General features: G+C 40.3%; 3 protein-coding genes across 4 annotated transcripts; 1 reads left to right on the forward strand and 2 right to left on the reverse strand.

Moving 5' to 3' along the window:
* Positions 1–15,322: 15,322 nt before the first annotated feature.
* Positions 15,323–30,710, reverse strand: cnot6a (CCR4-NOT transcription complex, subunit 6a). Its single transcript, XM_086085196.1, has 12 exons — positions 30,520–30,710; positions 29,259–29,380; positions 24,819–25,005; positions 24,524–24,609; positions 24,335–24,439; positions 24,180–24,248; positions 23,656–23,813; positions 23,372–23,526; positions 21,499–21,653; positions 21,189–21,422; positions 20,850–21,052; positions 15,323–19,173 (listed from the first exon to the last, which is right to left on the reverse strand). The coding sequence occupies exons 2-12, from the start codon at positions 29,368–29,370 to the stop codon at positions 18,955–18,957; spliced, it is 1,683 nt and encodes a 560-aa protein (XP_085941322.1). The 5' UTR covers positions 29,371–29,380; positions 30,520–30,710; the 3' UTR covers positions 15,323–18,954.
* A 1,205-nt stretch (positions 30,711–31,915) lies between these two features.
* On the reverse strand, positions 31,916–49,565 carry simc1 (SUMO interacting motifs containing 1). 2 transcript variants are annotated; one of them, XM_086085543.1, is made up of 11 exons: positions 48,728–49,565; positions 46,726–46,901; positions 35,760–37,094; positions 35,426–35,673; positions 35,236–35,305; positions 33,606–33,766; positions 33,328–33,420; positions 33,062–33,193; positions 32,813–32,969; positions 32,641–32,725; positions 31,916–32,317 (listed from the first exon to the last, which is right to left on the reverse strand). In XM_086085543.1, the coding sequence occupies exons 2-11, from the start codon at positions 46,849–46,851 to the stop codon at positions 32,109–32,111; spliced, it is 2,616 nt and encodes an 871-aa protein (XP_085941669.1). In that variant the 5' UTR covers positions 46,852–46,901; positions 48,728–49,565; the 3' UTR covers positions 31,916–32,108. The 2 variants fall into 2 exon arrangements, with proteins under 2 accessions (XP_085941669.1, XP_085941670.1); XM_086085544.1 differs by lacking the exons at positions 46,726–46,901; positions 48,728–49,565 and adding an exon at positions 38,484–38,859.
* adra2db (adrenergic, alpha-2D-, receptor b) lies at positions 49,109–51,372 on the forward strand. Its single transcript, XM_086085545.1, has one exon. The coding sequence runs from the start codon at positions 49,448–49,450 to the stop codon at positions 50,708–50,710; it is 1,263 nt and encodes a 420-aa protein (XP_085941671.1). The 5' UTR covers positions 49,109–49,447; the 3' UTR covers positions 50,711–51,372.
* Positions 51,373–60,948: the final 9,576 nt, after the last annotated feature.

The raw sequence follows: 60,948 nt of genomic DNA on the forward strand, positions 1-60,948 counted from the left end.
GGACTACAACATTTTCCAACAGTGATTATGTTGAAATGGTCTTATTTCCACCACATAGCGACAAATGCCGAGGGCCGTCACACTGCATTGCGGGAGAAGCCGCCTCGCAAACATCTAAGTGAAGGCAAAACAACAGAGCCGTCCATCATCCGCCGCCTCGACAGGTCACTCAGGTAACATGTCTCTTTGAACATCTCGCGGCATTCTGCTTCACGGCGGACAAAATGAAAGAAAAATCTCGCATTTCTCTGATAACTCCAGCAAAAAGGTTCGGCTCAAGTGTCATCGGTCCAAAGCAGGAAGTCAAGGCTGGGTGGAGAGTAAAGAGACCGCTGCGGTTGCGTAACAGAGCGGAGCTGTTTATAGACATTCGCTGTCATTGTTGCACGGAAATGTGTCGGTTCGGAAGACGACTGACACCTTTCCTTCCACTGCCCCCTGTGAAACGGACGGAGCGTTCACCTGAGAGAAAATTGTACATTTTGGCAGCTGGAGGCAATTTCGCCAAAGAGAGCAAGCAGCCAAGACAACAAGTGACACGGGGAACCGTTGCGTTCCACTGCAAAATTGCCATCACTTCCCAAAGGAGGCCATTAAGTGTCCATCTGTGCGTCTGCAGCCTTCAAAGAAGTCCAAAAATGGGCAAACTTTTCAACAGCTGCCATGAACACAACTCGCACATAAAAGGCACAATGAGATTTGAGTTGCGCAAACATAACACTGTCTGAAAAAGAAGCTTATCATAGAATGTAAAGTAACCATGTTCAGTGCAATTCAAGCACGCTTCACTGCCAAAACTGGGCTTAAAAACTTTTCTTTTCTTTTTTAAATAAAAGTAATGAAATAAGAAATACAGTGAAACCTTGTGTTCTCTCTGTCCGATTTGTTGTTTCCAAGACAACAGTACATTGTGATGTCGCAATCTCATCAATACTGGCAGAGCCTCCACCGCACGGTCTCATGACAACGCAACCGTCATGTGATCTGCGCCACAGGACTCGGAGACGCTTTTCCCAGAATCCTCAGGGGCTCACATGCCAGCTGCATCATTATCTATTCTCACCTCTCAGCTCTTTTCCCATCTTACACAGTAGCTTCCCCTCTCAGCAAATTATCTGTTGATTTCCCCCCTCGACAAAGTTGGTTTAACATATTGATGCGGAATGAACAGCACAATAATATGCAGCTAATATACCGGATGGATCTAAGACCTGCGTGCAGTCTTAATTTAACTCAGGCCAGCGCTGGAGTCAAGACCGCATAAACCGAGACCAAGTAAAGACCAAGATCAGGTTGCACTTTGTAGGGAAAATAAATTCCGTATTTGGAATGAATTAGGGTGGCCAGACATTACGGGACAGTCATGTTTTGAGCCTTGTGTCACGAATTCCGGTAAATAAAATTTGTAAGAAATAGTTCCTGGTGATCATTTATTGTGCATTTGATTTTTTTTGTAATTGAAAATTGCATTTGAAATTGTGGTGTCCTGGTTTTTAATTTTGTAAATCTTGTCACCCTACAAGTGCAGAAGCAACTGTTCCCTGTAAATCCAAGCTTGATTGGTGTCTTGCCAACCAACAAAATCTGATCTCACGAAATGGCAAGATTTTGGTTGCACAAGTAAGGCTGCCAAAATTATTCACAACTACGTTGACGGCAAAATCTGTCAACAGGTAATTTAATTGTTGACATCGTTATTTTTGCAGTCTTGTTTTTTCCTCTCTATACTGCCTCGTCTCCAATTACTCCTTCCGGCCCATGCGCAAAATCATCTGGGTCAGCCGTGACGTAAACAGAAGCACTGTGGCTAGTGATGGACAAATGACGCTTCATGAAGCACTTTTTTGATATATTTTTTGACTCCTCTAGGTGGCACTACTGGTTTAAAGATGCAGTGGAAATGTAATGAATTTCCATTGCACTAGCTTTTATGTTTCATAAAAGCACCATCTTGAAGAGTAAAAAAAATATTGCAAGTGCTTCATGAAGCTTCATTTTCCCATCACTAGCTAACCGAATTTAGCAAGAGTCTGAAAGTTGGGACGCATTTCACAAAAAAACTACTAAATGCAATGATAACGGACAAGGTCCAGTTTATTAACAACCAAAACACAGCTAATTAATGGCCGCACTGTGAGGTGGGCATTGTCATTGACTGGAATTGATGATTGATGGGAGTGCCCACCTTTTTGCGTGTGCTTCAGCACTCTCAGCGAATTATTAATAATGCAAAGTCTTGAAAAAATGCACAGTAAAGCAAGATTACTTCTGTCGATCGCAGGGAGTACACACGGTCCTTCTCAATCCGTGTATTTTTGTGAGACTTCGCATTATCAAGCATTCGCTGAAAGAGCTGAAGAGCACGCCAAAAGGTGGGCACTTCCATCAATCATCAATTCCAGTCAATGACGATGCCCACCGCGCGCACTCACTCTTTCTCTCCGTCATTATCCTACACAAGCGAACAGTGATGCGTTCAAGACCTCAAAAACAGGAGTACTCAAAGTAATGGAACTTGGCTTATTTGCCACAAACAGCAACACATAATACTGTAAAATACACACAAATATATATTATATTAATATTTATAGTGGAGTCCAAGCTGCAGATTTTGTTCAACTTTCAACAAAATTATTATTATTATTTTGTTTGTTTGTTTGTGGGGTGAATTTTTGGGAGCCAGTTGCCATTTTATGTGGAAAATTCTTACTGGAGTTATTTCCCAATTTTTTCAAGAATGATTTGAACACTTTTTTCCCCAAATGCATCGATTTAATCAATTATACACTGATTTTCGCTATTCGCGGGGCATATTGGTCCCTATCCTTCACTGTTTTTATTTATTAACAACAATTATAATAACAATAATAGGTATTATTATTCATAGAAATTAGTATTATTATCATCATTCATAGAAATAATAATAATAATTATTATTATTATTATTATTATTATTGTTATTCATAGAAATAATAATAATAATAGTTATTATTATTATTATTATTATTATTATTATTATTATTATTATTATTACTTTTTATGTCATGTTTATTTATTTTATTTTTTACCTGGACCTTTTTTGAGTCTGTAATAAGGTTTTCATATATTCATTCAATAATAATAATAATAATAAAGTTTGTAATGAACTAGGACTAGATACGTTTTTAACTTCCTCCTACCCCTTTTGAACATATCACTCTTTTCTTTCTTCCTATTCTTGTTTTTCTTTTTGACTTCAACTTATATTTTATACTTGTTATGTGTTTTCTTTATGTTCATAAGTTTGATAAAACCATAAGGCAAACCAAACTAACTGTACTCTGAATTAAGTATCGAATAAAAGTTAATTGTTGCTAAAAAAATATATATATATAAAAATGAATGTAATTGTTCTTCGGAGCGCCATCTGCTGGAATTCGCAGAGCCCAAATAAAAAAAGTCTCCCACGCACAGAGGTGAGGCGGGCACGCACACATCCGCTGACTTGCCTTGAGGACTGCTGCAGGACATAATGAGCCGAGTGGGATGCGAATAAAGCACCGCAGACTGCATAATGAAATGGAAGAAATGGAAGCGGCGACCAGCAGCTGTCATTTGCGCGCCTCTCAAATGGCTCTGCTCAATCGCGATCGATATTCCGAAACACTCCCCGGGTCTCTGCGGCCCTGTTCGGACCCGGCATTAAAATTCTTCCTGGGTGATGCGAGGCCACGCGGACAGGGGCTTCATACCTGGCATGAGAATGAATCTCTGCCTGCGTGTCCTCTGACCGCTGATCAGCTCTCATTAGCCTGCTCTCTACGCAAACATATTTGTGTCTGCAATGTATAAATATATTCTCGCAGAAGCCGCATTATAAACAAGGCCTTCACTGGACTGTTTCGACACCGCTAATCCTGTTCAGGGTCACAGAAATCTGGAGCCAATCCCAGGTGACTTCAGGTTAAAGGCAGATTGCACCCTTGTCTGGGCAAGTCAATCATAGAGCACGTACAGAGACAGACAACCTTTCAGACTCACATTTACACCACCATCAAGCGGAAATTGAACCCTACGATGCCCACATGGAAGTCAGGAAAATTAACCGTTACGCCATGCGTGACTTCAACATTTGTCAAAAAGTGTAATAAACTGAAAGAGTGTCAACTCTACATGAAATTATTTTTGTTGTACGTACATGTCATTTCCCCATCCAACCATTCTCTAGAACGCGTATCCTGTTCTAGAGTTGGGAGGGTTACTTAAGGTTAAAGCAAACATGGTGAAGCAGCAGTTAGCTGTTACATAAGCTACCAACAGAAGTGAAATCAGCCCCAAGTTTGAGTGTTTTGAAGTCCAGGTAAAAATGTTGTACTTTCAATCATGTAAAGTATATTGATTTACCTTGTGTATACATTATAAATAAAGCTGTCTTGCCTTCCCATAGGTTACCTGATATAAAATGTAGACTCTAATGTAATCCAACTACAATAACCTTAAAGTAATGTAACTTGATTGTGTTCAAAGTTTTGGATCAGCCCCTTAACAAATATCTTCTTTTCACAAAGTAAGTTCAACAAACACTGAGACTAACCCTGAACAGCGGGTTGACATACCCGGAGAGAGGAAAACTCTGTGTTTTCGGTTCCAGGACGGCTGATTTGAGTTAGTTTTATCAACGCAGAGTAGTTTCACCTGGCGTTACCACCACACTAAAAAAGACCAATTCGACGAGTCACCATGGCAACGGGGAAGCAGAGGGCGACGCCGCCCTATGTCTGCCTTTTTTTACACCTCTCGATTGGAAACCTTAATGCGATCATATGGCCAAAATGTCTTTAGAAAAAAAAAGTGCAACAACGCAACGGCTCCCCATAGAGGAACGTAGATCCTATAGGTTTCAATTACCCCTAGAACTGTTCTTCGGTAATGAGCTTTTCTTTTGGTTTTTGAGGGAACTTGACACATGCCTTTTTGCTATGTCGATTAATGTGCATTTATTTATTTATTTGTTTGTTTGTTGATTAATTAATTTATTTATTTATTTTAACTTAACATGGTACGCGTTTCTTCTTGCATCAAAGATTCAATATTTTGTTTAAAAACTAAATAGATTGTGTTCAATAGGGGGAAAATGCTGTTTTTATTTACACAAACATTTTAGAACTGTAATTTCAATATTGTGATACCCCAATATTTTTTTTCATGGTTATCATACCATCAGAATCTAATATCATCCATGTCTAGATATAACGAGTGGATATGTAAAAAAAAAAAAAAAAGAAGGAAGAAAAAGGACATATTAAGTTTATGAAGGCAATCTTGAGCTAGCTAGCAGCTAGCTAGCATCTAGCATTGCTCCGCTTGCTAGTTTGAAAACGGTTTAAATGAGCAACCGGCCATTGGCTGGCGACCAGTTTAGGGTAGCGTGGATTAGCTCCAGCTCTCCCGCAGATAGATTGATGTACCATAAGAATGGATGGATTTCGAAATTTCTAGAATTCTAAAATGCTTGCACAGATTGTAACATTATTCCCATTCAAATAGCCACGCTATTTAAACAATTTGTGTCAGTAAGTCACAGTTATTAAGAAACAAGGTGGAAATGTGCTCTTACTTGGCTGCTTCGTTATTTTGAATTTGCCAGATAGTCTGCAGCACATCACTTCACTTCCCATTATCCCCCCCTAAATCCAAATGTGTATACAAACACGGGGGCCTCTTAAGGTGGGAGTCAAACGCAATAAGTTGCGCGACTGACAACAGTCTGTTTTTCCTCCAATGACCCGTGCAGCGCACTTTCAAGCGGTGCGCAGTGTTTTCGAAAACGTGTCAGCCGCCGTTCCAAACTATGCACATAACATCCGCGCTCCACATGTGTCTTGTGTTTATCCTGACGTGGCCTGAATTATTATTCAGGCTTCTCTCAACGAGTTCTCCGTATTTCTTTGCGTTGGAGCAACCCCAGAAATTCTTGTTGTTTACGCGCAAGCGCAGGGCGACACAACAAAAGCATTCGTCTCTTTCAGTCATGTGTCAATTCGGCGTAGCCACTTGTCACTGTCTTGCTTCTCCTCATGCAGCTGCAAGCCCAAAACATGAGAATGTGAAGAATTTATTTGGAAAATTGTGATGTTATCGTGAAGGTTCAAACTCGTTTTTCGTTTTTTTTTTGGGCTCAATGTATCCACCGTTATTAAGGATGATTAAAATGAAGCTTCACGGAGCACTTGCAATATATTTTTACTCCTCTAGATGGTGCTCTTGGTGAAGGCTAGTGCAGTAGAAATTGATCACATTTCCACTGCATCTTTAAATCAAGAGCGCCACCTCGAGGAGACAAAAAATAGCGCAGGTGCTTCATGAAGCTTCATTTGTCATCACTCGCCACAATTCTCTTAAATTTGGCCAGTTAATCTCCCTCTATTTGTCTTTTTACATCATGTCGCCATCTGAGGTTGTAAATGCCCATTTTGACTAGGGATGAGCAAGTATCAATACCAGGTATCAAGGTATCGGTACTCACGATGGTCTTGTGGCTGTTTTACAATCCAGAACAATAAATTACAAATGAGAATTTGCCATTAATTTAATGTAATTTTAAAGAAAAAAAATCATTAATGTTTTTTTTTGGGGGGGGGGGGGGCGAAATTTTAGGGATCAACTTGTACCTGTGTTATTAGTACAATTTTGGCAAAGTCAGAATGGGAAGTACAACTATTGGTTTTCAAACACAGGAAATAAAAGTAAAAACTTATCAGGAAAAAAAGCACACAAAAACCTGGAAAAAAATGTACTTAAGTACAGTAACCAAGTATTTGTACTTTGTTACTTCCCCCAATTGAGCTGCATTAAAGAGGAAGTCAACCCCAAACAAATTTCTAGACAATAACATGTTCGATGCAGCCCCACTAGTCTAAATACGGTCATTTGGTTAATATTGCGCTAGTGAAATATGAGTTAAGCAGCAAAATCCAGCCATTTTTAAGGCGGCCATTTTGCCACTTGCTGTCAAGTGAAAATGACATTACAGTTGCTCAGGTCTCAGGTAACAACCAATCACAGCTCAGCTTAAAAAAAAAACAGGTAAGCTGTGATTGGTCGTTGCCTGAGCCCTGAGCACCTGTGATGTCATCTTCAGTCGACATGGAAGTTGCAAAATGGCCGCCCCCTGAGATGGATAAAAACGGCTGGATTTTGCTGCATAACTCATATTCCACAAATGTCATATTAATCAGGATGTCATGTTTAGACTAGTGAGGTCACATATAACATATTATTGTCAAACATGTTTATGGTTGACTTCCACTTTAAAGGCATCCGGTTGGCAGAACATCGACACGTGGGAGTGCAGACAAGAAGCTCGTAATGAATGTTGCATCACCAACGGTTAGTTAGTATTGTGCAGGAGGTCCGCGCCCCCACCCCCCTCCCCCTCCCCTCACTGTCTGAACAAACCTCAGTAAACTTTTGAACCAGAAGCCTGGATTAACAAGGACCTGCGAGCTGCCGCGTCCGGGAAGCTATAATTAAGTTTGATTAAAGAACATTCCTGGGGTCTGTCTCTGCATGTTAAAAAAGGCTACGGAAGACCCCCCCCTCCACCCCCCCCCCCCCCCCATCAGGTGCACCGTTTAATGGCGGAGAATGAAATAAGAAAAATGCCACGAGGCGACATCCCAATGTGATGACTGCATCCGTGCAAATTTGCAGGGAGTGACGATGACACTTTCGCAGTGACTGCGAAAGAAAGCAGGTCAGACTTCTGTGGAAAGTTGGCCAGCGATTGCATCAATCATCCTTATGGTGGCCACAAGATGACGCGCCAAAGCAGGCAGCAACTCCACCTATAAATACAAGAGACTAAACAAGAGCTCGCGCCTGCAGCTTTGTGCTCTTTCCCCGCAGGTTGACAGCAGCATACACGGGCATCAGCTACAAGTGTGACAGAAGCAATCACAGCTTCTCTAAATCAACAACCGCAATGAGGTCACTTTTCTTCACTGTGTTCTGCATCGCCATCCAAGTCTACTTTCTGGGTACTTACTCATGCAAATGGCTACCAATGTGACATGCACTTCAAAAAAAATGTTTTAATTGTTACTCAAATTACTTATAGTTATAGATTTTTGTAAAAAAAATCCTGTTATTCACTTATGTGATGACACAGTCAAAGGGCCATTTTTAGTGTCTTTCTTAAAACAACAAAAATACGTGCTAAAATGTCATCTCCATTTTGACATGAATTAAAATAAACATAGGCTGTTGTGATTTTAAATCTTGTATATTCTACAGCAGATGTTTAGAATCACTTTTCTTTTTAAATTTAAACACAAACAACCACAAAGAAAGACAGAAATGTAATTCAGTCCTATTATATTTAGGGGGTTCACGTTTCAAACATAGTTACAAATATGACACCAATTATAAATGCATTTAATATTCCTATCGCTGGGGTCGGGCCCGAAACCTTGTGCCTCCAAAAAAAGTCCCTTTTCACGAGACCCCAAAAAACATGTTTGTTCAACCATTAACATTGCATTGTCAAAGAAAAGATTGGCCAATAATAATCAATAAATATAAAATAATAAGAAATAACTGGACTGAGTGCGCTATGGAAAAAAGCCAAATAAACCAGATGTTTTTATTTTTTCTATTATATTATTATTATTATTATTATTATTATTATTATTATTATTATTATTATTATTATTATTATTAGTGTAGAATTGTACATTTAAAAAAAATATATACCAAATTGTGATTCATGAGATTTTGGCCTAACGCTAGCCGTATATATATTAAATAAAAGGTGTTTCCCATACAAAATTGGCATTGTCTCCTACAAAAAAAGTGTATTAATTACCAAAAAATAACCTTTTTTTTTTTTAATACAACGGTGCTGAACTGAGAATAAGTGGCGGCCCAACTGTAACCAAATGAGTAGCTCCACTTACAAATGACAGCCATCAAGAATGCTGTTAACAATTACACATTCACTTCCTGTTTTATGCTCTATATTATAATGACCAAGTGCACCACTTCTAGAACCAGATCCAACCTTGTGAACCTTGGTCAACTTAAGTACCAAGGAAGCAAACGAGACAAGCTGTCACACAAAGAGATGACGGGTCGTGATCCTGCTCGGGTTTTCCGCGACGATCCACGCTACGCGTTTATTGGCCATGGAAGGAGACATGCTGCCAGAGAATAAAAAAAAGACTCCGAAATACATTTGTCACCTGTATTTTCACGGAATGGTTCAGCAGCTTTAGGCCTCAATGAACAACCTGTCATCTTGTTCCACTCGACCAAATCAGTTTGTTTTTATACGCTAGCTTTGATCTTCACATTGTATATGTGCAAAATGTTCCATGACTAAGTGCAGCTTTGATTCAGTCCAACACAGCACGCCGGCCAGTTAGCCTGACTGCTCACACCTCCACTCCAAATAAACGCAGGAAACACGGAACCGAGCTTTGTTTTGAGAAAAATCAGCGAACACTTTTTTTTCTTTTTCTTTTTTCTTTTTTTTTTCTTTTTTTTCTTCTTTTTTTTTCTTTCTTTTTTTTGCACAAAATACGTGCCGCAAATTCTTGGCTCAGCTTCACAGGCACGTTGCCTTGTTTTCTTTCTGTTTTCTTGGTGCATAATAAACACTCTCTGGCCACATTAGGTAAACGTAAACGGGTTTTGGATGATCTTCAACACCGGAATGGGAATGAATGGGAATCAATTGAAAAATGTAACCACATGAACTCATTCACTGCCATTAACGGCTAAAGACGTCAAGAATTCATTTGAACTATTTCTATTAGTTTAAAAAAAAATCCACTTTTGTTAACAAGAGCATGAAAACCTAGAATTACTTTTATTATACATTTAGAACAGATATAAAATTTGTGATTAATAGTGACTTAACTAGTGAAATCATGTAATTAATTACGATTAAAAAATAATAATCGCCTGAAGTCCCTCATTTTTAATTATCTTTTCTTTTTTCTTTTTCTTTTTTAAATCGTGTCAGGTGCTTAAATTTTTTGTCGGTGATTAACTGCATGACTTCAATAGTTAACTCACGGTTAATCACAAATTTTATTTCTGTTGTAAATGTACAATAAATTTTTTCTAGGTCTTCATACTACAAAAAAATGTTAAACTAATAGAAATAGTTCGTCTATAGCCGTCAATGGCAGTGAATGAGTTCAAATGGAAAGTGGCATAATTGAGTCTCGTCTACCTGAAAGGCAGCTGGGACATGCTCCAGCTCGTCAGTGACCCCAATGAGGACAAACACTATGTCAAACTGATGTCTTGTTGTATCTTTAAAAAACAGAAGGTCAAATTCAGCATCTACCAATTTGTGTTCCCCAACCTGCAATTTGTCCATTTTTCTCTATTTTCCTTGTTGCCACACGTTATTTTTACCAGAAAAACTTCAGGCATGACTCCTCATTATTGTTCTGGTTTAACTCATAGCTGTGATCACGTAGCCTCTGTGGTTTGCAGGAATACAGTAGCCGCGCGGTGTGTGCAATACACAGCACAAACAATGCACATCAAAGCAGGAAGCGTTCCTACATTTAAAGTATGTCTTCCATTTGCAGACCTTTCACCGTTTGTTTTTCATGTTTTTCAGCACGTGGCACCGCAAAATATGCTCAAGGAGTCTCGTCCCAAATCATCACAATAAAAGAGAGTAATGAGAAACAGCCTTTGAATGGCTCACGATGAAGGAACTTTGGAGGGGGGGGGGGGGGCACATAAGTGGTGAAATACAGCCTTGTCATTGCAAGTGGCCTTGTGCACATGTGAGACACGTCAATCCTCGCTGCACCCTGACATACACGAGGTGACTCCGATTATGGCTTTTTACATCTGGCCATGATAACAGATGACCACGCTGCCCTCACATGCAAAGAAACACATGTGCACATGCTTTTCGTCATCTGGCCAGCCGTAAATGTCCACCTCGCAAGCAGTTGTTTACAGCACAACCGTTGAGTAAAATCAGTTTGAAAACTGTTCACGTACAGATGGCAACATTGTCAAAATGATCCCTAGCAGCATAACAGCGAATGGTTATTTTTGCTGGGCGACTCACACATTCTACATTTGTTTTTGTTTTTTTGTTTTTTTTAATATTCAGCAATCTTTAAAAACATAAAGCACACGTCTCTTGTAGTACCAATACTGACCTGTGAGGGGCAGTACGCTGCCATAAGGCAGTAGTTCTCAACCTTTTTTCAGTGACGTACCCCCAGTGAAATATTTTTTCAGCCATGTGCAAGTAGCATTTCTGATTGGGGCGGGGGGGAAAAGACTTATAACCGAGTGCTGTGCCACAATTGTCTGATTTTTTATTTTTTTTACTTTTGAACTCTCTTTGCGTCTATGTGGTCCTTTGAACTATTTGGAAATAAAAAATAATAACAAAAATAAATAAATTATTAATACCTTTTATAATAAATAAATATTTGTGCACATAAAAAATTATCAACATTAAGTGTCCTCCTTTGGGATCATATGAAAATCTGATCTAAAGAAATAATTAACTGAAACTTTAAATAAAGTTTTCAAGTGATTGACAGGTGATTTTAGGTAGCATATGACAAATTGGGTCAAACCATTCTGGTATGGGGGAGATGCTCGGTTTTTAAGACACTGAAATTGTCTTTTTTATTTTTTATTTATTTTTTAAATATCTCATGTACAACCTGGAGTTCCGTCACATACCCTCATTTGAGAAGCTCTGCCCTAAGGCATCCACATTAATGCAAAATGCATAGAAAAAGCAATCCAAGGCTAACAAGCAGCTACTTGGAAACTACATTGAGGTTGCAAGGCTTCTCCTTGTCGTGTTTTATTGTGGTGAATGTCTTGGGAGAAATGAGTCAAAGATCCATTTATAAAGGTTCAGTTCCCGTCACATGTGAAAATACTGCAATATTAAAAAAATAAAATGTCATTTTTTATTCATGAAAACAAGGATATGTTTCATTTCCTTTTTAAGCCACATTTACACCGTTTAACATAGCACTTCCTGTATTATGCTCTTATTTTGAAAGATAGCTCGCAGCACTTCCAGTAGTGGCGGCAATCGCTTGGACTTGGGGATCGATAGACAGTCATTAAAATCACACTAAAACACTCTAATATATAAATTTAAAAAAAGTGCACAAAGTAATGGCTATTGCAAACAAGGCACTTGTGTCTCTTTGTCACTGACACATACAGCTGAACGAAATAATTCATAATTTGCCTCACATGCTCACTTATGAGAACGTCTGATCTTGTAAAGGACCGTTAACTATTTTCAGTCCACAAACGGGTCGATGCGGCCACCACTGGCAAAGTGAGGATTCACCCAGATTGTCGTGTGGACCTCTCGCAGTGTTTCTTAGGTGTCATTTCTTCCTCATTGCCAAGACTTCCGTGTTTTTTGGTTCTTCTGTCACGGTTCAGTGACACGCTGACTTGTTGATTTCCACTTAACGGGAATCAGCAGGAATATTTCATGGCGGTCTTTATGTTCTCTCTTTGTGTCTCGTCTGGCAGTCTCAATCAGAAACACACACACACGTAGACGGAACTATATTTCAAATGGCTCATTTCTGGATCCTCACAACTTGGATTCACAAGCAAAGAGCGCCAAAGAAGCATGTTAGCGGGAGTTGGCAGAGCATCACTCAGTCAAATGGCCCCATGCGTGCACACATAGACACAAGTGGGAATTTCAGAGGGAGGGATTTTTTTTTGTCTTCTTGAAAAAGTGGTTTAGTGTGGAGTCAGGGAGGATGAAAACAAGAGAGGAGAGATTGGAAGTGTACGTGTGCGAGAGGACTTCACAAGCTTTCCAATGGCGCTGCCACGTCAACACAACAGACGCCGTCTGCCAACTTGGAGGAGGCGAGGAAAAAGGAGGAGTGTGTCTCACAACAACATCCTCTGGAAAGGTCATACACACAAACATGGACGTGATCATAGGTCTCACAATTTCAAATATGCCCTTCAGAAACATTGATGATCATCTAAGCTCCCCAGCTGCAGCAGCCGCAGCACCCGAAAGTCCAGCCAACAAAAAATGAAAAATGACAGTAAACGCAACACCGGCCAAGCGATGAAAAGTGACGTCAGACACAAATTAAACCTCCCCCTTCCAGTCACATAGTTGGACGACTTTTCCTCAGTCAAATTATGTAACTTTTATTTAGGTGCTCAAAATCTGTAAAATTCTGTACTTGGGATAATACAATTACAGGGTTACGAAAAAGTAACGTCAGAAAAGATAGGATTGGCTAAGGACTAAAAGTCAGTGGTGGAAAGTATCAATCCATTCATTTTATTCCAATACCAACTGATGCCACTAGTACTTTTGATACACTAAATTTCCCCCCAAAAATGATTAAAGTAAAACCTATATATACCGCATCCCAGTATAGCATTATTACTTAAAATTGCACTAAAATAATAGCAATTTGCTATTCTTCTAATTTCTAATTTCTAGTTCTTGACAACTTGACGCAAAAAAAACAAAACAAAAAAAACATGTAAATAGACAAAGTTAAAGTCTGCTGGTTATCAAAATTCAAAACGTGTTTTAGTTCTACCCTCGTGATCCAGCAATGAAATATGTGGAGACTCATCACTTCCATCTGCTGCTCTTCCAAGACACGGAGAATCCTGCTGTTGTCTCACCAAGTTGTTGCGCGCAGATCAGCTGATCTGACACCTCAACATTGGAATATTTGCTTCATGGATGACGCTCACGTGAATCTTTGGCACCATCTAGTGTCTAAAAGTGATTCTACATGCTATTCTGTACATACAGGAGGTCCTCGCTTTACGTCGAAGTTCCGTTACGGGGCGACGAATCGGACACTTTGTATATCTCAGCTAGTGGTAGATAATAAACATGTGCATTAACATGTTTTCATGGCTATAAATATAAAACAAACACATTAGAAACAGTAAGTACGGTGGTGAATATAGCTTTTTGTGCGCCGTCGTAACCTCAAAACGTCATAAGTCGGGACTCGACACCGCCAACGACATCCTGTATACTGACAAGAAAAGTGCACTTATTATTTTTCAAAGTATGATAAATATTTGTAGAGATAATGAACAGTTATGTTATTTGTTGTTAATGTTATTGTTGTTGTTTTAACTTTTGTCCCAAGGCTCCTTCCATGAAATGTAACTAGTCAGGTTTAAACAACATTTTTGCATAGAAAATAAATTAAACTATAATTAACTGAACTTAAGTAAACTATTAAAAACTATTAAAATTAGCAGTGAGACATAAAAAAATTTCTTTTATAAATTAGGCAAGGCAAAATTATTTATACAGCACATTTCATACACAAGGCAACTCAATGTGCTGTACACAAGGAAAAACAACACCTATAAGCATCGACAAACACAGTAGTTAACAGAACAATAATAATAATAAAAAACAACAACAATAATAATAAATATTATTATTTGTATTATTATTATTATTATTATTAAAAGGGAAAAAACATGATTTAAAACTGTTGAAAAGACCTTAATCAACGGTGTGTGGGAAAAAAATCAAAGTTTTCAACCTGGATTTAAAAGCACTTACACTCAGTGCTGTCTTCACTTCTGTTGGCAGCTTATTCCATTTGTGTGCAGCGTAACAGCCAAATGCAGCTTCACCATGTTTACTTCGAACTCTGGGTTCCACTTTAGTTGGCCTAAGACTGTAGATCTCAGAGCCCTGCTGGGTACGTATTCAATCAGCATTTCTTGAATATATTCAGGACCCAAACCATTTAGTGATTAATAGACCAGTAATAGAATTTTGAAATCTATTCTACATCTGACTGGGAGCCAGTGTAAAAAAGCCTTAGCCATTAGTTCAGCAATTTGGCCACAACAAGGAATGTAAATGTCATTTCCTGTGGTTGAGAGCATATTTTTCCATTTCAATTTCTTACTTTACTAAAAAGACTATAGCGATTACTAAATTGCGCAAACTATAATTATAATAATTTAGGCCTACCAGTTTTTATACTTTTATTAGGCCAATTTAATAATTCTTCTATAATCTAAAGCAAGTCCAAGTAGGTTTTCATCTTTAATGGATTTAAATTTGCCCATTTGTGCATTATGTGGGGGCAAAGTAAAGTAAATAATTTTGACAGATTAACACTTGAATAAGTACAGAAGCTTGTGTGGTGTATACAGACTTGGTTTATAATTTACAGCAAGCACTGTTGTCAGTTGTCAGAATGAAACAGGGAAAATGAAGCCAAATGAGAACAGATATAGAATTTATTTCCAATATTCATTGCAAAGAATTAAAAGGTGACACAGCTTGAAACAGATAATATAGAATTTATTCTGAACAAGAAGTAGGAAAATACATAGGTAGGTGAAAAGGAAACAAGCAGAACCTGTAGTCAATGAAAAAAAAAAAAGGTACAAAACTAGTCCAACGAGAATTGAGAGGACGGCTAAGTGTACAACAGAAAACTTTGTTTACCATTCAGTTCCTTTTTTCAAACAATAAGCGTTGATTTGAAAAGAGCTGCCTTGATTTCTTGTCTGGGTTAATGGACATTCTACAACATTGTGCAAGTGTTTTCTCGTCAGTTATTAATTTATTCTTCTTTTTTTTGCTGGTATTTTATGAATGGTAAACAATAGTTGGTCCAGTGCATAAACACAGTGACAGATCAATAAAATGTACTCAGCTGACTACAGATAGACAATCCTGATCATTGAACAACTAGCACGAGGTCAGCAGGGGAAGGAGATGAGCAAATATACAGGTGAAATCAACGCATCAGCTAACAACAGTGAGCGCAGTGTTAAAGGATGAAAGAAGCTACATTAGTCTCCACGTAAAATGCTTTTAAAAAAAAAAAGTGTCTGAATGTTGGGTATTATTGCCATTTTTCGGAAAGGGATGCAATCAATTATAACGTGAACGTATAACATGAACGCAATGAAGTCAAACCAAGGAAAACATTCCTTGCAGCCCTCCATTTCACATAACTTGGATGGAAAAAATGTGTTTTAAATGATCCGTTACTACGAGCAGCTTTGGTGTGCACCGCAACAACAACAAAAAGATGCATCTGAGGGGAAAAAAAAAACGAAAGAAAGAAAAAAAAAATCATTCTACGCCTAAAAGAGCACAAAAATCACAAAGAGCACAACACGATCACACGAGTTCTGCTCTGCGATTCGGCCTTTGCGAGGGAAGCGTGCGAAATCAAGCAACGGGACATTACGAAAAAAGAAAAAAAAAAGATGATCACAGGATCAGTCTGGCGACCAGCGGCACATCAAAAGCTCAGCAGCCATGAGGAGGTCAGCTCTGCTGCCCTCACCTTCAGGCACTAGCACTCTCCAGCTAGTGCCAGGCAAAATAGCCGCAATAAAGCTGAAAGGTAACAAAACCACAAATAAAAATAAAATAAAAAAAGGAGATGGGTGGGGGATGTTGAGTCCGTAACACTAAAAGATGTTGCCCTTTCCATCCTTCATTCCGGAACATTCAACTCTTGTACACATCATCGTCATCATCATCTACGGAGAATTTGGTTTGTGGCGGGATAAGCGTATACGACGGGAAAAGTACTAAAAAGTAGCAAACAATACGGTTGTAGAATTCAGTATTTATACATCAACACAATTCAATATCATTTTAGAAAGAAAACATGAGATACATCTTTTATTCACACTTTACAAAAAAAGCTAGCCTTTTCATCTACTACAATACTAATGCCATTCAGGAAAACAGGAAGAAAACAAAAAAGTGGACACTGTTGGTTTTCAGCTAAAAACATTTGGGAGGCAACCAAAACAGGACAGGAAAGACTTCGGAGGCCCAAATTGATGCGTCCGTCGCTTTAAAACCAAGTGGTGAGATATCAGGGATGTGGCGAGGGCGGGGTCAACTAAGTGCTCATCCTTCCCGTCGGAAGGCCAGGTCGGCGCTAACATTTTGGGGTGGGGAGGAACCAAATGGGAAATGTGTGTGTGTTGGTGGGGGAGGGTCCTCGGATGGCACAGTAGCTGCAGCGACGTGAAAATGGAGGGATTTAAAATGACAGCTCAACTAACTAAAGGTTGGAGGGAGGATGTGTGTGGCGGTGGGGGGATTTTGGTGCATTTTTTTAAAATGTGGAGATGGTCTGTCTGCGAATGCAAAGTAGCAGAGCTGTGCTAATGTACAATGACTTCATAAAAGACACACCTGATCTAAGGGCAAGGGGGCACACACCTGATTATTGGAGGGGGTTGAAAAAAGAAAAGAAAAAAAAAAAGTATACACAACATTAACATCGTCACGGCTTGTAAAAAAAAAAAAAAGGGGGAAAAAAACAGAAAGAGAAAACCAACTTCAACAAAAAACAAAAGGACATAAAATCTTCACAAATGTCTCAACAGTATTTAAAAATAAAAGCAGAAAAGGTTGTTCAGGCGTCTGCCAAACGTTTAGTAGTGCAAGACAACGACTGCTACGACGAGGCACGATGTTTGCTCCGACATGGGGGATTCTTATCGGGTGTCAGTCACACGCCACAGACGTGTGCGAGTATGTGGTGCGAGGGTTGACCTGGCGTCTATGTACAAAATGGCCACAAACAAACCAAATCAACATTGGTAATGGCGGGGGGGCTTAAAAACAACAATATCGAACGCTACGGGATGGTTCGTCTGGAAAGGAGTGCAAAGTGGTGGCAAAACGCCGTGAACAACCTCTTCTTCTTCTGTCGTTTGTACAAGCTGGTCATCAGTTTCACCGCGACATGAACGGGATAAAAATTTAGCCATAGTTTACATACAATCTTCTCTCAAATGGGATCATAATTTACTCTTGGTACAAAAAACGCCAGAAAACAAGTCTTCTGTGGTTCATATACAATCATGTAAAGACTGAGTCTACGCTTTTTGATTCTGTACAAACACTTGTGAAAAAAAACAACAACTAAAGAACAGAAAACACTGATATTGTGAGTGTGTGTATGCGGGACCGATGAAGCGGGAACGTCACTACTGGCCGTCGAGACAGTGCTACAAATCTGTGTGTGCGTGTGTGCGTTGAGCCGGACAGTGAGAGGAATGCTGGTCGTACCACCCATGACTCGCTCTCTCGCTTCCTGACTAGAAGCGAATCAAAACCGCCATCCCCAAATGGCCCCTGCCCAAAATTAAGTGCGGGCCGAGAGTGCCGTATAGCGTTAAGATGAGACTAACACCCAAAACAGCCTGAAATTAGGTTGGAAGCTGTTTTTTTTTTTCCCCCAAAGCGTCCCTCCAGGCTGTGTGAAGTCATGCAGCACCGTTGGGTGGCTCTGTGGGTGTGGGAGCTATTGCACCAGGGCAAGGGGTCGGGGGTCGGAGGTGTAGCACCACAGGAGGCCGTGAGCACTCGACAGGGCCTCCAGCACCGCAGAACGACAGCGGGAAAAGCTTCCGTCTCGACTCCCGACTGCCAGCCCGCTCTTCTTTGCGCGCGACGCGTCTGCCGTCTTTGCTGGTTTTAGGTTTATACAGGACGGTCAGACGCGCGCGCGCGCGCGCGCGCGCATGCACACACGCCATCGGCTCGGCAGCTTCTCCGCTAAACGTGGCCCCCCCTCTCGCGTCGAAAAACGCGCGATGAGCTAGCATCCTGTGTAGCGTGACAAGACGGTAATGTGTACGGATGGGCGGGGAAGGGAGTCCAAAAAAAACAAAATATGATACACAAATTGGACTGAATTGAGCAGTTAAAAAAAAAAAAGAGAGAGAAAAAAACAAGAAAGAAAAATATAGAATATCTATAACATCATACGAAATCCCTGTTGGCCAGACCTCACTGTACGAATATTTTACAGGTTGTGGGTTTTTTTCTTTTTCTTTTTTGCCTTCCTCCTCCGGGGGCGGCAGAGGGAAGAGCTGGTCGTGGGGAGAGAGGGAAAGAGCCCCCCCTGGTGGAGTGGCAGGGACTCACTACCTGCGTGCAGGCAGATGGAGACCGTTGACCTGGGGGGGCAGCACGTTGGGCAGGAGCAGCTCCAACTGGGTGAAGAGACTGAAGTGGTCGGAGGGGATGTGAGGGTGCGGGCAGCCGCTGACATTGTTCTCTACCAGCCAGTGAGGATCCAGGGGGCCCAGGATGCCCAGGACGTTCAGGTGAGGCTTGGAGTAGAAAATGTAGTCGATGACACCCTAAAAGGAGAACAACAGGAAGTCAAGAGTCGGATTTCATACTGTGATGATAACGAGGCACTTGACCTATTTTGTAATTTGCCGACTAAAAATGCGAATACAGTTGTGTTGAAGTCAATTAATTGGTAAAGTAACTGAAAAAAAGCAGAAAAATGAAAGTAGTGTACCAAAATCATTAAAAGGGAAGTCAACCCCCCACCCCCCCCTGTTTTTTTGACAATAATATGTTCTATGCAGCCCCACTAATCTAAATCCATCCTGGTTAATATTGTGATATTGATATCAGAAAACAACCAATCACAGGTCACCTGTTTTCTAAAGCTAAGCTGTGATTGGTCGTTACCTGAAACCTGAGCAACATTGATGTCATCTTCAATCAAAACTAAGTGTCGAAATGGCCGCCCCCTGAGAAGGATAAAATGGCTGTTTTCTTTTCTTTTTCTCATCTATGTGCAGCCCAATACCAAGTTCCCCATCTGCGGACTGGGGGTAGGGGACTGCCACGGGCCCCGGTCACGTGGTTGCTGACTCGATCGGAATCGCACGTTGTCTCCCGATCAGAACTCGGATAAATATGAGGTTATTTTCATAACTTTTTATTAGATCTGGAGTTACGCAGTGAGAGAGTGAGACCTCATTTTACCACACAGCTAAACGTGCAGCATGTCATCACTGCGCTACAGTGACACTATTGACTGAAAGGGGTTGAGCGGGTTTTGGAAGTAGATGATGAGTGATTATCATTCATGTAGAAAGCGGAGACGGTGCGACTTGCACTGTGTGCAAAGTGAGCATTTTGTGTGGCAGAAAGGATATACTTGTAGATGCGTCGCAAGCTTTCTCACTGCACTTCACTGACGGCCATCCGGGCAGCCCCGCCGCCATCAGGCTCTGGCACTTCGGACGTGCTTTGGGCCCTCCCCGCGAATCCAGCTGCGGCGCCCGCCGGGACTCTGCAGTAGCGTCGGTCACCCTACGAAGGGACCCCGGCACCTAGCCTAGACTAGCGCAAATCCGGAGAGCCGGACGTCCTTCACAGGGTCGCCACTCCCGCCCGGGCCGGTAATCTAACCTGGTGCGAGTCCAGACCCAGAGTCAGGATAAGGTAAGATTAAACACATTTCGCTTGCTTGCCCTTAAAACGCAGCCTGCTGTTTGTTCTGAAGTTAGCCCCCCACCCTACACAAAATTTGAGGGAAATTTGTGCCATAAAAAGTTTTGTTCGCAATGCTAGTGCAATTATTTTTTAGGTCATCCAGAGTTTACCCAGCCCCCTCCCATCTACTGAAAAACTGACCCAAAATGACACAATTCGTATGTTGCTACGTTTCTTCCTTAGGAAAAAAACACATTAGGTTAGCCCATCAATTTGTGTTAAGTAGCATGCTTTAAAACGGCTAAGGTTCTCAAAAATAAAGCTCTCGTGAAAAGTTTCATAAAATGCCGAGGTATCGGATCGGGACGATCTTCAAAATTAGATGACTCTGGTCCCAAAAAGTGTGATCGGGACCTCCCTAATTTTAACAGCACACTGCCAAAATAAAAATAATTTTAGGGGGCAAAAATTATTTCTGGTACTTTAAGGGGAATTTAAAAATATATTTTTTGCGAAAGGTCCATGGCGCAACAAAGTATGGGGACCACTGACGTAGACAGCCTGCAGTCAATCCGCTTACCTTGAAGTCAAACGTGTAGTTGGTGTAAGGCATCAGGCCGTTCTCGTAAGCGCTTTTCAGCTTGAAGCCGTGGGTGATCCTGCCGTTGGACGTGCTGTTCTTGCCGTTGCAGTTGAATTTGGTCAGGCTGTCGCTGTAGCGAAGCTCCTTGAAGTCCTTGTGGGTGCAGTCCACTCCACCCGTACTTAAGTACTCTACCACGCCTGCATTGGGAGACAGAAATCATCGTAAGAACTGAGCAAAGTCAAAAAGTGACCATGACACATCTTATTGTCCGATTTCATTTAGATTCAACCAAACCATTCTAAGCACATACAGATGGATGCCTGTGTCACATACCAGAGTCGGGCAAAGAGTTGAGGTCAGCGCAGAGCACCAGTGGAATGCCATTGGTTTCACCGGAGACCGAGGACAACTTGAGGCTGCGCGTCGCCTTGTCCACGATGTTCTTCACTTCCGATAGGAACATCATGGTCTGAACCAGCTTGACGTCAGAGTATTCCGGGTCCCAGTGCATGTGGGCGTTGGCTACCAGCAGCAACTGCTTCTCCATGCCGTGCAGTGACTTCCCAGCTGAAAGATGGAAACCCGGATGTAAGACACAAGCTCCAAAAAGTACAAAAAGTATATGGAGGTAGTATCGACTCACAGGAGGCTTCCATCATCTCCTTGCGGACTTCGAGCAACACGGCAACCCCGATGTTGTCCTTCGTCATCACGCGGTTCAACATGGCCTCCGAGCCCTCAGAGTTAGCCATCGCAAGCTGGTTAAACTCCACGGTGTGCTTCTGCACGGCACCAAACCTGGACAAGAAGAGATGTGGAGGGACATGGTGGGGATTAATCACTAGTGTGTGTCAAGTATCACTTTTACTAGTCCACAAGCATTCTAATAAGTTTGTGACAGTCAAGGTGAAAACAGCCTGAACTCACCAAATCAATAAATAATGCAGACACACTGATGTCCAAACTTATATGTTGAAATACACCTTCTGTTTTTATACAGATACGAGCTCATCTTTTTTTGCGACCAAGCTCAGCGTTTCCATTGTATTCATTTAGCAGCGTCGCGGCGCCGCTCCTAAATACGACCCGCCGCTCCTTTGAGCCAGAACCCCCCCCCCCCCCCCCCCCAAAAAAGACAAGTGCACCTTTTGTGTGCGCCGAGTTCCAAAGACGTTATCCTTCCAGCCAAGCTACGGGGCAAATTTTGCTGTGCTAACGCGCGTTTCTGATTGGTGGGCGGGTTTCACGCTCGTTCCTGGATGGCTGCTCCCTCGAGCCACTGTGAATGGCTGCGTATTGCGTGTGACGTTGGAGCGCGCGTGCAGGGAGGAAGAAAGCGGAAGAGAGTTGAGGCTGTATGTACTCGAATGTGGAGATTAAACAAGAAAGTGAATAAAAAGAGAGATAAAATCAAACTGTGTGACCTCTTGTCTCCTGCAGTTCATTTCGTCTACCCCTTTTGGACCCCACCTTTCTGGCGACGCGCGGCGGGCGCGGAGACGACCCGTACTCAAGCCGCGAGTCCGAGCAGGAATGGATAACAAAATATTGCCGGTGTTGTGCCAAAGTAGTTACCCCCCGAATCATTGCCAAACAGCCGCACGGCAACGAGACTGACTGATAATGACGAGGGGGAACCTGGCATGCTTGATGGAGAAATTGCTCAGCTGTTCAAATCGGATACAAAAGATGAGGACTTTGATTGATTTTTGAATGAAGACTGATCAAAAAAATATATATACAGTTCTAGTAATCCATTCTGCCCCCCATAAAAACAATAGCTTTGTAACACATTCTTAATAAAGAAAATAAGTTGGTACTGGAGTCAGACTGGCCAGTTATAGCTCATGGTAGAGGTGCAATGATTGGTCAACAATCAAATTATCAATTTAATTGATAAACATTTTGATAATTGATGAATTTAGAGAACTTGTATTCTTGAAAATTGTACAAATACTCTGAATTTCCGCCTATAAATAGTAAATAGTCTCAGATTTCTGAGGTTCACCAAGAAAGCAGACCGAGTATCATTCCTTTCAAAATAAGACATTTGAAAACATCTGGTTTTACTTTGGAAAACAACAATCTACATTTTTGCTGACATGCTATGGACCAAACCACAAAGTGGATCATAATTTATGTCTGAATTTTCTGCACTGTCAATATGAAATAATGTCCTGTTTTTTAATAAAGCAATGGAAATAAAAACTTTAAAAAATCTGATTCAATGATGTATCAACAAAATAATTACCTGAATAATCAACTATTAAAATTACCGTTAGTTGCAGGCCTAGTTCAGTTTTGAGCGTCTGGGCTACAGACAGCAGCTTCTTGCGGTGTTTTGTATTTATGGCATCATCGAGGTGGCTTTACAGTACCTTATTTACTCCATAAAAAAAATATATATATATATTTCCACTGCCCTCAAACCTCAAATTTGGTCTTGCAACACAAAGCTACAAGGACTCCAAAAGCTCAAGTCAATGCTGAACTCTTCAATGTGAAAGACAACATACTTTTCAGTCTTGTAGAAAATTGCACATCCGTCCACATGTTTGCGATCAGACTCCGACATGGTCCTGGCTCGCGACTTTGGACTGAAGAAGCCTTCATAACCCTGCTCCTTCAGCTCAGGCAAGAAAAAACTGTAGTATTGCTCTGTTTCCACTTCCTAGGTTTCACAAGGAGACACGTGGGTGAGGGTGGACAACAAGAAGGTGATAAGATACATTGGCAAACATTTAAATAACAATAACAATAAGTAAGATGCCAGACAATTATAATACACGTGACGTCTCACCTGCAAACTGATGATGTCCGCATTGCAGCCCATAATCTCTTGGATGATGGACTTCTTCCTGTACTCCCAGTTCAGAGCCCAAGAGGGGCAGTAGCCGTACAGCTGCCTCGTGGCGTACTTATCACACAACACGTTGTAGCACATGACAGAGAACAGCGCTGCAAGGGGGAAAGCACAGAAAACATTTTAGTTCCTCTCATACATTTTTAAATAAGTAGGAGCCATGTTCATTTGCCGACATTTATTTAAAAAAAAATTGGGGTGAGAATGAGTCTGTAGGAATCCCATCATGCACTATTCTGATAAAAAAATTAAGGGAAGGCTTGAATCCTGACTTTCATTAAATGAATCTAGAAAATGTTAAACGCACCACCATGGAGTACAATTACAACCATTATTTCAGTTGGTAGTGTGCTTAATTGACCTTTATGCTGTACAAAACAAGCAGGCCTTCTGTCTATAATGTAAATACATTTGAGCTAATTTTCAACCACGGTGTACTAATATTACTACTGTTGACTTGCCTGATGGCCGGGCTCGGTCTGGTTCCTGGAGGGAGATCCACGACCGGGCCGGGGGCTGTTCTGTTGGTACTGAAAATAAGGAAATTAAAGTTTAGTTTGTGTGATAACAGGTACTCTTTAAAGGTTTACCCTCATATAACAAATTGGCAACTCACTGCGCTTGATAGCCCCCGCCAGATTGTCTAACAAGTAGTTGAGCAGTCTTCGCGTGCCGTCAGGTTCCTGGTAGAGGCTCATAATTTCTTGTGCAAGTGGGTTTCCTAGAGGGGGGATAGGCAACGTTGAGAAAGAAAATGACATTTCGAGGAAAGGGAGGATGCGCCTGATGTTAATTAGCTACTCACCTTTTAACCCCAGTGTTTGTAACTGAAACAGTTTCCCCAATTCAAACGGCAGAACCCGCAACTGGTTGTTATTTAAAAGCAGTTCCCTGTGGAGGAAGAAAAGTCATATTTGATCAACAGGAAGAAATGCTTTCTCCTTCATAATAAGTATCTAATTCACAAGACTGGATTTTAACAATAAAAAAAAGCCAATTGCTACAAAGGAATTGTGTGAAATGCGCTCGTGTGGAAAAATCGAATTCAGCGCAATCGGTCTAAATGAAGTGATGATGGGGAAAAACGGGACATGGTTCACCTGAGAGACACCATGTTGCCCAGCTCTGCCGGCAGGCTCCTGATCTTGTTGGATGAAAGATCCAGGTACACCAAATTGTGAAGTTTGGCAATGTCTGGCGGGATGCGTGACAACGAGTTGTCACTGAGGTGCAGGGCAGTGAGGTGGGTGAGTGACCACAGGGCTGTGCTGAGACTCCTTACTCGACCTTGATAACAAATAAATAAATAGATAAATCATTTAGGAGGGGCGCTGTGATCCCATTCGTTTTTCATGACACAAAAGTCAACAACTTTGACACATTTCCAGCTGGAGCCAAGAGGCGATTGTGAAGTATCACAGAATCAACTGGACAAAGGACCGCTATTTTGGTGGAATTTTCTAAAAACAAAATAATAGCACATAAAATCCATAACAGATACATTCACAAGAAAACAATTGCCGACTAAAGTAAATAGTACTGCCTACCCTACACTCTTTATGAAAAATGTTTAGTTTGCACTATTTAAGTATTTATTTAATTTTTTTCGTAGGGCAAGTGACACAGTTTGAAACATCACAGTCATTTTAAAAGGAGCCCACCAAGGAATTTCTGCCCATATGAGCATATTTAGGGATATGTTAGATGAAACTTGCCACCTAATCAAAAAGGGGGTATTTAGAATAGAAGACAACATTAAAGAATCAATAGTTTGGACATCCATAAAACAAAATCACATAATGTTCAGGTTTCAGTATACGTTTGCCTCTATTAACAAAAGCACAAAAGCTTTTTTAAATACAGAAAATAAGATACATGGTCACGTCTACCTCCTCCTAGCTGTCCCTAATGAAATGGCCAACCCAACTGCTTGCTACTTAAAGTCGCCACGAAAAAAGAAAGAAAATGACGTGCTGATATAGTTTTCTTTGCTTGTGGTGGTTATTAAGATGTCAACGATTGTGTAGTCTTGTAGTTTTGACCAATGCACAATCATGAAGCGTTAGTTCCAGGGTTTTTCCTGTGCACAAAATTCAGTGGTGGCCACCCAACCTCCATCTTATTTACTCACCACCTCCAGCCTAAGTGACTGATAATGAATGAATACTTTAACATGATAATAGTCATATTCTTACTGAAAACATTATTCTTATTGAAACATGGAATTATTATATGTTGCCTGTAAAAAAAATGAAATTGAGTCAGCTGAACTTACAGAACACATGCACGTCGTGGCGCATGGTCAGGATAAGGGATGTTCTATACCACTTTTTCCCAACCGATACACAACTCTTGAGTAGTCACCGCTGCTGATACCAAACGCCGATATCACTAGCAAATATAATTCCCCACCCATAAATGAAAGATGATTATAAAGAGAGATCTGCATATCCCAATACATTATGTTTCCTTAAAATTGCATGAAGCTAATGACAACTCTATATTCATATAATTTCTTGTCCCTGATCGTAAAACGGCCGGCCGATAATGGTATCGGTTAGGGCTGCACAACATATCGAATAAATATGGATGCCGCGATATTGGCCCATGCAATATGCATATCGCAAAGACATGCAAAAAGCTTCATATGGAATTTTATGCTTTTATCTGAACTTGACCAGTCAGTGTGCACCGCCATCCGATAGTTGAACATTATCGAGAGGAAATTACAATTAATTAACTAAGATTATATTGAGTTTGCTTATATTGCTGCACGAAAAATGTTTATTCTTTCGTTGGAAAATAAAAATGTAATTTCTTTAGGTACATGTTAAACATCGCAATAATATCGATAGCTATATTCAGCAACTATATCGCATCATTTTTGTGCAGCCCTAGTATCGGTCACCGCCGTAAGTATCGATACCTTAAAATAAGACTGGTATCGGTAGTCACCCATCATAGTCAGGATGATACCACGTCTGCCTCAATTTGAGCCAGGAAAACCCCCGTATCAGTCCACATTGAAATTACCGCTCCCTCAGGGAATGGGTCAAATACGGAGAATGAATTTCACCCCACTTAGGTGTGTGTGACAATCCGTGGTATTTAAAAGTCCTGAGTCATCTTTTGAAAAATACAGTCATTTTTACATGGAGACGGGCGGACCCCACAAAACCAAACTTAATCTATAAAAAAGGGAAGTGCGTGGCAGAATTACTTTTACATGATCTTGATCCATGTATTGCAATATCAACTTAAGATAGCAGCATAATCATTCACAGCTTTTGCATGATACTTTCCTTTAGGCAAATACAGTTTTTGACCATTTCTAATGACTATTGATGTCAAGATTATGGAAGACAAGCTTTGCGGGGGCGTCTTATAATTTCAGGCAAACATACAGTAGCATCAAGATGAATTGACTGTATAGCACCAGACTTCATAGTTGCTTGTGACAATCAGTGGCACTTTACTTTATATGAAGGTGCATACATTTCAGCGTTACTAGTGGTGAAATAAAATCGAACTAACTGAATCTCTGTTATTATGGAAACCACAACTGATATTCTCAACTGCTTCAGATTTTTCCAATTACATAACGACAAACTTTGAATTGCTTAGCTTCATTATTTTATACAGTGCGTCACTTTTAAAGGCTCAAACTTTTTGTCAATGTATGCCAATTAGGGCTTTTAAATGAATATATATGTTGGCACGAAAAAAATAAGTTCAAAATTGAATTTAGCATGGTTAAGTACATTAATGTGTTTTGTTCAATGTTATGTAGAGTTGTGTTGAGAAATAATTAAGTTATATTATTTTACTCTAATTTGACGGTATTTTTTTTAAACCAGATTTTCAATAGGCATTAAAAGCACAAAAGCATTTCCCAAAATGGCCATTTCTCCTAAATGCTTCATTCTCATTTTCAAAATTCTTTCTGTGTTGTATTCCGATTGAGGTGGCCCCCCTAACAAGGTTTTGCATTTGGACAGATTTGAATTCTGATCCTGTCAAATTGCTAATAAAAGCGCAGACTGCAGAGCTAATAAAACACAGCAACGAGTCAAATCACGTCAGCAATTGTGTTTACTTTTGCTTTCTTGCCGTGTGGAACCAATGAGTAACTAGCAGCGGTTTATAGATTTAGATAAGGCATGCTGATTAACAACTTCGACAACATTGACATGGAAGAACACAGACCACTAGTCTTTACCTCCACTTGTTGCTACTTTTTTGGTTTTTTAGATGTTGCCAAACCTCTCAACTGCGGGCTGAAGACTGCTTTGGGTACATAGCACAACACTATTATTTGTATCAGTCAAACTGCAGCTGCACCACACACACTGACGAAAGAGTGAAGCACTGCATCGTGATAACAAAAGAACACGCAGAGCTATGGCCATATATATGTGTCCTGTTCAACAATGTATAGTAAAGAATTGATTTCGAATTGGGATGATTTCTTAAATCTAATCTTTTAATGTACTCGTTCAAATTACAGAAAAAAAACTTGACTTCTACTGAAGGGAATGCGCCAGCGAAGTTACACGCATGCACACAAAACGCAGTATCACATGGTGCAGTGTTTACAGAAGTAAGGGCTCTTTCTTCATTCTTGTTTACATGTTAACAACGCCCACCAGAAATCCCATCGAGGACATGAGGAGTTTGAGGGGCGAGGTGAGAGGAGAGATGAAATGTTTGCAGAAATTGGACCCATTGGCGTAATTTCTGGAAGATTGCACGTAAAGACGACGCGTTGCGTCATTGACTCGTGTTGCAAATTAACCGTTGTATGTCCACTTTATGCTTTATATTTGAAGTGGGATTAAATTAAAGACAATTATGATCAACATTGTTACTGTTCATAATTTTTCAGATGGAAACACAATCATGAGTGGTCCATAATCCATCCCGTGTGCATCTCCACCCAGCCCTTACACACGTTATAGAGAGCCTCATAAATATGTATTAAGTGTTGACATGTTGCATAAGTATTGTGTTCAATGAGAAAAAAAGCTGAACGATCCAAAATGTTTTTTTCCTCTTTGTGTGGTGGTGAAATGCATTTGAGCAAAAAACACCCTAATTACTGCAAACCTTAAAAACAGGTGGCTAGTTAGGTGTAGTAACCTTGACCAGTAAACATAAGTGTGATTAAGTCATTTTGGTGTCAAATACTGCCCCAAACACAACAGGCACTCGGCTAAATATGTTTATGCAAATTAAAATAATCAAGCAATGACAGAAACGGAGGATTAACTATTTAGTTTAGAGTACAGAAAAAGACCTAACCGAGGATTGTTTTCTTTTAGGTTTTTAAAAAGGTACAACATCATAATTTAATGTTTCAGTTTTTGGCATTTGTTTCCGCATTTCCGGTTTCAAACAGGATTTTTTATTTGGGTGCAACCCTACCAAACTGGCAATGTAAACGAAAATAAAACAAGTGGGGTGGCTTAAGTTGGCGCAATGATCTTGAAGATTCAAAAAAAGAAACACTTTACAGCCAGGAACTATTGACAAATACGCACCACTAATTTCCAGCTCAGCCCAGTATGACTTCTTCCCATTGGCTGCCTCCTCGCTGGACATTATCGTGTACATCCGCCTGGGATCCGGCGGGTCATATTTTTCCTTGGGCATTCCTGTAACACTAGAGAGAGAGAGAGAGAGAGAGAAAGACAGAGAGAGCGAAAGATAGAGAGAGTGAGACAGATCAATGCCATTAGGAGTGGCTGGAAAAATATAAAGTTGTGTCATCAGTTGGCAGACTTCAGCTTACAATCAAAGTCATTTACATGGAAAAAATAGATGTGTGCCTACTTATTGATCAATAAAATGGCTTGGTGAAATGACACACACCACAACCCATTGGGGATCCTAAACTAAGGAGATCCTGCTCTCAAGTTTCCCAGAGAGGAAAGCTATTTGAAGATGTGTGTAAATGTTAAATAGAGACTCTACAATCGCATGTGCCTGAAAAATAACAGCGTAATGAAAATGTCATTTAACAAGTCTTGGCAAACTATATTGCATGAGCATCATTTTAGATGTCTCCTTAGTACCACATATCACTGTATTAAATTATTGCAAAAGTGCAAGAGATCATGTCAAAACATAATCTGGCAATGTGTTTATAACCGTTATAGTCCTCGGTACTGGTTAGACGATTTTTCCCTCATTGACGATCGCTGATTAGCCTAGCTTAACCTAAATAGATTTTGTTGGCCACCAAACTCTGCCTAACACACACGCCACACAGCTAACGTTAACGCGGAGAAATTTCCTAGCAAACAGGCGGGGAAACGCAGACACTAATTGGGTCAGATCACGCATTTATACTGTTAAGCATTGTCCCACCGAGCTTATCAAAGACGCGCAGTGAATTTTCCTGAAAAGATACATCACAATTTGTTTACATAACAGCCTTGCCACTGCCTAGCGAACAACACTAGGCCAAGAAACATCGTAGCAGCTAGCTACTGCTAACTAGCATATATTACAAAAGGCATCAACATCGCGTACTTCTTAATAAAGTACACGGCCTTACAAAAGCATCACAACACCGCTTCTGCGATTCAGTCCGAGCTATTTCAGCTTTAGCGCTCGTTAGCTAGCTAGCAACAAGCTAACAGATCCAATTATTCGAAGCTGACCGACTTGCCATTCTAATAAGTCTCGCTACGGGGGGAAAAAAATATCAGCAATGTTTTCGGTATCCGACTCGGCCTAATTTCGCGTCGAGGTGAGTGGATGTGGAGTGGGCTGGGTGGGAAAGAGTCGGGTTTATACCTGCAAGAGCATACCAAATGGCGAGGACGACTGCGTGCTCTCTTTTGTTTTCTAGCCACTTCTCAGCCGTTTCCGCTGCTGCTGCTGTATTATGGCGACGGTGGGGATTTTTTTCCCCTCTGCTGATAACGGCGAGCGCTCCTATTGGCTCGCGTCTAACGGGCTCGAACAGCTGTTGAATCAAAATAAAAACCCTCACCGTTTGGGAACATTACTAAGGTGGCGTCTGGCCCTTCTTTATCTTGAGTAATGATGGGTAGCTTTCATACGCTGATAAAAATGCTGCACTACTGGATCAACTGCACATGATGATTTTCAAGTTCCCGTAAACAAAAAATGAAATGTCTTATAAATGTGACACACACAAAGAAAAGTGTTGTTTACAAACCTGCAAATGTTAATGAATAAAATCACCGAGCATATAAAATGAGGCAGAGAAGGATTGGCTGAGTAATTTCTGAATGCTTTTGGCATGTAAACAACATGAATTAACACTCCAGCCTCCAAGTTCCCGCTGAGCGTTTAGTATGAGATGCACCCACTTGCTCGCCTCTTCCTTAAAATAAAATAAAAAGCTAGGGTTTGTTTGGCAACACTATAGATGATTTTTTTTCTAAACCAAAAAGGCTCCCTGGCCTGTTCCTGTTGACTTCCTGGTAGGCTGCTATGTCAGCACTTTCAAATATGGGCAAGGTTGCACCAGGCCGTAGGCCTTGCACACTGAGCAAATGCAGTGTGAAAAGGTCTTTATCTGCCACTCAGAAACAGTATCCTGTGCGAGACAAAAACAACGGTATTGTTATTAAGATGATCTACATTTTTGTCCTTTAATGTTAATAAGAGTACCATGTTACACATTTGTGTATTTAGTTTTCTTCCTGGGGGGCAGAAAATAATTGAGAAGCTTGTACATTTTTTATTACTTTTGTCAGATTCAAGTGATTTGTTATCATTGGGATACCAACAATTGTGGGCAAGTGATGTAAAGATATTTGTAAAGTTGTGTTGTATGAATAAAAATTGAAGTATAAAAATTGTATAAATAATTTAGCTGTGTTAGGGTTCGGTTCTTTAAGCACAACCACTGATGGATTAAATCAATTATATTGGGTCATTATAAAAGGCCTGTGACATTACTTTTTTTGTTTTTAAATAAAAGGTAGAGCCTGTAAGTGTGAATTGCTGCCAATGTGCCTTGCAATCATCTACGACCGTAAATGTGAACAAAAACAACGTAGTCAGAAATATACATACAAAATTATTTTTTTAACATTTACACAAGAGCAAAAAATTAACATTTGATTGGTCTTTGTAGTTTACAATCAACAATTTAAAAACATGATTATTTTTAACATTTACACGAGTAAAAAAAACAAATCATGTTAACAAAACGTCACTCAGAAATGGTCATTAATGTACATTGTCATCTATTAAACATATAAAATAATCAGTAAATAAATATAAATACAGAATGAATCTTTTCACATGTATAAAAAATAAGCAGTCATTTGATTGTAGTTATAAAAATACCTTTCAGAGAGTATATTGTAATGACAAAAGTCAATAAAATCAGCACAGTTTCCTCATTTTTAATTACAGACATCTAGCAGGAAGTCTTGTAAATAAGTGAGGGACTCTTCCACGTGGAGAGGCAACGCTTGACCGACATCTGCTTGGGACCTGGTCAGGAAGGCCTCCACCGATTTACAAATGGCCGCCTTCGTAAGCACGTCATTGCTTTTGTAGACCAAGGAGCCAGGCCGGCTGATTTGCTCGCTGACTGAGCTGCACAGATATCCTACAGATGACATGCACAGTGCAGACAGGACATCATCATTATTTAAACATCCTCTCAGCACACAGTGGGAAGGAAGTCTACTTCATGAGCTATGCATGAATTAGACAACAAACATCGTAACATGTTACTCAGGCAAGTGGATAAAAAAAAAAAAGGTTTCTGTACCTTGAGTACTTTTATCAACCCTTGTGCAATAATGTAATAAATCAAATGTATCAGATGACATCCATGTATTGCAGATATAATACAATATGGGAAATAAAACGTAAAAAGAAAAAGAAAAAAAGAAGCAAGCACAAAGGCGGTTCCGCCGAACATCTCACCGTTCATTGTTGTGTTGTAGCTGACTAGCAACATCCAGAGGTGTTGAACCAACTCGTCCCACTTCTTCCAGCGCTCACCGTCATCCTGGGGATCAACATCATGCATCAGGCATACCCAACAGTTAACCATTAATTAATTCATCTCATCCCTAGTGGCAAGTGCAGTAATCACCGTTGGGTCTGCGGCCAGCGTGCAGTTCTCCAAAAAGTACAGCAAGCGACTGAGCGACATGGGCACAGCTGATTTCAGCGGGGATGCGTAATCCAGTAGAGATTCCAGCAGCTTCCATCGAAGCAGGCTGCTCTGCAGGCTGTCCAGCAGCAGTTGTCTGAGAGTCATTTGGGCAGAGACAGAACCTCAGGAGAACGGTGATGTTTGTGTGCTGGGTCACTGCTTTGTTCGTTCTTCTCTCATGCTCACCTGTGCGCTCGTAGGGGCTCGATGCTGATGAGTGTGAATAAGAGCTCCTGCGATAACTTGGGCGCGCTTAGAGTAGGAGAGCGATCCGCCTCTAAAGCCAGAGTTAACATTCGCTGGAGACTGGACACGATTCTGGAAGGTTAGAAAGGTTAGTCTTTCATGTGAAAAGGACAAAAATATTTCCGGGACATAAAAAAACAATACTAAAGGTTTTAATGCTTGATTTTGTCCTTTTTACAAGTGTGCTCACCAAATATGTGTAATACCTGATATGTTCGTCTTTTTCTCTGGCGGCTTTAATACTCGTTCCACTTTCGGTTGACTTGACGATGGCAGAAAACAGCCACTTAATGACATCCCTAGAAGACCAACAATATCTCTTGTCATAATTGACCAGAGGTGGCTATAGTAAAAGCAAAAATTCCTCCCCCAAATAATGATTTAGCCATTGATTGAGTGACTCGTGACATTGTTTGGCCTGTTGAGAAAAATGGTCACAAAAAATGGGCCTGTTTCCTCTGCTTAGCCTGGTTGCCGAACTCACTGGACTTGTGGGAAGCGCTGATTGCATGACAATGTAGCTCTTGCGATGGAGTGATGGAGTTCAGATGTGGACTTTTTGCGGAAGAAGTCATCCTCCAGAGTCTGCACAATAAACTCCAGGAGCATGCGCACCACCTCAGGTCGATGCTTCGTTTTCTCATCCTGATGAAGAGAGGCCAACGTAAGAACAATAGTAAACAAAGTAAAATTGGACAATCCTTTAATGTCATAGAGACTGTTGGCACACCTCCCCTGACCATTATCAAAATCAACTCGTTTTGTTCAGCTTTTTTCAACATGGAAAAGAATGGTGGGGTAGTAAGAATATGCACAGGAAGCTAAGTATGGTTCGACAATACAATATAGTAGAATGCAATTTTCAACTATTAAAGGCTGCAATTGCTTCATTTCTGACAGTCAGTAGTTTTAAAAAAAAAAAAATACTATATGCAATACTGTATACTGTACTTATATACTGCATAGCGTCTAGATAAGTTCAGCCCTTATGAAGTGTGGTCCACATATTTCCATATTATTGTTTCATGAAATGTGAAAGGTCGAATTTTGTTAAGTTGTCATAGTGGACGCTTGCATTTGCTTCTATTTTTGCGCAAGTCTAACACATTTAAGTATAATAAACATAATATTGTTTATTGTGCTACAGATTAATTTATGGTTTATTGCAAAATAAATGGGATGAAGACATTAAAAATAAAAAAATTAAATAGTTGCACATTAAATCCCAATAGAGAGGGGGGAAAAAAATCTGACTCCGGCTGAGAGTTCAGAATATACGACGCCGTATTAGGGCTACGTATAAATATATATATATTTTTTGAGAAGGCGGGGGCAATATTCAAAGAAAAAAACTCGCAAATTTGCCACTTTAAAAAGTGGCAAATTTGTGAGAAAAAACTCATACATTTTCTCACCAATTTGCCACTTTTGAAAGTGCCACTTTTGAAAGTGGCAAATTTGCGAGAAAAAACTCATAATTTTTTTTCTCTGAATAATGCCCCCGCCCTCTAAAAAATATATATCTTTATAAGTGGCGCTAATACGCCGTCGTACGAATGCGACTGAAGTTGACAATTGTGGGAAAAAAAATACAGTTGGTGGCTTTTCGCCTCACACCAATAGTCACTACAGCCGCTACGGAAAACTGCCGACCCTCTATCGGGTTTTGAGTCTTTGCATACAACATATTGTACTGTATTATATTTTTTATTGAACAACAAAAATATGAGGCGATTGTCAAGGGATAAGTGGATTTACACAAAGTGAGGAATGAAGGAGTGTGGATTTTTTTTTTAGCAATGTGAAATTGCAATACAACTAATTTAAAATGTTAATTTTTTTTAATGATTGTTAACGAAAGATGATTTTTTTTCAAGAGGAAATGCTGATTTTCACATTATTTGTAACGGAAAATGCACATTTCTATCCCAGACTTGTTTTTCTTAATGTGAGATTCTAATCTAAGGCCATATCACCCAGCACCAAGAATGGGCAAATTATTTTACAATACAAACAAATTGGAAATTAACCAGTGTCACTGAAAGGGTCACTACACTATGAATTGTTCACTAGCTAGCCGTCGGCTGTGATAAACTGCCCTGCTTGTCCAATACCTGAGCGGACATGACTGCAGTCAACATCTCCCAGCTCCATGGAACTGTGTCTTTATCAACCAGGTGGTGTCTGCAATCAAAACTTGATTTCAATCCACAAATAAGCAGCTGAGAACTTCATCATGTGAGGTGACTTTTGGTCATTTTCTTTGGACAGACTTCACTATCATTCTTTTGTCGGCTGGCTCACCTTTGGGCCCTCATCAGCAGATTTGAGGCCTGCACACAAAGATGATGAGGACACAGTGGGTCCAGCAGGATGCCACTTAGCAGGTGGGACGTGACATCCTTGGGAGGACAGTAACCAGGATGTAGGAGGTCCGACAAAAGCTGCAACGTGCCTTCATGGTGGTTCTCTTCCATGGTGATATAAACTTGGCTGAGTATTTGCTGGCACCGAACCTTCGACATTTCACAGTTCACATTTTCCTCGTGCGTCTAGAAAACAAGCATAAGATAAGTGTAATGTTTAATGAGTGCGAATGGGTGAATTAAAATAGAAAAATGTTAAGAATGGTTCCAACCAGAGTATTTGCTAATCCATCCATTATTCTCTGGTATGCACGTGGGCACACAAAACGCCTTTCGTCCTGACTGGCCCCCCTGAATTTGACATCAGCGTTCCCTTCGCCGTCGCTCTCCCCTTCGTGCCACACGAAATATGTTGGACTGTCTCTCTGCGATTCATCTCCACCTGCCCAAAAGTCCTCCAAATCGTCCTCACTTTTCGGCATGGAGCGAGAAGAGTCGACGGGAACGTTGCGGGACAGGTGATCAGACCTGTCTGACTCTTCGCCAGTCACATCTTCCAAAAAGGCGGTCCAATCTTGTGCGTGGTCACATGTGGAGACGGGATTTTCTTGGCTGTTGTTTGTGTGAGATGTGAATGAAGAAGGGATGCGCGCCGAAGAAGAGGCATGAGTGTCGTGTGGTTGTCCGGGACACAGTGACCTCTGAGTGGCATCTTCAGTTACGCCAAGAGTAGCGTTTTGTCCTGAATGTGTGTCTTTTGTTATTTCCCTTTCTAAAAAAGGACGTTTTTTTGGTATTCGGCCATTCAAGACACGTTTCAACTGAAAGGATAACACTTTCAAATTTGGCTTCAACTTCCCACAGTCCTGCTTAGATGATTTGCGTGTATGTAAATCAAGTTTATTTGAAGTGTGGTGTTTCAACGTTCTTTTTGGTCCGTCCTCTTGTTTGCCTGCCCTGTCTTTGAGACTGTCGCTCTCTGCTCCATCCGTCAAAAAGCCTTCCAAGGTTTTGCTTTTTGATATGGACCTTGGAGAGTCAACAGCAATGCTCCGAGACCGGTGATCTGATCTATTTGACTCGGTGTCAGTCATGTCTTCTGTCCCTCTCCGTGAAAAGGTAGTCCCATCTTGTGCATGGTCACATGTGGAGATCGTGTCTTCTTGGATGTTGTTTGTGTCGGATGATGCAGGGGTGAATGAAGAGGGGACGTGCAACGATGAAGCGGAATCATGCGTGTTGTGCGGTTGTCTGGGCTGCACTGACCTCTGAGTGGCATCCTCATTTAAATCAACAAAAGCTGAATGTGTTCCTTCTAATGTTGTTTCGAGCAAAGGACGTTTTTTTGGTATTTTGTAATTCTGGATAGGTTTGAACTGAAAAGCCAGCACTTCCAAATTTGGCTTCAACTTCCCACAGTTCGGCTTAGATGATTTGTGTATATGTAAATCAAGTCCATTTGAAGTGTTATGTTTCAATGTTCTTTCTGGTATGTTCTCCTCTTGCTTGGCCTTCTTCGTCAAAGTGTTCTTATTGCAGTCTGTTTTTCTTTCATGGAACTTCCCGTCTGGATGAGCCTTTGTTGATTGTCTCTCCCCACTCGGAAACTAGAGAAAGGGAAGATGATTATCTTACTTGTAATTGCTGTACATACAGACAGAAAATATGCGGCCATGAATAGCTGACAAAAATATGTACAAATTAAACATGAAAACCTAAAATCCACAGAATATTAATGAACCAAGAAAAAAAAGGGGAAAAAAACCTGCAAGCAGTGCAGCCAAGAGAAACTCTACAAAATAAGAGAATAGTTGCAGGCCTTGTTCGCAAATTTTCAAAGTGGTTTACTGGCCGGAAACATGGCAGTAATCTACATTTACCTTACAGACTACCATCGCGCCTTCAGAGCAATTATAAGCATTCTAGCCTTCATCTCTACCTAAAAATGTCCACATTTCAGCCAACACGAACTACACTTTGAACTTGAGAAACATACAGGAGGCCGTTTACCTCCGCGATTGCAAAATGTGATGCTTTGCGGAATAAAACCACAACGTGTGAATGCAAAATGACAGTTTGTCTGACCCAATCAGACCCGTTTGAGCTCTGTTCCTCGCATGGAGTGTATATGCACAGCACTGAAAAGAAGAAGATGCAAATTGTCAAAACTCACGTTACTTGTTTTGAAGAATGAAACTGGTTCATTTTCCACAGACATCACACACACACTTAGGACAAAGCAATCAAAGAGCAAACCATGTAACGCTCTCGACTTCGTCGACCCCCCCCCCCCCACCCACGCCTTAAAAAAGAAAAAAATATGCTCATTACGGCGATGGTCACTTTTAGCAGTGAAACCTTGATTTTAACGGCATGGTCAATTGGCCCATGCCTAATGATTGTAAATTGTCCTATAACCACTCGTTTTCAGAAAGCTTCAATTTAAAATACTGCATAACATTCATCCTTGACTTGAATTTTAGGACTTAAGCAAAGGAAATTATATTGCTGTCAAATTAGTGAACAGACAAATTCTCAGTGGACATGTTGTTGTTATTGTGAGCATAGCATGATTTTAGCTGGAGCAATAATGGCGTTTTTGAGGTATAGGAAATTTGCACTTTGGCACATGGTAGTGTATGATTTTAAGATATTTTTTTTGACAAAAACCCGTGAACGTTCTTGCAATACAATCCGCGAGTCTTATTGCAATACGTGAACTCCTAATTTTCCCCACAATATTGTAATACTTATTATACAACGACATTATTAAGACATTGGTAAACCAACCGTATACTGTCTAAATGAATGTCTGATGAGTCTATTGTGCAGGTTAACGTATGTTCATGTGTTATTTAGAAACATCAAATTATAAGTTATTCAGTCACCAGTTACTCAATACCTGAAAGTAAACTGGCGACCCCTGCTCGAGTGGTATCTGGCAGCTTCCCAAAAAGCTTAAGATTACTCAATTTGCGCTAATGTAGCTTACTTACAGGTGGGTTGATGATGGTTTCTGGAACAAATTCCACATCCGAGCAGTCCTTATCACTGTCAGAGTCAGAGCTGATGGTGATGACACCGTTCATCCCTCTTCTTCCTTTGCACAATGTCGAGGTTTTCGAAGGCTAATATTAACCGGTGATGTACACAGCCTAACGACATTTATTTACCGTAAAATCAGTAAAACCAGCTACTCAAAAAGTAAAATAGTCCTCGGAGGGGGGAAAAAGTTCGAAATTTACGAGAGGTAGCCTGCTTCTGGTTTTTGTCTTCTTCTACGCCTTAAATCTAAATAGAGGACAACGATTTTTGGCATTAATATGACGCACTGACATCTGTCGAAAAGGAGTGGTACAGCAGGCCTGGGCAATATATTCCAAAAGCTCACATTTGATTTATTAAAACGTTGCCAATCGTGGATGAGGTTATTATTATTATTGATAATAACAATAATAATAAAGTGTACTAATAATACATTAATTCATCCAACCATTCTCTAAACTGCTTATCCTCATAAAAAATATAACATATTTAATAGCTATATGTTTATAATGAACGAGGTACTCAATAATTTAAAAGGCTATAAATGTTATGTTAAAAATGTAAATTAAAACTGACAAAATGTAAAACTAGGTACTCAAACATTTGAAAAGCTATAAATGTAATGTAAAAAAGGTAAATGTAAAACTGACAACATGTAGAACTGTGTTGCACATCTGAAAACCACTCACCAACCGTGTTCCATTTAGTCAATTTATTTTGTATTTATTATTCATTGAACTTTTAATTTATGTGTACATTTTTCATATCAGTTTTTATTACAGTAGTCCCTGCATGTATTTATATCAATTTACCTATTTAGATTATTTTTTTTGTGGTATATCTACCCTATCTTAACACACACACACACACACACACACACACACACACACACACACACACACACACACACACACACACACACACACACACACACACGCACGCACGCACGCGCGCACACATTTGTGTTCTCTTGCCCCAAGATACCCAAGATGATAGATACATGGTACAGAAATCAAGGAAGTATGTTGACGGGATACGTCATGGCTGAATGGCGAGGTTTGTATGTTGAGGAGCTGTGCATACATGAACACTGCCGGGGCATTCCGCCCCAACCCCCGAAATCATATAATCTATAAGAGCAATATAATAAGGTGAGAGTGAAATTATATTAAACTGTTGCTGAGACCATTATGGTTCAAACTATTAATATAGGCAGTTGTTTAAAAAATATTAAGAGGGGTGTATATTTCTACATCAATTTTTGGTTTTTAATCAGATCATTTAATTTGACAATTTAGAATATATGCAAGAGGCTATATGTGTTTAAAAATGTTTTGATTGTTATTAACACGTTCAAGAAAGCTGTGTTCAATTCAGTTCTACACTGCTACAAAATGCCACAAACAAATCATCTGTCCAATGACCGCCACTTGAGGGCGCTCAGGCTTTGCAGACGTCTCGTGACGTTCTCCGTTAATAATCACAGCAAAAATGGTGAAGTCAGTAAATGTCAGGCCTCTCAAACATGTGAATAAAGAAATGTTTTCTTATATGTTGCTTTCCTTCAAATAGCTGTGCTATAAAACTTTGATAACGATGATGATATTCATACCTGATAGTCAAACTCCTTGACCACTCCCAAAAAAATACACAAATGAATTTAATGTAAAGTTGCCAAAGAACAAGAAACAAATGGCGAGCCCTAAAATAACATTACTGGCACAGTGAAGCAAACTCTCACTCGTGTTTTACAGCCAAGACGAGCAAACAAAAAATGTGTACAATGGGCTACTGTGCAATCTTATCTGTTATTAATGTTTTATGAGATTTTTCCCAAAAGGATATGTCGCTGTCAAGAACTTTTCTTGGAAAGTAACGTGTCCCCCCCCCCCCCCTCCTCCTCTTAAAGTGGCGATTGTTTTCTTAGAAAAGTGCTTAGACCACAGTTACATAATTGAATAACGCAACTGACCTCAGATGCCTGCATCCAACTGACACTGGATGAATCGTGGTAGGATGTAAAGCTTGACACTGCAGCAATAGGAGACTGTATAATGCATGTGTGTCGATATGGTGTATATAAGGTGAAAATCAGTGTGTGGGTGCATCTGTACAACCAGTGAAGGATATGCTTAGAAAATCATCCTTAGTCAATAGTCATTCATTTGATCGCCAACTCACGCACAATTCACAAGGATCCGCTTGGGCATCGAAACATGGTACCGTTTGATCTTACATGAACCGACTTCTGTACCCGCCCCCCATTGCCCTCGTCTCACATTCTCTTTTTTGGTTTCCCCAATTTAATGCTTAATCCTATTAAACAATCAGAAAAAAGATGACCCGAGTAAGCATAAAATGCTACCTGACCCTGTGTGTGAAAAAGTGCTTGTCTTCTAAACCCAAACTGACTGGGCAACCCGCAACAGCTGAAATCAAGTGCCATTGTCTATAACTGGCAATGAGTCTTTGACGTGTAGACATATTTTGGCCCACTCTTCCTTTGCACAATTGCTTTAATTCAGCAACACTGGAGGGTTTTGAATCAAGAATGGTCCTTTTAAGGTCATGCCAAAGCGGACTTTGACTAGGTCGCTCCAAAACCTTCATTCTTTAAGCCATTAAGAAGGTGACTTGCTGGTGTGTTTTGGAACATCGTCCTGTTGCAGAACACAAATGTGGCCAAACATTGTCCATGATTTTCTGGTAAAGAATAAAAAATATATGTATAATATATAAAATATATATATTAAAAAAAAAATATATATATATATATATATTAGGGGTGTGAATTGCCTAGTACCTGGTGATTCATAGGTCACGATTCGATACCGATCAATTTATAAATTGATTATTACGATTTATTTCTTTTTTTTACTCAAATTTAGAAAATACTCATCAGTAAACTTATACATTTACACTGTAAGATTTGTATGAAAATGTCTGTTTCATGTTTGAACAGCACTGAAATAAAATTTTAAGGCTTAATGTTCCATTAATGTAACATTCTTCCATGCTTGATGTGTGAATCCTAACCCTAATTAAGATGTTTTGTTGAATATTCCCATAAAAAAATTATGTTTAAAAATCGGCCGCATATCGAATCGATTCAAGAATTGCGTGCTGTAATATTGCGATATATTGCAGAATATATAAATATATATATATATATATATCTTTATAATAGATATATAAATAGATATATATAAATATATAAATATATAATATAAATATAATATAATTAAAAATATATATTTTTTATAATTTTTCTCTCAAGAAAAAAAGGGAAAAAAAATAAAAATAAAAAAAAATATATATTTTAATGTTCACATTAAAGTTTGCCCAAAAAAAAGTAAACATTTCAGAAGAGAGCAAATACTTTTTCACGGCACTGCGTAGACAATAGCAACATCACTAATTTGAATACAAAGAAGTTTTAATATCATGTCTGAATTAAGCCAGACCCCGGCAGGAGATTGTTAACGTTCTGCCAGTCAGAGGTCAATATCAGTAATGACTCTGAGACAGACTGCTGAGAATACATATATTTTTTTGAGAAACTCTTGTTTTATAGATCTTTTTTTTTTTTTTTAAGTATTGAAGGGAGTCCACATTCTGGACACAGAGTGACTGTCGAATGTGAAGAAAGATAAAGGCTAAGAAATGGTACCCATGGGATCCACCCTTTGTGTCTTCTAAAAATAATGGCAAGGTCCACAGGGAATTCACAAATAGAATTTCTGAGTACATAGTTTTATCAAGCCCACTGCATCAATAGAAAGAATAAAACGATTGTCCAACAGATGGTTGGACACGGTTATAAAAACGAACAATCAACAACAGGCTATTAATGTGTTAACATTATTGTTAGGTCAATGTTCAGTAAGAAGCTTGTTTCAGTCAGAAATGTTCATCTATACTTTGTCTTGCTAGGGCCTTCACAACCCATGGTGATGAGAATGTTATATTAATGGAACATTAAGCCTTAATATTTTATTTCAGTGCTGTTCAAACATGAAACAGACTGCAACCTGTTTGTTAAATGCAGTAGCTCAGTTATAAGCCTGAATTTTCAGATAAATAAATACAATTTCATACAAATCTTAGAGTGTACATGTACAAGCTTACTGATGAGTATTTTCTAAATTTGAGTAAAAAAAAAAATCGCAATAATCCATTTATAGATTCGCACCGGGATTAATCGGTATCGAATCGAATCGTGACCTATGAATCGTGACACGGATCGAATCGCCAGGTACTAGGCAATTCACACCCCAAGAATATACTGTAGGCCGATATTAGCTTAAGGCAAATCGTTTTTGGTGTCCATACGGCTATGGTAGAGCATCTAAGCTTAGTAACAAGGGTGAAATTTGCAACACACTATCGTACTTGACCAGTGCTTTTCGGATCTAAAAAACATTACTTATCCTTGAAAATGTCAGCAATTCCTTCCTCATTTAAGATTACTAAACATGGCATATTCTGGCCATAACTCCTTTTTAGTGGACTCTAGGCTGCAGGCAAATTGGATTCTTCCTCAAATCCGATTTTTAGGGCTGACTGTCCAGACTTTTTATTATTTTTTTTATTTTATTTTTTTTAGCAAGTGTCCAAATCCCATCTGGCCCTGTTCAGACTGAGCCACATTTTTGACCCATGTGACAGGTTGCTGTAGCAACGACGTCGAACGGAGGCGGCGCCCAGCGCGTGTAGTATTTGATGTCATGTGACGCCGTTTACCGCCCCGTGACTTACTTCCCGTTCCTCGCAAGCGCGTTAAGCGGTTTTCTTTTATTTTTCTTTACTTTATTTATTTATTATTATTTTTAACGATCTATGAGTGACGTCAGGACAGTCAAATCCGTTCAGAGTGTTTCGAGCTGATCAGACTGGGACGCATCCTGTCCAAATCGGATATGAAACTACCTCCCGCATGTGGTTTCAATCCGTCCCTTAAAAAGGATTTCAAGTTCTTTGTGACTGTTCAGACTACAAAAGAGCCTTCAATCTGGATCGGCTAAAAATCGAATTTGGGCTGCCAGTCTGAACAAAGCCTTATTGCTATATGTTAAACCACCATACAAATAAAATTGGTTAAAAGCGATAGGCTTTCCTTTTCCGTCTTTTTTTGTGTTCTGTCTTCAGCCATGTCACGGTATCAAGCTTTTAACCCACGCCCGCCTGCTTCAGTCTCCGAATAGTTGCGTCACCCACACTTTTGTTTGTGACGGTGGAGCAGGCTGGTTATCCCCAACATGTGACTGACAAAGCATGGCAGGTACAGAGCTTCATAAGGATTAGACGTGGATCACGGCCCGATGACTCACTCCAGGCTGGCGAGCGCCGTCAACGGCATCCTCGCCGTACACTCGTGTCAGATCACTGCAAAGGTAATTAACCGTGTTTTAGTGTCTGTCAGGATACACTAACTGTGGATGAAAAAAACAACGGTGGCCTGCCAAGATGGATTTGGAAGGGCGGACACCTTCCCTCGCGTGCCTTCAAGAATCAGTCGTACAACGTTATATCCTTAAACAGTGGCCACTCATTGGTGTTTCAGATCAGATCAGCATAGCAGCAAGCAATATGAGTCTCATAAATACTGCATCGTTTGTGTTGAAATATCTGCACAGTACATTTTGTAGAGTACATACATTTGACTCTAAACAGAGTCTATTTGGGCCCACTCTAAATAAAGTAAAATTTACACTTGGAAGTAGGGGTGTGAATTACCACCTGCCGATTTGATTCGTATCACGATTGCATACCGATTAATCCCGATACGAATTAATAAATTGATTATTGCGATTTATTTATTTTGTACTCAAATTTAGAAAATACTAATCAGTAAACTTGTATATGTACACTGTAAGATTTGTATGAAAATGTATTTATTTATCTGAAAATTCAGGCTTATAACTGAGTCACTGCATTTAACAAACAGGTTGCAGTCTGTTTCATGTTTGAACAGCACTGAAATAAAATATTAAGGCTTAATGCTCCATTAATATAACATTCAAGTAAAACGTTTTGTTGGATATTCCCATTAAAAAAATGGATGCTCAAAAATCAATTCGGCCGCATATCAAATCAATTCGAGAATTGCGCGCTGTAATATCGCGATATATTGCCGAATCGATTTTTTTCTAACACCCCTACTTGTTAGAGAGTACATTTTAGTCAAAGTATTTTTTCTCTTGTACTAGAGAATTGGCCTATCCCATGACAAAAAACTATGTAAGTTGTTTCACTCAGAAACTCTAAGTAAATAAAAAAAAAAAAAACTTTTTTGGGGTACATTTTACTAGTTTAGTAGTAAAAGTTGCACAAAGGTTGAGGAACAAACTCACAAACTTCAACTTAAGCGACTGCCACTCTACCACCTGAGCTATGCCCCTCCTACTGTTTGCTAATATCCAAAAGGAGACTAGGTACAAAGATTCCAGGTGACGAGCTATATACTAACACACACCCCACTGGACGTCATCTTATCTAGCTCTACTTTACTCATTTGTTTGAATAAAGGCCTGCTTTAAAATAGACACGCGTTCAAATAATCACCTGGTTCTCCATGCGGTTGAATAAATAAATGCCACAGGCCGATATGTGAGAAATGCGGCAATTACCATAAATCTACTTGGCTTTTTAGCATCTAAGAGGAAAACTTTATTTAGTGCTGTCAAGTGTGACCTTCAATGCTTCATTAGTGTGGTTACACTGTCAACTGCCACTGGGTTTTAATTCAAAGCTTTTGGAAAATGCAGAAAGGAAATCTTGTTTGTTTGGATCACAACAAAAGGTCAGCAGTCATGTATTTATCCCCAACCTACCAGGCCGGAAGACATCGGCGGCAACACAAGACGAATGGCTGCAAGATGTGGAAAGATGTCTGGGTGGGGAGGGGGGGAGGGGTGTGTGGGTGCGGGGGGTTACACGTGAATCACTGTGTGGCTGTGACACACTCACACAGACTCATAAGTCCTCTCCCACTCTCTATCTCCTCCAACACATCGACCGTAGCCAGGGTCGCACTCACCCATGTAAATAAGTAAGAGCAGCTATCCAATAGTAAAGGCATCAGAAGGGGGTCACGGTTGAATTTGCGCAGGCTGAAATGCCAGAAGGAATGATTACTTTTACAAAGCACCTGCATCCTCAGATGAGGTTTTCACATAGCACCTAAGGCCATTTATTCCTGGAATATTACATAACTACACAGGGTTGTGTGCACATTCGGCTCAAACGGGCTCCGTACAGAGGAAAACCCCCACAAAGGCAAGAGGATTGAGGCAGCGGAGGGAAATGCAGCCCCCTGATGTTTCGACATGTCTGTTCACTCAACAATTCTCATCTTTTGATGACGTTGCAGTGAATTTTTGGTGTTTATTATGGTATTAACTCATTCGCTGCCATTGACGGCTATAGACGTCAAAAATTCATTTAAACTATTTCTATTTAACATTTTTTTCCCATTTTTGTTAACAAGAGTATGAAAACCTCGATTTTTTTTCGTGTACATTTAGAACGGATGTAAAATTTGTGATTAATCGTGAGTTAACTAGTGAAGTCATGCGATTAATTACGATTACAAATATTAATCGCCTGATGCCCCTAATTTACGAAAAAAATAAAACTTTTCGTAAATCTGTTCTAATACAATAAAAATATTACTATATTATATTATTATTATTATATACCGCGTGAAGCCACTTTCAGCTTCAAAGATTTAACTGTTATGTAATCATGCATACTGAACTTTCAAAGTTCTGAATTAAGAGTTTGTTGTCCAGACTTTGTTGCTGTTTTGAGCAAGTCTGCACTTTATTCTCTACAAATAAATCCTTTTTAGAAACGCAAAATGGCTCCTTTTGACCACATTCGGTCACCGCCTGCAAGCAACCTTCTGAAATATTCAATTGCGCGTGACAGAGAATAAAAAGTGCATTCAGGTGCATAAGGTTATATATCTACGTCATGTTTCTTTAATTAAACCTCGGGGGGAAAATGTTGTCCCATCTGCTCTACGCCTTGGAACAAATCCATAAATGTGTTTAATAACCTGTTAATGTTAAAATAATCTTCAAGAGGAAACACAGTAAAAGAGAGGACATACACGTAATTACATCGTCCATCACAGCTTGCATAACAAGGCTTGCTCATTTGTAATAATTATAATTGCATCTATTTTACCAGACACCCTGTGGGTTGGAGAGTCATGCAGTGTGCAGAGCGCGTGAGTTGGGAGTATGCTGAGGTCGCCGTGTTCCCGTGCGGCAGGTATGTCCTCCGGCAGATGTCTTCACAGCCCTGATACATGGTGACAGTCACCCTGAAGACAATCTCCACCGTTTCATGTTCATCTAGACCTGCATGTAAGAGAGAGACAAAAAAATTGTCTCTTGGCGTCCAGCAACATGATTTCAGCTTCCATTGAAAATGTTTTCCATTGAAAACTTTTAATCACCCATACAATAGTCATTCCGATTCACTTCAAGAAACCCAGAATGGCACAGATAGATATAGAGCGACATAGTTAGCCATTGATATTTACTATGGTAGTCTCTTCCACAGCTTTGGGTGTTCATGTGTGTCTTTTTGAATCATTGCTGCTCACTAAATATCCCCTGGTCATACGTCAGTCAGCCTTACTGCTGCATGCATGTTGCATAACAAGAGTTCCCTCAGCTAACAGGTAGTGTTCTAGGGTAAAGTGGGGGGGAATTCTGTCCCTCAAGGCAAAATCCACAGTAATGTAGCCATATGGCTACTTGTTAGCGCCCAAGGCAATTTTCAATGATGCAGGCTTTAAAGTAACAAAAGCCGTCGTTATTGGCAATGGCAAGACATTGAAACCTTCGAAAAGTAGACATTTTTGCATATTAAATGTGAGATACGCACGACGTTAGGTTGAGGAATCCAGGTCGAGAGAGAACAAACCCTGAAACAGTTTGACTTTAGCTGTAAGTGCTTCTACTCAACAGGTGCTTCTATGAGCTCGTTTACCTGTTAGTTAAGTAGAAGCATCTGTGGCTAAAGCCAATCTGTGGCAAGGTTTTTACTTTCTGGACATGGATTCCCCAACCCTGTAAATCACATATCAATTCATCTAGTGTGCAAGGTCCTTGTGATTAGTTATAATTAGAGTTACACATACGTTATTTTATTACGTTAAAACACATCTGTAATGAAATTAGGTAAATTAAAGCGCTTCAGCTAAAACAATGACATTGCATATTTTTCAAAGTGGAGTTAAAGATACCTACAAGTCAAATGAAGACATCTGTCATTCTATAGCAGTTATTTAGGAGAACAGATATCATAATAATAATAATAATGCATCGGATTTATATAGCACTTTTCTAGACACTTTACAATGGAATGGATACATTATTCATGCGCTCACACTGTGGTGGCGGTAAGCTACTTAAGTAGCCATAGCTGCCCTGGGGCAGGCTGACGGAAGCGTGGCTTCTGTGTCATGTATGGGGCGTCTCATGAAAAAAATTGGTTGAGGTGTCAAAAACATATGTGCGTACTTCACATATTTTTGCTTTTCTTTTCTTAACGCAATATTACAACTGAATTCCCTTTGTTCTGTTTCTGTTTGCTAGTCCTATGCACAGTTGTTAGCAAACAAGGAACGCTCGTATGTGGATTTTCAGCCATAGTTTCAGCAAAGCTCCAGAGGCCCACGGTAGCAGCTCAGTGTGAGGCTGCAAGGGTATGCCTGGAATACAAATGATTGACACCTCTTCAGTGACAGGTTGTTGTTTTTTAATCGGATTGGTTGTTTTTTCTTCAGGCACTGTGGTTTTCTTTTTAAAAAATCATCTAAATAAAGGTAAAAGACGAGGCCATAGGGCTGAATGTTTTAACATGTGATTTTTGTCATGTATGGTCAAGTTATATTTGGTATAACAAATATGACAGACCGTGATTTTTTTAAAATGGCAACCTCTCATTTTATACACAAGTCGTCTAACAAAACAGGCTTAGATTTCACAAAATGTGTAAGTAAATTGACGGCATCATTTCAGATAAAAAAAATTTTTTTGGGGTGATATTTTTGTTTGGTGGTGTGCCATGAGATTTTTATGATGTGCCTTGGCTTAATATAGGTTGAAAAACGCTGGTTTAGTGACTGTAAATGGATGTTGGGTGTAATTACTAGGTTGATGAAGTTGCCACTAACCTGCTTATCTCAAAAGGGACATTTCACCCGCTTTTTAGCAGCGAACGGATTGAAGTAAAAGACTAATTAAAAATAGAGATGATTTCATAACATGGTAACTTTCATCTTGTTTGGCAGTCCAAGGCTGTTCTTTCTACTGCACTGCACTCTGCATATCAGTAGATGAAAGTCAAGGGGGGGAAAAAACAAAGTGTATGAAATCAAACACTCAAGCCCAAGGGCATCCTTGAAGGGGAAATGTTTCCTGTTCAGAAGAAATCTCAAAACCAGCTGTCCAAACAGCCTCTCTCTATCTTTCTCTCCCCCAAATCGTTCTCTCTCTCTGTCTCTCTCCCTCTCCTCTTCTGAAGTTTAGAAAACGGGCTGGTCCTCGGAGTGATGTCACCTCCCCTCGTGCATGGCCATGCAACCACTAGCAGCGTGCGTCCCCGAAGAGACGCTTGGCACCTGGACGCAGAGGCAGCATTACGCACGGAAACCTCAACTGCACGTGACATGCTTTGTAGCACATTTACGATGCATTCGGAACTACTTCGTCGCATCGGGACTTTTGGGGGGTCTTGTTGTGGTGGTGTGTTAGCGTTACACTCCGGCAGTCGGGATTCTTTCGTTCGGTTAAGAGAGCATTACGCGCGCTTCGACTCCACGTCTCGGCTGTGTGGGAGGACACGCGGAAAGTGCACGCACAAACATGACGCACCGGGGCAGATTTGAGCCGCGATGGATCCGAGTGAGGTGATCGTGTTCGAAAATGTCTCTAACGGCACGGACGCGCCGCTCGAGTGGCCCCACACGGCGCCGGCCGCCGCGCTCATCATCTTAGTGGTCGCCGTGATCATCTCCGTGACAATCGTGGGGAATGTGCTGGTGATCGTGGCGGTGTTGACGAGCAGGGCTCTGCGCGCGCCGCAGAACCTCTTCTTGGTCTCGTTGGCCTCGGCGGACATCCTGGTGGCCACCCTGGTCATCCCCTTCTCGCTGGTAAACGAGGTGATGGGCTACTGGTACTTTGGAAGCACTTGGTGCGCATTTTACCTGGCGCTGGACGTGTTGTTCTGCACGTCATCTATTGTGCACCTGTGCGCCATCAGTTTGGATCGCTACTGGTCCGTCACCAAGGCGGTGAGCTACAACTTGAAGAGGACTCCGAAGCGCATCAAATCCATGATCGCGATGGTGTGGGTGATCTCGGCGGTCATCTCCTTCCCTCCTCTCCTCATGACCAAGCACGACGAGCGGGAGTGTCTCATCAACGACGAGACGTGGTACATCCTGTCCTCCTGCGCGGTGTCATTCTTTGCGCCGGGTCTCATCATGATCTTGGTCTACTGTAAGATCTACAAGGTGGCCAAGCAGCGCTCCTCCACGGTGTTCGTGGCCAAAAACGGACTGGAGAGGCAGCCATCTCAGTCAGAAACCTGCTTCGTCCGGAACGACCGCTTCGAGACGGAGAGTCCCAGCAGCCAAAGTTCGGGCAGTCATCCGCAGAGACAAGGCGAGCTCGATGACATCGACCTGGAGGAGAGCTGCTGTCCGTCGGATACCAAAACACGCAATCACCACTTTGCCAAAAGGGGGAAGTTGGAAGGTCCGGACAGCCGCTCGTCACAGAACTGTCGCACTTCCTGGGCTTCATCCCGCGCGTCACAGCTCTACCCGGAGCACAAACACGTACCGGCCGGGCGCCAACACGCTGCCGCTGTAAACAAGACCAAAGTGGCCCAGATGCGGGAGAAGCGCTTCACTTTCGTTCTGGCCGTGGTGATGGGGGTGTTTGTGCTCTGCTGGTTTCCCTTCTTTTTCACCTACAGCCTGCACGCTATCTGCAGGGACAGCTGCTACATCCCTGGCACACTTTTCAATCTTTTCTTTTGGATTGGCTACTGCAACAGCTCTGTCAACCCCATCATTTACACAATTTTCAACAGGGATTTCAGGAAAGCCTTCAAAAAAATCATTTGGCCCACTCCGAAGCGGACATAAACACAGGAAGGCTTTCTGGGTGGCAAAGCTGCTTTCCCAGCTTTCTTTTGCAAGAGCGAGGAAGGAATTTAGGCAGATTAACAGAACTCAGCCCGGAGCTGATTATTTCCCCTCTGCACAATTAAAAAGTGACTTTTGGAACAATGGGGTGTATAGGCTTACATGACAATGTTGACGAAAATGTAAAACGTTGAGCAAAAAGAGTAGAAAAATATATGAATAACCATCTGGAATGTGCATGGTCAGTATTAAAAATGTACCTCAGAGATGTTTCTGTTGGTGATTGACTGCAAACATTTAACAATATCATCAGATTCGAGTTTTTAGCATCAACAACAAAAACACAGAAAGAAGGTTAAAGGGTAGTGGTGTTGCTGGACATGCAAATTCAGTCCGTAAAAGGCTCAGCATCCTGACCTTGGGGACCTTCAAAGACGCCACATGTCACATAAACAAACAAATAAAGGCATTGTTATTATTATTGTTGTTGTTGTTATTATTATTAAAGATATTTTATTGAATTTACGTTTACACCTGATGGTATTTGATGCAAGGCTCCAACAGCAAAAAATAAAAATAAAATCATAATATTAGGAACAACTGCACAATACAAAAGTTGTATCAATACTTGAGGTCTTGATAAGATAATAACATTGACTTAAATGTTTCTATTGTTTGTAAAGTAATGCCTTGAGATACAAGTTTAATTTGTTCAATGACTGCTTGTAACTCAAACCATTTGTATCTGAATGAAAATGCTGTTGATTAATACAGCCCCCCCACCAAAAAAAACTATCTGTGTGTGTTTGTGTGTGTGTGTTTTTTAAATAGCACTGTAATACTATACTTTCTAAAAACATAGTAACAAACAAACAAAATGTAAAAGTGTTTAAGAGTTTGTGTATCACGATTTAATGCTTCAAATCAATTATTTGTGCTGCTCCATGTATACCCACCTTGGCCACCAAGGGGCAGTATAAATCAGTGATAAAGAAAAATGAAGACGGCGGCTCTTGGCTTGTTAATTGACATTGCTATTATTTTTCTATGACAATAATAACTATAATCATATTGGTCTTTTTTCCCCACAGAGGATAAAGAATATCTTTGCATGAATGCAAGTATAATATTTGAAAATATCTGTTGCCGAAAGGGTTCTAAAACCACAACTGCAGATGCTAATCATTAGCATGGCAATGGCTAATACTAAGATACGGAGGTCTTTCATAGGGAAGTTGTTTGGTTGTTTTAAATGAACAATGTGTAATTCTTTAGTTTAATTTGACAGTAAATTTCAACTGGGAGTGGCATTAAACAGCTGGAAGCCTCTTATTTTTGATCAAATGTTCACTATTTGTCAAAGTGCTGCTTATTGGGAAGTACGTTCTGATGCGTTTGCTGCTGCCATATTCTGCTGACAATTTTTCGGCCTATGTGAGAGGAGCAAAAGGCATTAATTTTTTTACAGCGCTGGGATTGAATCCCTTTTTTTTTGTGCAGGTGTGCCTGATGTTGTGGCCTTCCCTCTAAATTTGCTGGTCTATGAGATTTCATTGCACCACTTCATTCTACGACAATGGCTGACCTGAGGCATGGATGTGCAAACACTACTGGATAAGTTTGTGCATGTCAAGTGAATACATCCATATTATCTGTGCAAACATTCAAACCACGTGATATCCCTTTTCTCAAACACAAACAGGCTTATGTAAGATCAAATCTGGGTTATGCTGTCGTCTATTTTTTATACCGCTTGTCCAAATTAGGGTTACTGGTAAGCTGAAACCTACTGTAACCAAGGTGACTTTGGGTGCGAGGTGTGGTGAACAAACTACTATTAGCATGTAAATTCACACCTTTGGGCAATTTAGAGTAGCATACTGTACAGGGGGTCTTCAGTTTACGATGGACTTCCATTCCCTACAGCTAATTTGTATGTCGGTGGAATGAGTGCCATTCCTAACCACAAAATGTCCTAATTACAGTAAATATTTGTATTAAAAACAAACCTAGACCATCAATATAAAACAATAAAATGAAGACCAGTCAGAAAGTCGGGAATTGAGCGTGCCTTCTTTTGCCGCATGACAAATTATTCCTACACTGCGCCAGATTTCATTGCGTGGTGTTCAGAATCACAAAATGTCATAATTACAGTCAATATTTGGATTAAAAACACTTCTAGGGAATCGGCATAAAACAATAAAAAGAAGAACAGCAAGTCAGGCAGTAAGTGAGCGTGCCTTCTTGTGCCCCGTGGCGTTCGTAACCTGAAAATGTCATAAATGTTGCCACGTCGTAAATCAAAAACCCTTTGTATTCAATTAACCTAACACGCATGATGTTGTAACGTGTGAGGAAGCCAGAGAGAAAGGTCAGACATATAACCCAGATGCCGTGACGCTCAGACAGAGACTACCCACTAGGCCACTACCCAGGTCATTTATCAGTTCAAATAAGAGAGCTACTGGCCGTGATAAAGTTGCAGGTCAGAGGGCAGGCAGTCACAGGCACTTACCCAGCAATGTGTGAATGAATGACATCCCACCACTTGGGCCAATGCTAGCCTAAACGGATTCCAGCTCTGTGAAGTATTGCACAGGAAGTGGTAACGCAAAGTGATTGATGAAGGTTGTTTGTCAACTTCAAGGTTTCAAATGAAGCGCTGAAGAGGACTCGCATGACACTTGACATCAATTATATTATACTGGCAACATTGAGCACACCTGTATGCACATTGTAATAATAGCATCCACACAAGAGTTGTATCTAAAATGATGTCATGACGAAGCAAATTTGACAGTAAACTATAGTTTTCAGGGATGTAGAACTGCACAATGTATTGGTGATCTTCATTTAATAGCAGAAACACAAAACTATGAGAAACCAGTGGCGGGCGATGCATTATACAACATGACAGAAATGTAAATAAAAAATATATATCATAGCAAAAATTTTGATTAATACATGTATTTTTTATTATGTTTTGCAAGTCAAATTCGGTCTGCTCTGACCAACCAACCAGAGGATGGAAAATATCTGGCATCATCATTGGCCAGTTCACTGGCCCTTAGGGGACACATTTGACGTCTGATTGTTTTTTTTGTTTTTTGTCTCTGTGGACCAAAGTGTGCAAAAAGTTTAGACTAACATGGAAACACATAGAGGCTGAAATCTGATTGGACAAAACAATCATGTCCACGTAGAGTACTGTATTAGAAGCATTGCAGCAAAGAGAAAAAAACAAAGTGAAGAGAACAGACTTCTGGGAATAAATTGATACTATTTTATTGAACAAATATTAAAATTTAGGTTGTAAATGTCAGTAAATGCTTTTTGATAGTGTTTTGGCCAGCAGAGAAAATGTTGTTTGCCTTGACTGTTCCCCAATGTTGAAAACAGCTCGCAGTATCTGTCAGCGTATTGTTAAATTGATACCTCTCTAACAGCTTATTGAGCTTTAGTATGTTTTGAATTGTGCAAGATTCCCTAAAGAAATGGTTGGAACAACAATAGTAATCTCAGCATCAGCAATAGAAGTTTGTAGCTATATTTCCTGTAGCAACCCCCCAAAACAAAACAACTATCACCGCCAGAGCTGGCTTTCCATCTAGTTGCAAATGAGTGTGATTCAATAAGAATATCTATTACTGAGTCAAGCGCTGGCCTGAGCCGTTATCATGGCTCAGTCGTCTGAATGCTAAGTAAACAAACAGCGCATGAGATATGATGCCCGTGTGATTCACGGCTGGAACAGAGCTTAATCTAGGATGGAAGACACATGGCTAATGTTATTGCACTTTTTATACGGCAGCAGGCAAGTGTCATCCTGAAGGAGGTGAAGAAGCGTTGTCTGGGAAAAGTGTGGAAAGGAAACGCAGACCAGCCAGATATGAAGTTGAATGTGTGTGTGCACGCGTACACTTACTACTATTTATATCCCCTTAAGAATGTCTCCTACTGCTACTGGCACCGCGCCAAAGATAATCACCCCATTTGAGGGGCGTCACAGCAAAAAATTACATATATTTTATAAATCTCTTGTCAAGTAAGTCGATGCACGTGTGGGCGTTGTGAAGCCCAGTGGAGGCGAATGCGTCTTGTATTGTCTCTAAATGTGAAACTCCATTTTATTCTTAAACAGTTCATCAGTACAAGTGAGGATGAGGAGAAAACATTGATCTTATGAGTCACATTTTACAGATGTCTCACGCAAGTTGTGCTTAAAAAAGGTGAGGCATTTAAAAGGAGAAAATGTTCCCCCACTGTAGCACAGGAATTCAAATGGATGACTTAAGACTATTGTACTAGTGAAACTAACAATCTTCCATTTTCTTTCGCAAATAACTGCCTGCGAGTTACATTTATTGACAAATTAATTTAGCTGTGTACATGTAAAATTGGATTTAATTTCTCTAGAGAGTGAGGTCACTCCCCTCAATGGATGCCACTTTTCCCAAGTGAAAATATTTGCGCAAATACTGAAATGTAATTCCCTCGATGGAAACTTACTTACCAACTCAATTATCTTTCCCATCAACATGATGTTACAGAATGAAGCAACAATAATGGAGTGCAGTGTTTTGTTTTGTTTTAATCAGTGCTCGAGTTTTTCTCACTTTCAATCTGGTATAACACTCATGTCACTTGTTAAATTGCGTCATCTGTGTTGTAGAGGAGTAATAGTTCCACATGGAAAAGCAAAACAAAGCAGTAAAATTACAAAGAAAAAAGTAATGTTTTGGAAATAAATGATTATTGTAATCATGAGGATTTAACGTGAAGTAATTTTAAAGAGCAAAGCTAATTTCCCATGCAAACTTAATGACAACAATCTGAGACAAGCAGACGCTTTTTTTGTATGCAAGTTGAACTACATGAGGATTTTCTACAGTTAATTTAACGCAGTTAAAATTGTTCTAAGACTAGTTTTCATGAGTCGCCAGGCAACTGCGACTCATTTAGCGGCAATTCTAAATGTCGACTCGCACGTGAAAGGTGTCGCACAGCACATACGTTTACAGCTAATCAAAATGCCAGGTAATATTCACATGATCTTTCACAACAAAAATTACAGTAAGCGTCCTGGGTGTTTGGCAGGCTTAAATGGGGAGTTAACAGATTTTTTTGTCAACGAAATCTCTACCTGAAGCGACTTGGAATTATCAATATTTCTGCTAGAGAGGTACTTTAATCACTTCTTTTTAGTTTTAAATTGATTGTACATTTAAAAAAAATGCAACTTCAAACCGATACATTTAGTGCAACAGCAAACAGCAATTATGTAAAAGTCATGCTAGCAACATAACTGTGGCTAACATTAGCTTGTTTACACACCTACTGCTACTACTACTGCTAGCTTAATATCGCTAGCACTGTCATTTGTCAATGGGGGTGGGGGGGTAGCTTTGGTCAGAGAATGAAGGTGGGGAGGAGGATTGGTTTAGTGACACGAGGCTACATTCTATTTTGCTAGGAGTTTTAAAATCCTTTTAAAATCCTTATTTCAGCTTAATCTTTGTTTGTGGTCTTAATATACTTCTTTGTATCATCACATATTACAACATTAGCTTTATGCTAGACCATCTTTAAGTTCCCATATGTGACCTGTGATTGTTTGATGACCAGTCCGGAGTCTGGCTTTCGACAAAAGTCAGCCCGGTCAGGCTTGTGATCTCTGTGACTCTAAAACGGGATAAAAAGTACAGTATAGAAAATGTATGTGAGTATGGAATTAGTGTTACCACTCCCTCACACAACGTTTCGTCATTTATTTATTCCAGTCTACAAAAATGTTTTAAGAAAAATAGAATGAGAGCTCAGGTGACCTTTCCCCTTGTGGACTCTGCTCAAGGCTAATGAGAGCAACAGGCCATGTGGAGGGAGCCAAAACACTTCCTGGTGTGGGATGTGGAGAGGAAATCTTTATTTGGATCTTACAGAGTGCTAAAGGTCAGAGACGACCACTGCGATTGTTTGGGTCCAAGAGTGGGGCCTAAGACTATCAACAGTCCTACCAGGTGAGGATGATTGTTGTTAAAAATGTTTCAAGATGAAAGCGGCATAATCAAACGGCCTTTAGAAGCCAGCTGCTGTTGCACTTGTTGCCCTCGACCGCACATACGATACATGTGACTGAGGCATCTGCAGGTAATTGCTTTTCCAATTGTCTCTAACAGGACAGGCGGTGAAGCCGCACACGTCAATTCCAGGAAGCTGTGTTTCGGGAGGAGAAGAGGCATTGTGTCATTAGTCTAAATGGGCCTCTGCCATGTCCAAACAAGCCCAGTACAACACAAACAACCTCTGCACGAGTTTAAGCCGTCACAGGAAATCAGCCGACTGTAACAGCGGCCTAAAGGGGACACATTTTCAAGGCTCTGTGCGTGTCTTTTTTTCCCTGCTGCACACGTGCGAACAAGCGCCCTAAAGTTCAATCTTGTTTTCATCGGACTATAACACATTTTCTCATGTGAGATTTTTTTTCTCTGTGAGACTTCCATATTGTCACGGCACGCCATCGCCGAGACATGTGAAGAAGAGGGGAGATTTTGTCACATGGACTTAACAGCCGGTACTTGTCAGAATTCCTGCAGCTCCTTCAATAATGATGTCGGCCTCTTGGCAGGCGCCCTCACCAGTTTTCTTGTCTTTTCATTAATTCTGGATGGAGGTCCATTTCTTGATAATGCCACTCTTGTGCTATGTTTTCTCCTCTTGATGCTGACTATCTTCCTGGGTTCCAAGGTATTTTTAAGGCCTAGGAAATTCCTTTACACCCTTCTCCTAACTGATACATTTAAACAATGATTCCCCTGATGCTGTGGAAGCTAAACTTGTGCTTTAAAATGTGACAACCAAGAACAACTACATTTTAACTACCGGTTGCGGAAATTCATATTTGGGACTATTCCAATGGTGGCAGGGGTGTGCTGAGCCACATTTAACATGAGTCTGAATGTGACTGATTGAGGTTGATTTCGAACACAACTACAACCCCAGTTAGTTACGAGGGTGTGTGCACTTTTGCAACCAAGTCTCAATTGTTGATCCTTACTTCCAATTTCTAAAATATTTGTTTAAAAAATTGATTTGTAAAGATTTGATGTTACATTTATGGCACAAAATGTTTTGAAATGATTTTTCTTGCTCTCTATTTTTTTTAACATCACATAAACCTGGAACAGGGGTGTGTAGACTTTTTACATCCACCGTACAGTATTTCTCAAGGCATTGCGATGCTAGGCTACGATTTGTTGTCCTCCTGCTTCCTCTGCATTTAAAATGATGCTCATGGCATTTACATCCATGGGAAATGCAGTTTGTAGTTTTAACCTGACATTCAACGAAATAACAACACATCAGAAAATAACAAACAAATCTACTCTCCTTGTCTTTTAGCTCTTGAGTAACCAGAAAAGTTAAACAAAGTCTAGATCAAAGTGTAAATAAAAGGCATTAGCTCACCCTCGGCCCTGATGAGGAAATAGAATATGGATGGATGGAAAAACTCAGCAAGCGCATAAATTTGGTTGGGAAATTTGCATAATTATTTATTTGCTTGTCAGCCACTCTCCAATCAACGATTGCGCTTATGTAAGCGTCACTAAAAGGCAAAACCCAGAAAAGGCACCAAAAAAACCATTGATGAATGATTAGCTGTGAACTTTCTCTCCCGGATGAGTAAAATAATCCAAAAGTTATATGCACAGCATGTGTATGCCAAAGTATTTGTCAATTCATATTTTTGTCAACATTCATTATATAATGTAGCCAAAGCTAGAGTGTCACTGAAGAAATGTGTAATATAGAGTATTATTATTAAAGTTAATCACTTATTTTTAATAGATAGCATTTACTTTTGTAAGTCAAAACACTATTACATATTTTTCGTGCAGTTTCAGCTTATTTTGAAATCAAGCACAATGTGGTAATTCCCTCAAATAACTAGTTATTATTTAACGTAATCCTCTTATCAGCAAGTAGCACCACCCCGCTGTGGCTGTACAGTATTTGTTGTTCTTATTGCTTAGCTACTGTGAAATGAATCAGCGTTTACAATTGTTACCCAGATTGAAACTAATCCAGGACATTTAGTAATTATACAGTGTTGTGTACTGCGTTGCTCAACTGCAATGCAAACAAAGATAGAACGTTTAAAGCTACCAGGCAGGGGGGTAAGGGATAAATATTAGAAACATGATAATGCAGTGTAGTTCTGCACCAATGCAAGCTACTATCCATCCGTCCATTTTCAACAGTGCTTTTTCTTGCTATAGGTGAGCTGGAGCCTATTCAAGGTGACCTTGAGTTAAAAGTGCAGTGGCAATTACAACCAGACTAATCAAATCCTTTTAATTAACTGTCAATCAGCGCTCAGAATTACTGTTGCTGTAAAGTACTATTTCTTGGTACAGTACCTGTTTTAAATTACATTATGTAGGTGGAACATAGCTCAAGACCGGTCCAATGGGGGGGTACAGTATTATATGTCACATTGAATCAGTGTTGGAGAATGCAAGATAAGAACACGTATTAAGTATTCAAATCCACACAGGGACAAGTAACCATTCTTCAATTTCTGGGTCCCCATTTCAAGAAATAAATCTTCCAGCCACCCCCCCACAAAAAGTGCATTTTTTTACCTTATTATCATCAGCTCTCTAGCTATTCTAATCCAGCAAGAGGCAGGATTTGCACTTCTTATGCCTTAATCTTTGAAGGGCATAACCGGCATTTACACGGGATATGAAAATTCAAATGACTCTGAAAACGTGTATGGGCCATTTTACTAATACTACAATATCTTTTGGTGCTGTGTAACCTCTCGGGTGCAAGGCAATGTGTGCTGGGATACCGGTGGACCTTCAAAAAAATCTAGAGTGAAACTCTTCCAATCATTACTTTACCACCCATTGCGCTGGCATGAATTAGAGTAACCCAGTACTTGCTCGAATGTGAATGTGCAGAATGAGATTATTACTACCATTTTTAATCTTTTATTATTGATGTCCACGTACTTTTGCATTATCCATATTGTACTGCACTGCCAGGAGAGCGATGTGTGCCCCGCTTTCCTAAATGGCAATGAGTCTTTTTGCTGTGACAAAAAGTCACAAAGAAATAAAACTGACCGAGATCGTCTCCGAGCTCGTTTTTGGTCGTAGGTGCAGAAATGCGTCACTATGGCAATGGAAGAAAGTGCACAAACTGATCACCCTGATGATTAAACAGTTAATCAAAATGGTATTAACTTTGATGATAGAACAAAAATAATTGATGTAAACACTACTTTCCTCAAATGTATAGAAATTCTCAATGGCCTTTGAAGACTGCATGCAAACGAATTGCGGATGAGCCAGATGTTTTGACAGGAAATGGAGGAAGACACGGGGAGGGTGGAAAGGGTTTCCCTCCAGCTTTGACCGAATGAGGCCTGACACCCTTCCAACATGCGCATTAAAAAATTCAAACATTCATTTATCATCACCATCATGTGTCAAGTGATAGGTTTAACCCTGCACAACCAAAAGCATGCCAGGCTGGACTCAGTAAAGGATTGACCTATGATGCTGCTCGCCGCCACTCACCCACTGCGAATACTCATACTTTTCCCACAAGCAGCCATGCTTATATTTGGGTTCCCTTCCTTTTATCTCGATGGAACTCTTCTCGACCCCAAAGCTCGGCCTTGCGGTCATTGCGAAACATCAACAGCGGCCGTGCATTTTCAACTAATGGGATGAACTTCAGGCACCATGACAACAACAGGAAGCAGTCAAGCAAAGCTTTGGGTCTGAAAGTGGCTACCAGTGTCGTATTTAGGACCTTACTATGCAAGACCAAGACTTGCCTGAGAGACCAAGACCGAGACAAACTGAAACCGTAACAAGACCAAGGCCATGAAAATCAATGCATTGGAATGCTTAACGCACATTGTTTGCAAGCACAACATCAAAAATCTAAAATCCCAACAACTTCTTCCAACTAAATTTTTGCGAAAAAACCTTGTACAGGGAGTCCTCGAGTTACGTTGTACGCGACCTACGTCCTTTCGACTTTACGGCGCCCATGCCTCATCCGTAGCACCTCCTTTTTTGTTAATTTCCCACAGTAATCACGCCATTTTGAAGTGATTTCAAGTTGTGTTGTTGTTACTTCCAGCAACGGACGTCCATCGAGCAGGTCGTCTCGCCCTCAGGCGCGTCACGTTTCCGTGTTTAAGTTTGAATTAGCTT

This window comes from Leptonotus elevatus, chromosome 9 (genome assembly GCF_054856555.1).
Source record: "Leptonotus elevatus isolate MCC_2025b chromosome 9, RoL_Lele_1.0, whole genome shotgun sequence".
In the NCBI taxonomy this organism is placed as follows: Eukaryota; Metazoa; Chordata; class Actinopteri; order Syngnathiformes; family Syngnathidae; genus Leptonotus; species Leptonotus elevatus.

Excerpts from the sequence above, each read along its gene's own strand:
- cnot6a (XM_086085196.1), bottom strand. The coding sequence starts at position 29,370 with ATGCCCAAGGAAAAATATGACCCGCCGGATCCCAGGCGGATGTACACG. Across the intron at positions 24,440-24,523 it reads ACAAACACTGGGGTTAAAAG|GAAACCCACTTGCACAAGAA; the intron begins GTGAGTAGCTAA and ends TCCCCCCTCTAG. Across the intron at positions 21,053-21,188 it reads CAACTCTTTGCCCGACTCTG|GCGTGGTAGAGTACTTAAGT; the intron begins GTATGTGACACA and ends CTCCCAATGCAG.
- simc1 (XM_086085543.1), bottom strand. The coding sequence starts at position 46,851 with ATGTATCAGGGCTGTGAAGACATCTGCCGGAGGACATACCTGCCGCAC. Across the intron at positions 33,767-35,235 it reads CTGCAGTCATGTCCGCTCAG|GATGAGAAAACGAAGCATCG; the intron begins GTATTGGACAAG and ends TCTCTTCATCAG. Across the intron at positions 32,970-33,061 it reads GAGCCCCTACGAGCGCACAG|ACAACTGCTGCTGGACAGCC; the intron begins GTGAGCATGAGA and ends AATGACTCTCAG.
- adra2db (XM_086085545.1), top strand. The coding sequence starts at position 49,448 with ATGGATCCGAGTGAGGTGATCGTGTTCGAAAATGTCTCTAACGGCACG.